General features: G+C 46.9%; 7 protein-coding genes across 9 annotated transcripts in view; 2 read left to right on the forward strand and 5 right to left on the reverse strand.

Annotated features, from left to right (window-relative positions):
• The window catches only part of wnt8b (wingless-type MMTV integration site family, member 8b), a 10,625-nt gene extending 6,297 nt beyond the window's left edge, over positions 1-4,328 (reverse strand). The window contains exons 1-3 of the mRNA XM_061228568.1: positions 4,258-4,328; positions 3,086-3,119; positions 594-732 (exon numbers count right to left, since the gene is read on the reverse strand). Of these exons, the coding sequence (XP_061084552.1) occupies positions 594-732; positions 3,086-3,119; positions 4,258-4,328 (244 nt within the window). The remainder of the gene's footprint in view (positions 1-593; positions 733-3,085; positions 3,120-4,257) is intronic.
• An 8,017-nt stretch (positions 4,329-12,345) lies between these two features.
• scdb (stearoyl-CoA desaturase b) lies at positions 12,346-20,490 on the reverse strand. Of its 2 annotated transcripts, none has more exons than XM_061228382.1 (6): positions 20,322-20,490; positions 19,709-19,957; positions 16,250-16,380; positions 15,392-15,597; positions 14,523-14,755; positions 12,346-14,244 (listed from the first exon to the last, which is right to left on the reverse strand). In XM_061228382.1, the coding sequence occupies exons 2-6, from the start codon at positions 19,941-19,943 to the stop codon at positions 14,045-14,047; spliced, it is 1,005 nt and encodes a 334-aa protein (XP_061084366.1). In that variant the 5' UTR covers positions 19,944-19,957; positions 20,322-20,490; the 3' UTR covers positions 12,346-14,044. The 2 variants fall into 2 exon arrangements, with proteins under 2 accessions (XP_061084366.1, XP_061084367.1); XM_061228383.1 differs by having other exon boundaries at positions 20,198-20,338.
• A 1,664-nt stretch (positions 20,491-22,154) lies between these two features.
• Positions 22,155-24,409, reverse strand: trmt2b (tRNA methyltransferase 2 homolog B). The gene has a single exon (XM_061227987.1). It carries the CDS (start codon positions 24,179-24,181, stop codon positions 22,700-22,702), a length of 1,482 nt encoding a protein of 493 aa, XP_061083971.1. The 5' UTR covers positions 24,182-24,409; the 3' UTR covers positions 22,155-22,699.
• On the forward strand, positions 24,275-31,676 carry dnajb12a (DnaJ heat shock protein family (Hsp40) member B12a). Its single transcript, XM_061227988.1, has 9 exons — positions 24,275-24,608; positions 27,375-27,555; positions 27,926-28,071; positions 28,506-28,682; positions 29,032-29,111; positions 29,560-29,669; positions 30,037-30,209; positions 30,571-30,715; positions 31,007-31,676. The coding sequence occupies exons 1-8, from the start codon at positions 24,476-24,478 to the stop codon at positions 30,690-30,692; spliced, it is 1,122 nt and encodes a 373-aa protein (XP_061083972.1). The 5' UTR covers positions 24,275-24,475; the 3' UTR covers positions 30,693-30,715; positions 31,007-31,676.
• Positions 31,677-33,050: 1,374 nt separating this feature from the next.
• tysnd1 (trypsin like peroxisomal matrix peptidase 1) lies at positions 33,051-36,204 on the reverse strand. Its single transcript, XM_061227986.1, has 4 exons — positions 34,634-36,204; positions 34,299-34,429; positions 33,718-33,903; positions 33,051-33,642 (listed from the first exon to the last, which is right to left on the reverse strand). The coding sequence occupies exons 1-4, from the start codon at positions 35,746-35,748 to the stop codon at positions 33,425-33,427; spliced, it is 1,650 nt and encodes a 549-aa protein (XP_061083970.1). The 5' UTR covers positions 35,749-36,204; the 3' UTR covers positions 33,051-33,424.
• Positions 36,205-36,756: 552 nt separating this feature from the next.
• On the forward strand, positions 36,757-48,825 carry mcmbp (minichromosome maintenance complex binding protein). 2 transcript variants are annotated; one of them, XR_009706380.1, is made up of 17 exons: positions 36,757-36,966; positions 38,902-38,987; positions 39,201-39,341; positions 39,452-39,493; positions 39,691-39,774; positions 40,063-40,192; positions 40,665-40,810; positions 41,839-41,933; positions 42,412-42,581; positions 42,798-42,921; positions 43,321-43,438; positions 43,946-44,111; positions 44,591-44,724; positions 45,221-45,385; positions 46,274-46,362; positions 47,072-47,558; positions 47,726-48,825. XR_009706380.1 is itself a non-coding variant. In XM_061228021.1 (16 exons), the coding sequence occupies exons 1-16, from the start codon at positions 36,909-36,911 to the stop codon at positions 47,196-47,198; spliced, it is 1,875 nt and encodes a 624-aa protein (XP_061084005.1). In that variant the 5' UTR covers positions 36,757-36,908; the 3' UTR covers positions 47,199-48,825. The 2 variants fall into 2 exon arrangements, 1 of the variants encoding a protein (XP_061084005.1); XM_061228021.1 differs by having other exon boundaries at positions 47,072-48,825.
• A 567-nt stretch (positions 48,826-49,392) lies between these two features.
• On the reverse strand, positions 49,393-60,713 carry LOC133118210 (hyaluronan-binding protein 2-like). Its single transcript, XM_061228020.1, has 13 exons — positions 60,581-60,713; positions 59,418-59,559; positions 58,781-58,852; positions 58,118-58,237; positions 57,813-57,929; positions 55,239-55,349; positions 54,414-54,585; positions 53,994-54,091; positions 53,093-53,549; positions 51,968-52,110; positions 51,210-51,344; positions 50,253-50,398; positions 49,393-49,599 (listed from the first exon to the last, which is right to left on the reverse strand). The coding sequence occupies exons 1-13, from the start codon at positions 60,635-60,637 to the stop codon at positions 49,438-49,440; spliced, it is 1,932 nt and encodes a 643-aa protein (XP_061084004.1). The 5' UTR covers positions 60,638-60,713; the 3' UTR covers positions 49,393-49,437.
• Between the last annotated feature and the right edge of the window lie 235 nt (positions 60,714-60,948).

The following is a 60,948-nucleotide window of genomic DNA, read 5'->3' on the forward strand; positions in this document are numbered from 1 at the left end:
CCAGATCACTGATTGGTGCAGGTAGGCATTGTGTTGCATTTGGGGGTGGGACCAGATCACTGATTGGTGCAGGTAGGCATTGGGTTGCATTTAGGGGTGGGACCAGATCACTGATTGGTGCAGCTTGGTGCTGCGTTGCCTTTGGGGGCGGGACCAGCAAATTGATCACATTGACATAAAGGTATAGAAAGTGCCGAAAAAGATACAAATGCTGGTTGCTGGGGCGATACCCTATAGGTACATAACAGTGTACCCCTACCAGTAGTATATCATTAATGTGTACTCAAAGTGAGGAAAGAGAATATTACTGTACTTTCAGGGTACATTTGGGAAATTTGTACCTCCACTGTCACTTTGTTTCTGAGAGCATAGAGGGGCATGTAGCCCAGTGGTTAAGGTACATGACTGCGACCCGGAAGGTTGGTGGTTCAAGACCCGTGATAAGATCAACCCTCTTAACCCCGCATTGCTCCAGGGGGGATTGTCCCCTGCGTGGTCTAATCAACTGTAATTGATTGGATTATTTGATGGATCATTTTGGATAAAAGCATCAGGTAAATAACATTTGTGATCATTATTGCAGCGTCTCCTACCGCTCCGGAGGCCGCTGTGGGTGGACAGCTGGAGCGCTCTCTCCGGACAGTTCCAGCGTTCCCAGGCAAACTGGTGCTTACATTCCTCGATCCCACTCTGGGCTCCGGCTGCCACACTGCTGGAGTAGATCAGATAGGCCTGCCAATCCGAGGGAAGAACACACCCACCCGTCAGCAAAGCACACAACCACCTGTCTGTCTGTCCATCTATCTGTCTATCTATCTATCTATCTATCTATCTATCCATAGCTCTATCCATCTATCTAGCCTATCCATCTCTCTATCTATCTGTCTATCCATAGCTCTATCCATCTATCTATCTATCTATCTATCCATAGCTCTATCCATCTATCTATCTATCTATCCATCCACATCTCTATCCATCTATCTATCTATCTATCTATCTATCGATCCATAGCTCTATCCATCTATCTATCTATCCATATCTCTATCCATCTATCTATCTATCTATCCATATCTCTATCCATCTATCTATCTATCTATCTATCTATCCATATCTCTATCCATCTATCTATCTATCTATCCATCTATCCATAGCTCTATCCATCTATCTATCTATCTATCCATATCTCTATCCATCTATCTATCTATCTATCTATCCATATCTCTATCCATCTATCTAGCCTATCCATCTCTCTGTCCATCTATCTCTCTATCTACCTATCCAAATCTCTACCTATCTATCTATCTATCTATCTATCTATCTATCTATCTATCTATCTATCTATCTAGCCTATCCATCTCTCTATCATTTCTCTCTCTATCTATCTATCTATCTATCTATCCCTGGGCAGATCAGGAGGATAGGGTGTCTGGCAGTCAGAAGGTTGCTGGTTCTATCCCCGCCCTGAGTGTGTTTAAGTGTCCCTGACCAAGGCACCTAACCACCAATTGCTCCTGACGAGCTGGCTGGTACGTGTGTGTGTGTGTGTGTGTGTGTGTGTGTGTGTGTGTGTATGTAAGCAGGGTAATTATAATTGAATATGAGATATGGGTGAAATCGTTTGTTTTTGGTTTTTGTACTTTTGCATCTTCTGAGCAACTTTTGCTTTACTTTAGAATTTTGATTCTGTTGTGTAAGATTGCTTTAAAAGAGGACCACTTTATAAAGTGGTCCTATCCATCTGTCTATTTATAATATACCTAACACATTGTATGTCTTTACTAAACAGTTAAATAATCAGACAAATGCTAAAGACACAGACTTTCCTCTTCTATCTTCTCCATTCTGTATTTGTAAAATTATCAGGTTTTGCAGTCGTCCTTTATTTTATCTGTTGTCTTGATTGGCTGGTTCATGGCGAGCATACTTCAGTAGTTTATTTCTAAAAGTGTGTCTCTTCTTGTGTATCCTAATCCTTTGGTCTGGGACCTTTCTTTCAATTGCAATTCCTCTAAGCATTTTCCAAGCATTCATTCATATCATTGTCTGTTTTTAAATGCTTTATACAGATTAACTTGAATTAAAACGTAATACAGTCATGGTTAAATAAATTATAAAGGCTATACATGGTCTTTTCATCGAATCTTCTCTTACATACTCACACCTGGCAGAAGAAAGATCATTTTTGTAGCTTTACAATAGTGTTTGTCTTTTCAAGTAGCACCATTAAATGAATTATTGCCATCTGAACTGTTTGATTGTTACACAACACTCATTCATTATACGGCACTCCAATTATACAACATACCAATTAAACAGGCGCCGTGGTACGCACTGGGATACATTCAGAATTACCAATGGAACTCTTTCATTGATAAATGTTGGTACACATCATTTACTGACATGAACCACGAGTGTGCGCGGAGAACAAAAACGCAGCCCCAACAAAAGCCGGCGCAGGAAATCGTATTCAACATCGCCAGTCAAAACTTTATTCTCAATCGGAACTTTTTTTTTTTTTGTCCTCTCCCGTCTGTTATGTTTAGCGTCACCTATTGCACTCTGGTTTGGTTTTAACGCGGTTCCCCTTGGGGAGGTGAGACCCCCGGATCACCAGTGATACAAACTAATATGTCTCAAGTGCCTCGGAGAGGGTGAACCTCAGTCGGTCTCACAGTCGTCTGGCTCGCTAATGATGACCACCCACGAGACCGCTGCCTCCACTCAGCGCTCCCACGCGCACAACTATGGCCAGACGTCCGGCACTCAACGTGTAAAATGTCGATGCCGTGTCCAGCGCGCGACAATCCCCTTTCCCTGAATGTCAAGTACGGGTAAAGTTACTTCATATTGTGCGAACGCGATGGAAACGCAGACGATAATTAGGCCACTTGTAACCGTCTCGTCCTCGGCTTTGAAAGGACCCGGCCCGCGTAATCCTGACAGATTTGCGGCCAAAGCCAGCGGATGTCTCTCCGATGTGAAAGGAACAACACTGACCTCTGAAATGCGATGGAACATTTTCGCAACGTCGCCTTCCCTGCACAAGAAGATCAGGGCAAGTAAGATCAAAAGGAAGTTGTCTTACCTTTGGGCCGGTCATCAGGAAATTATTCACTGACCTGGAAGTGGGAGCAGAGCATTAGCTCAGCGAAGCAACATTTGCTTCATCACGTATCCAAAATGAAAGTTTTGAAAACAGTTCAATAGAGGTAGCAAATCTTTTTTTGTTCTTGAGCTAAAGACCACCCCACATCTACATATGACTGACCCCTTGAGCCAGCACCTAAATCTACTGAGGACATGGTTCTAGTAGAGCCATTAGTCTAATTACATAATTTTATGATTATATCATTATAATTATATGATTTAATTTAATTTAGTAGAGACAGACAGACAGACAGACAGGTAGAGATAGCCTAATGGAGAAAGGTGGTTATAGTTAATTTAAAATATTATAACCATCACCAATAAGGAATAGTTATCATTGGTCCAATCAATTCATACCAAAGATTACGTTTGACCTTTAAATAAGTGAGCTAGGCTACTTACTAAAGTAGGCAACTAGGCTACTTGCAAAGTCTACCAGACCGCACCGGAATGCGGCGCGGGTGATGGAACCGATGACAATGTGATGGAGACTAAATGGACGAATGTGACATATTTCATCATTACAAACGGTTTTAAGATACAAGTGGAAATACAAAGATATTCGTTTAACTGTTTATATATATTAAAAATAAAACATGAGCCTAATGAGACACAGAGGGCGAAACATTATGCAACCTTCCAGGTGATTCGTCAGATGAGGATTATTTATTTATTTATTTAGGCTTTATTTATTTATTTATTTCAATATTTGAAAGTAAAAAAACGAAAGTGCTCATTTGTAGGCTGTACCATAGCACTTCTGACCTTTTAAAATCTTTCCTTGCAAAAAAATACATTTTTCAACTTTGAAATAAAATTACACTCTTTGCAAACAGGGAGAACATTTCAAACGTTATGGCTAATTCATGTACTCAGGTAAACCTGACTATGAACATCACCGAACATGCCTTTACTTTTATAAGACTGTCTAACCGACTCAAAGGCCTACATTTTTACTGATCCATTCAATCTAACCAAACCAATTGTATCGTCATTTCAAGTAAATATATGTCGTTATTCACCAATGCCTCTTTCTCTCTTCTGTATCTTGATCCAATTAATCACTTTCACAGATCTAAAAGTTTAAAAGTTAAAAGCTATTGAACTTACCAACTGCAACAGGACTTCATGTGGGTCGCCAATATAATGATGTAGTAGCAGACCTCCAAATACATAAACATCCTGGATGAGGACGACCAGAACTGTACGCTGAGAAGTTGAGGGGCTCTCGCACAAGGCTATATACCTACATGCAGATTTGGGGAGTGTGAGGGTTTCATGTGGGAGACCGAGGGGGTTCTGAAATGGAGCTGCTCTCATCCCTACCGGAGATTATCCGCTTAATTAAAGATTTTCCCCCTTCCTTGCACTTCCAGCCAATCAGGGGGATCGTACCAAGGAGAGACTGAAATGATCAAAAGGGCACCCCGTGTTCCGCGAGGACAAATAGCAGGGGAAGCGCCCTGTGTGTGTGTGTGTGTGTGTGTGTGTGTGTGTGTGTGTGTGTGTGTGTGTGTGTGTGTGTCAGCCGCTGAAGGGAATTCATATGAACTCGAAATAAGGGCGCTGATCTCCCCCAAGACCCGCTTTAAAAGTTCATTTACACAACGGCTTGAAAAGGATTTATACAGTAGGAGCAGATAATGGTGGCAGATTATGGCGCTTTATCAGATGGAACGAGCCTCAGATGTCACGGCAACCAAAGGGGATCAGCATCCGCAGCCTGTCTTAGTCTATAACAAATTAGATTTAATCATCAATCTTTAATTGATAAGCAAAACAATCAACACAATTATACGGAAACAGTCCACTCCAGTGTTTTGGTATAGGCTATTTGGCAACCTTTTCAACCAATTCATTTAGTGGGTCTTACAAATTCGAACCCAATGAATGTCTTTGTTTAGTTAAACATTAGTATATACGTTTCCAAAATAGGAAGAACAGAAACTCCACTGGTTAACTGGCCTTAAATTATCGCTACATTTTGTTGTTATTAAGTTCGTTCAATCTGGATAAAATAATTATCATTAGCCAATCGAGCAAATGCTTTACCGTTTGTTCCTTTCTTAGTTCCTTTGCTGTTGGCAAACCAAACAAAAAACTAACATTCGTGTATACCTTAGGGCAATGGGTTTCCCCCCCCCCTCACAATATCGTCTATGGATATGACGCCAAACAATGTTCATCGTATTTTGAAGCTAGTGTTCACTGAATAAAAAAAAAGCAAATATATATAAATTCCGACAGTTGGCCACTTTCTATTAGGCAAGTTGAAATAGCAGTAGCTATAACAATAGTAGCTATAATTGAAGAAGATGAAAAAGAAGATGATTAATAACAAGAGTATTATTATTTTTATTATTATTATTATTATTATTATGTTGAAATTTAAATCCAAATGGGCCTACTGACGTCAAACAATCATTTTTGATTAGATTACCAGTAAAAACGGTTATATTTTCACAATAGCAACGATGCGGACATCTTTACAGACTGCTGGAATTATGCACGACCCGAAATACTTTTCATTCTAAGGAGTTTTATATTGATATTTGATATTTATTTAAACGATAAAGTTGCCTCGAAACACCGGCTTAAATAAAGGGAAACAGAACAGTCGCGTCTGGGCGTTTGCATGTTTAATCCTAATCAGAGATAGCTAACGCAGCTTGAAGTGTTACTTTCTTTTCCCCGTAGACCTCTGTCTGACCTTTTAAGACTCTGCAGGCCCCCTTTTCTTTCACATCTTCGCATCTTCTTTTTGTGCAAATTAGGATTAACACGAAGTTCCGCAGCTAGGTACCTTATTTGTGAAGTTATTGAATCCAGAAAATTCACAAAAAGGAGAGCCTTTTAAATGCTGTTGCTACTAACTGGAGTAACAAATAGATGATGGTGATGATGATGATTATTACTTTTATTATTATTATTATTATGAGCTATTATTAGCCTATTATTATTATTATTATTATTATTATTATTATTATTATTATTATTATTATTACTATTATTATTATTATCTGGGTTGAGTCTACTAAATTGATTGAGACCAGTCTTTATGTCATTAAAGTGTTAATTAGGCTAGATGTGGATGAGGGTATCATTCAATAGTACAATCAATTTGTACATTTATATTAACCGATAGATAATGTATTAGCATATTATATTTATATTGGCCTATTATCCTTTCTAATTTAAGGCGAATTCGAAATATGCTACAACTGAGGTTGATCGGAGCTCATTTTAAAAACTGGGTCGTTGAACGGTCATAATTTCTTTTTTTTAACCTAATAATTATCTCAAAGCGCACCGCGTGTCGCCCGTCGTTTTCTGACACATCCCGTCTAATTTCTACTGGAGAAATATTGTAGAAAAGGGGAATCGTACAAAACATTGCACTGATAAAACGAGAATCACTTACACATAATCTTAAGAGACACTTACTCTGTCTCTCACACACACACACACACACACATACACACGCACACACACACACACACACACACACGAACATCTATTCTACCAGGAATTACACAATCAAAAGTTATGCGCAGCAATTCAACATCAGGTTATAGCCTACGGCATAACGCGCACACACACGCTCGCCCGCACACACGCACACACACAGTTTAAAATAGGCATTGTATCATGTGATGCAGATTTCCATTTCACAAAAACATAAACACTGTCATGAATCAGTGTAGCATAATATCTGCTGTTTAAAGACGCAGCGACCGAGGCATACGCTGCAAATACAAATAGGCTACATAGGAAGACCCAGCAAACGATAAGAGAATTATAGGCCTGTACAACGAAAATAGGCCTATGTCCCTTTTTTTCTATTTCAAATGCAACAAATGCATTGCAGGCGCGTTATTTTTTTTCATTTTTAATGTTTATTTGCTTAGCAGGATGATGTTTGACGACTATATGTATAATGCTGTCTAGTTTACTGAAGCTATCCGCGCACAAGTTGATCTGTCATGAAGAAACGCTGCTGCACTTTGGAAATTTCACCTGGAAGAAATCTGTGCCTATGCCCACCTTCCCCTGCTGGCATCCTCTATCAGTCTAAAACAAAACTATCAAGGTTAAATGACCCTATAGCGACGTGTCCTGTCACTAACAGATTTTTGCACACATAGTAGTAAATAAGTTGCTGTGACGCTTATAGTTTTACAAACTAGATAAATTATTTGAACATACAGTAGACCGTCATATGTTTAGTGTTGTTTGTTTGTATGTGTAGGGCATAGCCGGCCTCGCCTAGGTTCCCCGACCGCAGCGTCGTTCATTTTGCAGCGCCTTTACGTTGCTACTATTCACCAGTTACCACTAAATATAGGCAACTCTTTTTACTTTTAGGCTGCTTCTAATCGACTACAGACACACAAAAATACATAAATGAATACATTTTTAAAAAACTCATGCTCATGTTGACGGAGCACTAAACTCACCCCTCAAAGTTCCTAAAACATAGGCCTGTCTCATTTTTATCCATCTGAAATGGTCCGTATTTTTATCAACACCGTAAAACGTTTTTTTTTTTTTTTTCGTTTTTCTTATTCACACCTTAAAGGGTCCTTATTTATATGCACACCGTAAAACGTTTTTATTTTTATGCACATCGTAAAAGGTTGCTATTTATGTCCACACCTTAAAAGGTCGCAGTCTGGACTAGGCATAGTATTGCCACTGTTTAATGCAAATGTAGGTGACTCACAGTGCGAATAAAATCACACACGCAGGACGTGACAAGCCGCTCTGTTGAGAATGGTTCCTCTCAGTTACTTCCCGTCAGCCTAAAGAGTCCTGTGACACGGCTGCTCTTTTGTGTTTGGAGCCTAGTGTCCACTGTGCAGTGCCTTGACCAGGGGCGCACAGCCAGGGCCCATCCGCTTCAGGATTTTGTGCCAATTCCTGCTCCAAATCATTTAATTACATTACATTACATTACATTACATTACTGGCATTTGGCAGACGCTCTTATCCAGAGCGACGTACAGTTGATTAGACTAAGCAGGAGACAATCCTCCCCTGGAGCAATGCAGGGTTAGGGGCCTTGCTCAAGGGCCCAACGGCTGTGCGGATCTTATTGTGGCTACACCGGGATTAGAACCACCGACCTTGTGTTTCCCAGTCATGCACCTTAACCACTACGCTACAGGCCGCCCTGTAGCTAAATAATATTGATCAAATATTAGTGTATCCTAAAGATTTCACTGTGCTCAAGTGCAGGAGTGAACCAACATAAAACATAATTTATAGAGCTGTCAGAAAAATGAATTAAGGTCATTGGTTGGAACAAAAACCAGCTTGCAGACGGGCCCTCCAGGGCCTCCAGGACCGGAGTGAATCTCTGACAAAGACACTGAAATCGGTCCGGCCCTGGCTCTCTCCTCTCCCAGGTAACTAACTAGTACATGCTTGTAGACTGCCTTCATCAGTTCACATCCATTCCTCCGTTATCTAACCTGCTGATTCCTGGTCAGGGTCATGGGTCAGGGAGGCTGGAGCCTATCCCAACACGCGCTGAATCCAGATTGGGCCAGTGGCAACTTTGGCTGGCATCCCCTCGGGCAGGGATCATCAAATCCAAATCCGGCCCTGGATTTCATTTCTCACATTGAAACCTGTGATTTGTTGCTCTACAGCACAGAGCCAAGGGGCCAGGGATTGACATTCCCCCAGAAGAGTGCAAATTCCCATTCCCCCAGTGGTGACCGGAGGTACTGCATCTTATTAAGCCCCTGGTGCCACACAGCCCAGTCCCCACTCAAAACTATGACTTCACCCTGGGGAATCACGCTATTTCAGACATCATTTTAAACTCTTAACTCCACACACAACCGATTACTCTCCAGGGGCTGTTTCTTTTCTGAGCCGCACAGAAGAGGAAGTAAGATTTTGTTCATTCCTGGTCATCCGTTCCTGTTTAGGGACCAAGCCGTCCACAGTCCAACATGGCCGCCTCCATGAACTGGCATCATTGAGCCACCGGGCAGCTCCCATAGGAACCCATGGAGCCGGTAAGCGGAAGCTGTCTCCAGCTCTCAGTCATCTCATCTCCATGGCAACACACAGCTTACAGCACCATAGCGCAGTGGCGGGAGGGGTTTAGCTACAGTGCCATAGCAACCATAGCCAGTGCACCATAGCGACCGTTGCCAGTACGCCCTAGCGACCACAGCCAGTCGACCCAGTACCTGCAAGTCTACCTGTTAAGCGGTTAACCTCTGACCCCTGTCTGTGTGAGCTCGGCTGGTGAACAGCGGTGTGAGAAGTGAGTAGCACTCGACCTCACAGGCGTCAGAGGTTAAGACATGCTCATCTGCTTTCTCACTGATCACCAGAGTTTGGGAAAATGGCTCTCACATACACACCCCAGAAAGCACCACAGGAGTGAAAAAACTAAAATAGCTTTCAACATTAAGAGACAGCCAAAGAGTAGTGATGCATTGAACTCAGCTAGATCCCCGGTATTCTCAGCCACCCATGGTATGGGTGGCACTGCCAACAGAATGACGACTGATCACTGATTTAATTAATTCAATCACTTCTGACCAATACAAGTTCACACTCAGAGTCTTCAGAAGCCCGTCTTTCCCAATTAGCTCTTCCTTGTGCTCAGGTCTCTAAAACAAGAGGGGCCTCCCCATCCCCCTACTAGGGCCACCCACCAGCCTGCCTCCATGTTGTGACCTGCAGCAAACGGCGAAACTGTATTTCAATAGTTATCCTCCAGGGGTCCCCCTAGGCACACCAACTGCTCAGTCAAGTGACAAAAATCGTACGATTGAGTTTCTAATCGAGACATTTATAAATAAAAAAACCCAAAAACAATTAGCTGATCTAATATGGGGAGAGTGGGAAAGGAAAGTACAGACGGATGGAGGTTTAGATGCCGGGAAAAGCACGTTTCTGAGCCAGCGTTCCTCACTCCAGGACCTGGAGAGATGCAAGGTCGGCTGGCTTCCCCCGCTTCTCAGCCCTGGGGTAGCGCATCCACCAATCAGTTAAAGTGGCTAATTACACAATTAACTCCACAGGCTTCTTGGGTCCGAGTCAGTCGATGGTCTTAAAGAAAAAAACAACAACCAGCAGATTCAGTGGCTCTCCAGGGCCAGTATCTCTGCAGAAAAACCACCGATGCATCCATATGAAGCAGGACCATCCCATCTTCTCTGCAAAGGGCCGGAGTGGGTGCAGGTGTTGGGTTTAGCCCAGTACTACCACACCTGATTCAACTTAAGGTCATGATTGAAGACCACGAGTCGTTAAAAAAATGTTTTATTCAATTTGAAATGTTATACAACTATTTAATTTGGGCATGTATCACTACTTCTAACAAACGCTCACATGTCCCTGAACATGGTTTAAAGATACTGCAGCATTTTCTTCTTAAAAGATTCTCCACTGAACCAGTGACTCTCCAGGCACTGCTTATGTTTTGAGCCACGCAGAAGAGGACATAAGATTTCCCTTCCTGTTTAGGGACCCAGCCCCACATAACACACGCCCAAATAACTGAACTGAATTCACATTTAACTTAAATATCTACCCTGAAGCTACTGTAAGCACTTCACTACTGTACATTTTGAGCAACTGTAACATTCATTTTAAAATGTCAGACTCTATCGAACTAATCATTTCAGTGCTATTCAGTCATTTTATTGAGTGTCATTATATTATTGTCACATTTACAAGGCAACTGAATAATTTTGTTCCCATGTCAGCCGTATAGGCCTAGTACATTGTAATTGAGTCTTGACATGCCATGAATATTTGTGTTTCTAAAGGAAGAGGACCTTATCATCCTTTACTGGCACACAGAAGCGGTGTAAACAAATGCAGCATGCAAATGTTTTCAGTTTGCTGAGAGATAGGCAGACGCCAGCATGCACTCACAGGGACACGCAAGAAAAAATGTTCACCTCAGCTACAGAGTAAAAACTACAGCCGGGTGTTCTTACTTGAAATGTGCCAACACAAAGTCTATTGAGTGCTATTTATAATAATTGACTTGTTGATACTCGGTCAGTTTAAGTGAGCGATATCATGGTGATATGCTGGCAGGTTTTGCAGTGCAGTCCAACACTGTTATTCTGTTGTGAGACAGTCGGTGGAGGTGTGGGACAGATGAAAGGTTTGGTCTGAACTGTTCACGTTCTGTTTGAGCCATCCTGGGGCCTGTATCACAAAGCAGGATTGCAAAGTTCGCCCTTTTTACTTTAGTCCATGATCCAGGTTTTGGAGGGTTCTGGGTTTTACTCAGTGCAGTTATCCAGCTAACTCAGTAATCCTGCTTTGTGTGTTTTACTCTGTGCAGTTATCCAGCTAACTCAGTAATCCTGCTTTGTGTGTTTTACTCAGTGCAGTTATCCAGCTAACTCAGTAATCCTGCTTTGTGTGTTTTACTCTGTGCAGTTATCCAGCTAACTCAGTAATCCTGCTTTGTGGGTTTTACTCTGTGCAGTTATCCAGCTAACTCCGTAATCCTGCTGTGTGATCTAGCTGGAGTATCTATCTTAAATTCTGGAGCACAGTTAAAAAAATCCATGTCCTTGAATGACTCAGAAAAACAAAAGAAACTTTCCATCATAGGTTATAGTTGCTAAGGTGCTCGACCGGGACCTGGAAGATCAGTGGTTCAAGCCGAAGTGTTACGACAAGATCAACGCAGCTGTTGGGCCCTCGACTAAGGCTCTTAAACCCCACCTTGCTCCAGGAGGGATTAGCCCCTGCTTAGTCTAATCATCGGTAAGTCTCATTGCATAAAAGCTTCAGCTACAAAAAAAAAAACTAACGTACAAGCACCAAGTAGGCCGGCTGCGAGGCCATGCCGTTTTTGGAGACGGACAGGGCGCGTCGTGTTTTGTTCCCCCCGCAGGGCGTGAGGCCAGGGCTTGTTCCCGCTCTCACTGCGGTCCCGCCACCGCCCACGCCCCGGCCCCCGGGCGACAGACAGGAGTGCAGCGCCCCAGTATCAGTCAGGTGATGTGGATGACATTCCCAGGGCGCTTGGCCTTCTGGGAATGAAAGAAGTCGTTATTTAAATTACCTAGTCACTCATCTCGTGAGCTTACCAGCCGCAAGTCCCGGCAAATCTAAAAGAAATAAAGGAAATGTACCGCTGACTGTGTGTGTGAGGTCATGTGCCCTCCCCCCCCCCCTTGCACAAAAGGAGAAAATGCAAAATAAGGGTATAATTTCTTTTATTTGATTATGAAAAGAAATTGATTACCACAGTATAACAGAAGAGTATACTTTCCATCTTGTAGAAAATATGCTTACACGTACAGTACATACGGGTCATAACATTCCTTGCCAAAGTGTTTTATTTTTAAGGCATTCAGAATTCAAGGTTAACACAGGAAAAACAATTGCACTGCAAAACAAAAGGGCAAGATGTTTTTATATATATTTTTTTAGTTCAGTTTAGTTCAAAACACTGTTTAAATGTTACTTAGAAACTACAGTACACACGTGTTACAAAATACAAATCATTTGTCCCTGAAGAACACAGGCTAGCAACAGTTCTTTTTGGATTATTGATTACCGCGAGGGAAGTAGGTCTGTCACAAAGCCATTTTTGGAGTTCAGTAAGTGCTTTAGTTCGCTCAGAATTGCAGCGATAGCTACACTTCCATCAGGTTTAAGAGAAATGGCCACGCATTCCCCTCCCAACCCTAAGCATCTCGCCCGACTTGCCAGTTATCTGAAATTAAAACACTGAAGACAGCAGTCAGAAAAAAAAACAACTGCTGGTTTCCCCTCGATAAACCTGATAAACGTGGATTTTCTTCCAGTTAACAGACGTCCGTTTCCCGGGGTAACAGTGGGGGGAAGGACAGGTCAGAGGTCATAAGGCACAGGGAACGGGGGTCTCCTGACTCCCAGTTCTGCTTCAATTACTGAAATAAAAATAAGGCTTTTCTCCCAACTTCCAAAAATTGACAACAGAAGAAACGAGAAAGGACTCCTTTCTTCTGGCCATTTCGCAGAGAGACGCGCTTTACGACACAGCCCCCCCAGTGAGAGCCGGGTTAACCTTCTCACCGTCCATCCTGGCCCCGTGGAGAGCACCTAAGCCTCAAATGGACAAAAAGGCGAAGCCAAACTGCATGGAATATGAGACCAAAAAATAAATCTTGCATGTGCAGCACAGGCAATGAGCACCTCCAAAAATGAGACTGTGGAATAATTATGCGGGCAGCATAATTACCATAAATATGACTTCATTTGGCCAGTACTGGCAGTTGGACAGTTTATCCAGTTATCTCTGCATGCGCGCATCGTTAACGGAGGGGGCGGAGAAGATCAACCCCCAAAAAGGATTCAACAGCTTAGTGTACGAACGGTTTAACACATTTTAAACCGAAATGTGTGACCGGAACGCTGAAACTCCTGACCTGTGGTTTTTGCATTTGTTAAAAATTACACTTGAATAACAGACCCAAGTTATGAAGCAGCTTGGGATCCAGCAAAACTTTGAATCACTCCCTAGTCATATAGCTTTGCGTATAGATCAACAATTACGATTTAGATAGAAAAAAAATGCATTCCCCGACCCCCTTAAGCAACATCATGGAGTTGGGGCCAGTCTCTGGCCAGCGTCAAGCCCAGACGTGATCAACTCCAGTCAGTCTACCTCGACCGAATCCCTGCACTGGCCGTCCAAAGACCAGCCATCCGAATACCTCTGCCGAAGACGCCTTCCCCATCAAACACACGCAAGTGCTACTGCTACCAATTCAGAAATTAATTGTGAGAACATTGTTTGAAGGGCCAGGTTCATTAAAGCCAATATTAATCTGAGCTACCTGGGGACATGGCAGGACTGGTCGGGTGTCGAAGCCGTAACGTGGTCGTTTTGCACGGGACAGGGCGGCGCCGGTTAGCCGCTGTGGTGGCTCCCGTCGCCCGTGCGCTGCACGCGGGCAGCAACGACCTCGCGGGACGCCTTCTTGCAGTCGGAGGCCAGGCCCAGGAAGCACATGGTGTTGATGAAACACGTGGTCAGGTTCACCTTGCAGCCGAACTCGCTGGTGGAGTAGTCGAAGGGGAACGTGTGGTGGTAGTTGTGGAACCCTTCCCCTGAAACAAAATGGCAGACGGTGTCGTAACCTAAAATGGTGGCTAATATTCTCATCCAGTTACCCCTCCAATACAAAAGACGCCAGTCAGCGAAAACTGGACAGAGAGTATTAAAAGAGTGTCTGTGTGTGTGTGTGTGTGTGTGTGTGTGTGTGTGTGCAGAGCGGCTCAGTGTGTGTGTGTGTGTGTGTGCAGAGCAGCTCAGTGTGTGTGTGTGTGTGTGTGTGTGCGTGTGCGTGTGCGTGTGCGTGTGTGCAGAGAGCAGCTCAGTGTCTTACCGATAGCGCTGAAGGCGACGAAGCGGTTCTCCCGGGGGTTGATGGTGTGGTCGTAGGGCCGGTTGCCCCATATGTGTGCGGCGCTGTTCACCAGCCAGGTGGCGTTGAGCACGACGGTGTACCTCAGGAGGCCTGGGACGAAGTAGGCCACCCACAGAGACTCCCCCCACAGGTACCAGGGCACCAGCATGGGGACGCCGAAACACAGCAGAAGCACCGACGGCTTGTAGTACCTGCCAACACAACACACACCCATCACCTGACCAATCACAACCAGGGGGGAAAAACTGAGCATTGGTAAGAGCAGTCGTCTGTCAGTCGGAGGGTTGTCGGTTCGATCCAGCCCTGGGTGTGTAGAAGTGTCCCTGAGCAAGACACCTAGCCCCTAAAATTCTCCTGACAAGCTGGTCGGGCCTTGCATGGCAGCCAATCACCATTAGTGTGCGAGTGTGTGTGTGTGTGTGTGTGTGTGAGAGAGAATCGGTGAATGAGAAGCTTCAATTGTACAGCGCTTTGGATAAAGGCCAACCATTTACCATTTACTAAATGGTTTTGAGGTTTCATTTCCACCCGTCTTTGACACGAAGGTAGGGGAAAACCTGTAAAACCTGGAACAGCTTTTTACTTCAGACCAGGTTCCACATTTGGGAGAGTTCCGGGTTTTACGTGATGCAGTTATCTATCTAACCTGGTAATCCTACTCGGTGGAACAAGCCCCCAAGAGAATTTGAACTGGCAAAAAAAAACTACCAAACAGACAACCTAACAAGTGAAAACCTACAGGATGGCAGATCTCCAGGAACAGGGTTGGGCAGCCCTGGTCTAAAGTGCAAAATGTAGTAAAATAAAAGTAAAAAAAACACACATACTTCCTTTGGAACATGACGACTTTATCGGCCTTCAGGTCGGCCAGCTCCAGCTTCTTGCCCTTCTCGATGACGTCCGGATGTTTCCGCACCAGCAGCCAGCCGATGTGAGCGAAGAAGAACCCCCGCACGGCATTGTGGGGGTCGGCGTCCGTCTCCGAGAACTTGTGATGGACTCTGTGGTCGCGAGCCCACTCGTAGATATCGTTCTGCAGACGCAAAGCGGGTTACGGTTCAGTAATGCAAACGTAACGCAAACGTAACGGAGTCCACCAACGCAAGGGCGTCGGTCTCCAGTCACGGAGGGCTGCAGGATCGGCTACATTTTGGAGCACTTCTACACTTGAAATGTCACCAACTGGTTGAAGACCAAGTCCCAAAAACCTCATTTCAATCCATGTTATAAATTGTTTAAAAGGAAATCACCTTATTAAATTACACTAGGCAACACTGACCTGCTTGTGAATGATGAATACTCATTCCCTCTAGGCATGATTTTCAAAACTTGTATTTTGACATCTCCTTCGGGGGCTTTTAAGTCTGATATCTGATATTCTACCAATAAATATGCAGCGATCTGTATAGCCTTAATGCATTCATTACGAGCAAGCCAACTACCAAAAAGTAAATAGTTGATATTGATTTGAGTGAGTGAATCCAGCCAGGTGTGAGTGCATGCAGCCAGGTGTGAGTGAGAGTGAGTAGTCAGGTGTGAGTGAGAGTGCATGCAGTCAGGTGTGAGTGTGAGTGAGTACAGCCAGGTGTGAGTGTGAGTGAGTAGTCAGGTGTGAGTGAGAGTGCATGCAGCCAGGATGTGAGTGTGAGTGAGTACAGCCAGGTGTGAGTGTGAGGTGTGTTTACCTGAAAGGCCATGGAGTTGGCGACAGCGAGGAAGATGCGCAGGGGCACGGAGGCCTTGTAGGAGCGGTGGCTCCACAGCCGATGGGCGCCGGCGGTCACGCCGAGCGCGCTGATGAAGAAGCACACCATCGCTGCGGGGAGGAGGGGAGGAGGGGAGGAGGAGGGGAGGAGGGGAGGAGGAGAGGAGGGGAGACGTTCAGAGACTGCACACCTCCGTGACGGGCAGAGAGATCACAGGCCCACACGCACAGTTCTTGTGTCATTTCGCTTTTCATATCATCTTGGACCTTTTGATTTGTGTTCCATACTGATTACAGTAAAAAAATAAAAAAAAATTGCATATTGTAAGAGTCAAAGTACTATTTTTCCGACTCCTGACATGACCTGACGCATGTCTGTTTATAATTCACGGACGAGGTTGCGAAATGTTAGCACAGAGAGCTGACCGCTGGGCTCCAGGGCGCTCTGGAGGCAGGGTTAGGGACCCAGGCCACCGCTCATTTGCGAACGTTTTGTGGGCGTTTTAGGCACTATAACCAGGAGGAGGGCGATGATGCGAGTGGGCCTTCAGTGCACTTAAGAGGAAGCGCAGCACAGCTGGGGTTCGAGGAGGGAAAGCGTTCAGTCACTGCACACTTCCACACCGATAACCCAAAGTGATTCGTTGGAATCGACAGTGGGAGCGGGTTTCATGAGTCGATCCGAAATGTAAATAAATAAATAAATAAATAAATAAAAGCACACTGAATGCCTTTCTGTGTGCCGTCAGACACGGCTCCAGGGAATGTGCGGGCTGAAGGCCTGGGATTGTGCCTGGACGTTGACTGAGAACGCACTGTTGGGAACCCGGCCGGCTCACAATGGAGCGGCTATGGGGGCCGCAATTGTCCATTGTTCTGCCAGCAGAATATTCCGCCGTTTCAGAGATGTTAGTCGAGCCTTTCATCAAACTCCCCCCCCTATAAATCTCCCCGATATAATTTCAGCGATAACACGTTCAACTTTGCCCATAATGCAGCACTTATCCAGCTTAGGGAAGAAAGACCAGGTACCCAGATGCTAGGGTAATTTCCGATAGTAACCATAAAGACTTGGACTTAGAACCCACAACTTAGACTTAGAACATAGGCCTACTCAAAGGCTCCCTCTTTGACCCAGTGGGTCAGAGAGGGACCCTAAATTAAGGGCTTCAAGGAGCACATGGGTTTGAGGATGTGGTTTGGAACATGGCATAGGTGGGGCTAGTAAAAAAATCAAGAAAAAAAAGAAGAAGAAAAAAAGCATTAAAAGGAGGCAACACCTGACATGTCCCTCGGGGGTAGAGGCTTGTGACGGGGTCTTAATCGAGGCCGTTACGTTTAAATTTGGCGATGTGATTCTCCTCGGCCATCATGGCCTCTCCCGTGACCCCGCCCAGCATCAGACCCACAAGCACGTCTTTAAACGTTCAATCTTACGATGGAAATACGTTAAAAAATTAACCTCAAACGCAGGTTAATTGACCTTAGACCGTTATGGACTTTATACTGTGCCAGCCTGGCACCCGAGAATAGAGTTAAGTAATGTCAGTTACTGTTGCGCAACACTGTCTAAACAGGGGGCTGGAGACCAAAATGACTCTGTGAGGGGTGGGGAGTGGGTGGGGGTTGTGTGTTTAAGGATCCCTGGAAGAATTTTGACTATTTCGCAAGCTGAATCCTTTAATTTTATCGTTTTTGTAACGCCTCTGTGCAACAAAAAGGCTGCATAAAGTGCACTGAAAATTAAAATGACCCAGTCATAAGACTGATTGCACTTTTACCCTTATATTCATCAAATACTCTCATTTTGACTGTGTGTATACATACTTATAATTAATGGGAAGTCTGATCAGTAGAATTTCTGATGCAAGCATATGTGATATTATGACATATTTTTGAACAACTATTAAATTGACGATCTAGCATGAATAGAAGTGACTATACGCTAGCCTAATAAGTTTTTTTAACTCGATCCCAGGGGACTGACTGCATGTGCTGAATATCCTTCCTCTCATAATTAAACAGAAATGAGCTCGGAATTGTTAGACAATGTCTACCGAAAACTGATTTCCCCACTTAAGGTCATTTCAGACATAGCCATGTATGCCATAAACAATAAATGTTCCATACTCACATCCTTGGATTTTCAGTCAGACCAACTAAGGATTTATGCTGGACGACAAATTCCTACTTTAGCGAAAAATGCATCCTGGCAGGGGTCTACAGTAGGCTACTCCCGTTTTAGGAGCATGTGTGCAAACTGGAAAAATAATTTGGGAGCGTATCTACCAATTGGGATAGCGTGCTGCCAGATTTTTCAACTAACAAGCATGTGAACGCAGAGCCCTGTCTTCATTTGATTCAATTATAGGCTAATCGCTGGGGTCCTAATTGCTGGAAATGTGATCACCTGGTTACTGAAACTACACTTTGTGAAAAATGAATAGTTCGCTGGCATAGTAAATGGCGATGAGCCAAACTGGAACAAATGAATGCGCAAGATTATTCTAGAATATCTTAACAATGTCAACCATTTTAATGGACAGAGATGTTAGCTGTGACAAAAACGAGCATACAGTACACAGTGGTTCCGCAGGACTGAATTTGAAAACCGCGGAGATAAAAATCATGCTTCGCTAGCCAACATGTTCAACCGGCTGCTGTCTATAGCACCTCACATCGTCTGTCATTGGCTTTGTAAAGTTATGAAACAGGCTCATAATCTATGGTCATTCGTGAAAAACACAACTGGAATTCCTGACAGACAGGACACTAAAAAACGAGTTAGTTAACAGTCCAACGTGTCAAGCTGTAAGACTTTTCAGCTAACGTTGCAGCATAACAAAGTAATTATTAATTTGGAGTGAAAATAAATCATGCGAGCTGGCATTGGATTGGATTTTATCCCTGGGTAGCATTTTAGCCAACAACTAGACTGCCAGCCCTTGATCGGTCAGTGCCCGCTCATTCAGATTTTCAGTTATCTAACGTTATGCAACGCAGAGTGCATCGTATTGCAATGCAGACTGTTTTGCTCGCTCTCTCGCTCCTGTGAGAAGCATTCAGTGGGCTAACTGGTATGCGGCTTTGGCATTGGATTCAAACTTAAGTTTCTTTGACAACTGGCCAAATTGCATGATCAAACTACGCACTTCAAATTTCCCTGCGTACAAATAACGAATGAGTTCTTAAAACCTGTTAATCGTACCGAAATAAGGATAAGAATTGTCACCGGCACGGCCTCCATTTATACAGACGTGGGCGGGAACCAAATTCACCATCAGGCGTAAAATGCGGCGAGCGAAACGTCGCCTGATTCCCAGCACTGGGTGCTTAATTAAACGGGGGCGGCTGTCATACCCATTCTGTTCAAGTGATTTAATAAACCAACAAAAAACCAAAAAAAAAAAAAAAAAAAAAATTAACAGGGTATACTCACACCACACCAAGGTCATGGCTGAAGTGGAGGGGAGAAGTGTGAATCCGTACAGAGCCCCTGTATGCAGGAAAGTCATTAATATAACGTTTCTCCATACGATTTGCCTTGGCGGTTTGGGGCCTTCTCGTTCTTTATAAGTATCATCAAAAACGTCTTCCACCGACGATACTCCCGTCGCCTCCCCGTTACGTTGCTCGGCAGGATTCGGGCACGCTGTCGCCGTCGCTGTCACCATGGTCTCGCCGATTTCTTAGATAAGCACACCCAAGAAAATATCAGACAGTTTGTTAGCCACCTTCAATTAAATAGCGTCCAGCTCTGCACTACCAGGAAATCTGCTTCGTGCTTTCGTGTGCGGTTTCTGCAGCTCTCAAAAGGGGTGTGTCCCCATTTCCTTTATTCGGCATAGAACAGAAAAGCGGCGAGTAACACGCATGCAGTTTGTTTGCAATTTGATTATCTGCGGTGCAAATTTCCCACCCCACTTACCAAACGAGATGCAACAGTCCTGTGCTCTTATAATGGAGAAAAAAAATAATAAACTAAAAGTGGATATAGCAAAACAACACGCGTCTTCACAATGAAAGCTGTGTTAGTCCTGATGATAGCCTACCTCCTGATTCCGTTTGGGTGAGGACGTTATAAAGACTGCAATTGGTCGAACAGAGCTGGCTACCACCTCACTCTGAAAGCCTCATTGGTCGCTTGCTATCTGCTGTTCACGTTTTACAGCCATGTCCATGCAGCCAGCTGCACGAATTCACAGGCGAACGCACAGTGAAGTCACAGTCACCGCGATCACTGAGGAATTACGTAACGCGCATGTTTGTAGAGGATGGAGGTTACATGACTAATTTTCTTTCTTTCTTTCTTTCTTTTTTTTTCCACAATTTTGCAGGTCACTCGGAGTCCTTGTTCAAAAGTAACCCAAACAGAGACAGACCAGTATGTTTGTGTACCCTTCAGTAGCCTTTAACGTCAGAGAAAACAGTAGACTGTGAGATTCTGAATTGTTGTGGCAACACATGCAACAGTCCCTTTCTTTGCTATTAGCTATACAGTTTGTTGGCCCGACACTGGCAATTTCTGCGTACGTACGTACGCTAAATAAATCTAATGACGCTAATATACACTCAGCGAGCACTTTATTAGGAACATCTTTTACTTTTACACCTACTTATCCATGCGATTATCTAATCGGCCAATTGTGTGGCAGCAGTGCAGTGCAGTGCATACAATCATGTAGATATGGGTCAGGAGCTTCAGTTAATGTTCACATCAACCATCAGCGACTTTGACCGTGGAATGATTGTTGGTGGAAGAAAGGGTGGTTTGAGAACCTCAGAAACTGCTGATCTCCTGGGATTTTCACACATACTAGTCTCTCGAGTTTGCAAAGAATGGTGCAAAAAAACAAAAAATCCAGTGAGCAGCCGTTCTGCAGACAGAAACGCCTTGTTAATGAGAGACGTCAGAGGAGAAGGGCCGCGCTGAAAGGAAGATGACAGTAACACCATTACAACAGTGGTATGCAGCAGAGCATCTCTGAACACACAACGCATCATAACTCTAAGTGGATATGCTACAGCAGTAGAAGTCTAAAAAATAAGTGCAATAAATACCTAATAAAGTGCTCGGCGAGTGTACATATTGGCTGCAAATTCATTGTAATAACTGAACCCGTGGACAGGGGACCCCAGCTACGACACCCCTGTCTGGGAATTGGACCTGTGCTGGGATTCATTGTTTTCAATATATTGACAGTTTACCCCTGATTGCAGTTGATACGTTTTTTTTAATTTTTTTATTACAGGCAGGATTCTTTTCCTGCTGTTGAAAGGCTCAAATGCAATACATTAAAACTAGCATACTGTATGCATATAAAATAACATATCCATAGCATAACCATTAGCATATACACTCAGTGAGCACTTTATTATTATTTTTTTAGACTTATTAAGTCTTCTGCTGCTGTAACCTATCCACTTAAGAGGTTTGAGACATTGTGTGTTCAGAGATGCATACCACTGTTGCAATGTGTGGTTATTTGTGTTACTGTCACCTTCCTGTTAGCTTTGACCAGTCTGGCCATTCTCCTCTGATCTCTTTCATTAACAAGGCCTTTCTGTCTGCAGAACTGTTGCTCACTGGATGTTTTTTGTTTTTAATCACCATTCTCTGCAAACTGTAAAGCCAACTCTGGCACCAACAATCATTCCACGGTCAAAGTCACTTAGATTGCATTTCTTCCCCATTGTGACATTGGTCTGAACAACAACCAAACATCTTTTATGAATTTAGTTGCTGTCACAAGATTGGCTGATTAAATATTAGGTCTACCTAATAAGTGATCACTGAGTGTACATTCTACTGCTAATTGTTACACTAATAGCCACATGCATTCGGATGTTTATTTGCTATTGTTTAAAATTTTTATCTCTTGATTAATTATCCTAGTCTGGTTTTCAACATATTTATTCTGACATCAATATGTAGGTGGAACATTTATTGCTTTAATTTCAAAGAAATAGTCATCCTGTTCCAAACTGACTTTGACATTGGCGACATTGGCCCAGGAGGTAAGAGCAGTTGTCTGGCAGTTGGACGGCTGCCAGCTCGATCCCTCCCTGGGTGCTCCTGATGAGTAACCTGAAGAGCTGGTTGGTGCTTTGCATGGCAGCTAATCGCTGTGGTGTGTGAGTGTGTGTGTGTGTGTGTGTGTGTGTGTGAGAAAGGATGAATGAGAAGCATCAATTGTACAGCGCTTTGGATAAAGGCGCCATATAAATGGCAACCATTTGCTTCTGGGGACAAAGGCAAATTTACGGGCAAACCTTGCGTACTTGCGCCATCTAGTGAATGATTTGGGGGTTGCAATTTTTTATTGCATTTTTTTTTCTCCCATGCATCAAAACTGACTTGGCAGAACATACAGTCATGTGAAATCAAGTCTTCCGGCATTTCCCTCACAGCTGGCTCAAAGGTGTGGCGCTACCGCTGGAACAGCATCAGGAGCTCACAGTGCGCGGTGTGGGGGAACATGTCTACAGGCACCGCGGCTGTCATGGTGAACGGCTCCCCCGCGAGCTTCTTCCGCGGGTTGGCGGGGCAGCAGAGCTCTCGAAAGTTTCGTGTGGCCTCTCCCTCCGGCTTGCAGGACACGTAAACCAGTCGGCGGATGGACGGAAGGTTCCGGAGAGCCCGGATCACCCGGTAGTGCAGCCCAGCGCGGGAGGGGTTCGCCACCACGACCAGACCCCGGTTGGACCCGAGAGAGGGCAGTAACTGCGGGAGCACCACTTCGGCCTTCCCCGGCAGGAATTCGCAGTTCCTCGCCTGGTTGAGCGCGGCGTTGTGCCTGGCGTCTTCCACAGCCTGCTCCACGATCTCCACGCCAACCACCCTGTCCACTGCGGTCGCCATGGAGATGCCGATAACCCCTGCGCCGCAGCACACGTCCAGCAGCGTGGCTCCGCCCACTCCCGCTTCACGGCCGTCGCTCATCTCCCCAACCGCCCCGCCCACTTCTCCCAGAGCGCTGAACTCCCGGACGCTGTCGTACAGCACCTCCGCACCGGCCGTGTTCACCTGGAAGAAAGCGTCGGGAGAAATGCGGAACCGCAGCCCCAGCACGTCCTCGTGGATGTGCGAGGCACCGTACAGCAGCTGGAACGGCGCCTCCTGGTGGCTGCAGCGAGTCATTGCGCTCTCCTGGAAGTACAGAGAGTCCAGCTGGCAGGCGGCCCCAGGGCCCTGGGTGAAGTACTCCAGCAAGGCTGCCCTATGGAGCTGAACCTCTTCTGGAGCCATCGTCTGAGGATGGAAGACCACAATGGCCATGGTGTGGCCTGCTGTGTTAGTCCTGACAACAATCTCCCGCCAGTGGCCTCCCGTGTGGAAGAGGAGGCAAGGCTCCAGTGGGGACAGGCGGAGGAACTCCTCATAGCATCGGGCCACCAGCTTGTGTTTCTCGGGAATGTGCTTCAGGTGGTCTCCCCTGACACAGACGATGCTGCCCGCTCTCCCAGTACCAACATAGAGCCCCACCGTCTTTGGATCGCCGCCGGGCCCGACATTAACGGAGAAGGTGGACTTGTTACGGTATGCATCCGTCACTGGTGACGGTCGTATAGGCAGCACTGGGGGGCAGCGGTACCCGCCGGCCTCCGATAGACGGCGCACAATGTCTTCCTGCCGCTCCTGTTTCAGCTGCAGCTGCTGCTCGTAGCTGAGCCGCCACAGAGGAGTAACTGCATCAGCCAACCGCTCCTCCCAGGACGCGGTGTCGTTCTGAGGCGGCCCTTGCTTCCTTCTCCTCCTTTTCTTATCGAATGTTCCGAGTGGACGTTTGGGGTCTTTGGATGTGATCGCATCCTTTACCGAACTACCAAGATAAACTTTTCCTGGAGTGTATGCCGCTCTAAAATGCTGTGCGAATCGAAATGCCGTTCTTGACTGCACAATAAACATCATGCAACGCAGAGAAACTAACCTTAGACAGAAGACTTCAGTTTCTGTCTGATATGATCCACCGGCCAGGCATGAAAGACTTGACAGTTCGTCAGTATTTGTCAATTGAGCGCACGCAACGTGCCAGAAGTAATCTATTTCCTTGTATTTTTCCTTGTTTTCCGTTGCACCACCTGCCTGAAGTACAGTGTGCTACTTGACCAGTGACGTGTAATAAACGTTCCTGTCCAAAGCGTATTATTCTGACGCCATCGGAGTGCGCCGTCCAGCAATTTAGCAGTTCCGCTGTAGCTAGCAATGGAATCAAACCGAGACGAAGCGGAACGCTGCTTTGAGATCGCAGCCACAGCACTAAGAAATAACCAGACAGACAAAGCTAAGCGGTTTCTAGAAAAGGCATACAAACTCTTTCCTACGGAGAAGACGAAAGGTGAGTTCAAACGCATACAAGACACGGAAAACGACACCGTGGTTCAGATCTTGCTTGGTGGACTTAGGGCCGTGGGAGGCCCTGTGGAAACTGGGACGGAAAAATACGCAAGCGCGATTGCCAACTGAAGTGTCCTGGTAGTGGTAGTCCTTGTGTAAGCATTTATGAATCTGCTGATGTGACTATTTATCCATTTCAAGTTGGGGTAGGAAATGTATTAAAGTAGTATTCCTTTGTGTGGCTTCATAGTATCCCTTTCGAACAGGGATGGTTTTTTGGGTTGCTAACGTTAACTGGCTTGTTCGCAAGATAAAGTTACTAGGGGTAATTTGGACAGTTCCTTCGATACTTGGGCAAGGCATTCGTGTCAGTTGTAATATCGTGGTTGCTGGAAACGTCCGACAATTTGGCTGTTTGTTTTAATATCCATGTTGCGTACATGATAAATTATTTGCACTTTGCTAGATTCCATTTAACACTTGTCTGGTAAACTACAGGTCCCGTGAACACTCATACACACATGTATGATTAACTTGGGTAACGTTCAGCAGGCTGGCTACCAAACTATACAACGCTAGCTAAATATGGCATTACAGACTGCTGCCGGTGTGACTGAGATGACGTGTTAAGGTTTAGTGTCATGCACCAATTAGAATAAGGTTACTGCTGCTTTGGTGATAATAGTAAGTGACTATGGTCGTTTCTCAGAAAATGTCCTTCGTAATATAGCTTGGTTATAGCCCACTTGCCTAGCTACGTTTTTTAAATCATGTAATAATTGAAATATTTGGTTTTGTACTTATAAAGGACACTTTACACAAGGTCTACATACTTGTTTATGGAGTCCATACTAGTTGTACTAATTTGTTCTCAATTATAGTATAAAGTATTAATTATGAAAAGATTGCATACTATAAACCTCCAGTCAATCGTATTTTTAAGGATTTTCGATAGAACAACTGAGAAATCATTATATATTCATTCTATTGACACCCCTGGTTGTGGAAACTATGAGGGCATATAGACTGGCATAAGCATCGATGTTTCTGCTCTGAACTTATCATACACGATAATCAAACTGTGGGCAAACCTGTAGGAAAATGTATGGACTAGTTTTCCAGTCGTCCAACACCTGGAAAATGAGACAATTGTCAAAATGTCCTGGAATTATTTGTGAGATCCTGGAAAGTTGTAGGATATGCTATCTATAAATCAAGCAATTAAACTGTATTTGTACAGCGGGGATTGCGTATTCTTCTCATGCCATGTCATGTGGCTGACGCTTTTGTATCAAAGCGACTTACAGTTGATTAGACTAAGCAGGAGCAATGCAGGGTTAAGGGCCTTGCTGAAGGGCTCAACTGCTGTGCAGATCTTATTGTGGCTACACCAGGGATTGAACCACTGTCCTTGCGGGTCCCAGTCATGCACCTTAACCACTACACTACAGGCCGCCCTTTTTTGTATTTTAGCTTTTCTCATTTCCATTCACTGTTTGGAGACAGCAGAACAGCATTTTGATGTTTTGATCATAATAATCCCTCCTGCCTGTTGGAAAACACAGGAGGCAAGTTCACTACAGCCAACCCCCCCTGAAGCATCTCACTTTGTAGTTGGTCAATCTACAACCCTATCTAGCCCCAATCCTGTGAAATCTACCTCTTTGATCAGTACCTCTGCGTTATATCCTCTACCCCCTCCCTCAGCCCCTTTCCCACAGATTGTTTTACCCCCCACCAGATCTAATCACCCCCCTCCCCCACGTCCTGTGACGTGTTTTCACATATGGCAAGGCCCATTTGTTCCACTGTTCCCATTGAGGGACAGGGACAGGGTATAAGTGTTGACATTCTCCCTCAGTTGTTGGTTCTTGTTAATCTGTACTTGGGGAACAGACCCACTTGTTCCTCTACTATATGAAACTACCGATAAGACATATTTGCATTTATTTTTCTACTGACAGTCGTACGGAGGAATATATTTAACTCTAAATATTCTACACTGCCCTCCATGCATGTAAGTTCTAGAAAATGTCCACAAAACATACTGTAAAATGATTTCATGAAAAGAGTGGGGACCCTGTCCAGGTGGTGCAGTGCTGGATACTCTAGTCTCAGGGGGTAGCATTAGCTCAGGAGGTAAAAGTGCTCGTCCTGAGTGTGTCAATGTGTCCCAGTCTGTTGCTCCTGAAGTGCCTTGCGTGAGTTAAGGGGTGAATGAGAAGGATCAAGGGATAAAGGCACTATATAAATGTAACCCATTTACCATTTAGTCTAGGGATGGGTGTCACATATCACACATTCTGTGATATAAAAAGCAGCTGTTAAATGTTCTTGTAGCATTTTATGTTGGTCTAATTTAGTGAATTGGTCATGGTGCATATGGCTAATTAGCCAGGGTAACTAGTGGCATACACACTGGCCCTGGAGTTGCCCTTCCTGGTCCAGTTTGTAGGGAAATGAGGAGCCTTAGATAAGCTGACTGGGCTGTTCGCTGAGTGTGCTCATTGGTTTAACGGTTTGCTGTGTGTGTGCTCATTGGTTTAACGGTTTGCTGTGTGTGTGTGCTCATTGGTTAACAGTTTGCTGTGTGTGCTCATTGGTTAACGGTTTGCTGTGTGTGTGCTCATTGGTTAACGGTTTGCTGTGTGTGTGCTCATTGGTTAACGGTTTGCTGTGTGTGTGCTCATTGGTTAACGGTTTGCTGTGTGTGTGTGCTCATTGGTTAACGGTTTGCTGTGTGTGTGCTCATTGGCTGTTTCTCCAGCGCTGCTGGAGTCCATTGCGCAGAATGGGCAGGCCTTCGGCCAGAGTGACGCGGACGGGGCGGGCGAGGACTCGGGCGTTCGACAGCGCAGACCCGCAGAAGAGGGCGAAAACGTGACCGGGGAGAAGGCTGCCGACTCGGCAAAACCCTACACGTCAGATCAGCTGGACGCAGTGAAGAGGTGCGGCCATTTTAGTGTTCCTTAGACTACGGCTACGTCAGTCCCGTGAGCACGAACACAACGGGACCGGAAAAACAATAATGAAACAAATGCTGAAACAAATACTCCAGACCTCACTCAGAAGGCAGCAGTATGGCTGTTTACACGCAGAGACACGCAGAGACACGCAGAGACACGCAGAGACACGCAGAGACACACGCAGAGACACGCAGAGACACGCAGAGACACACAGAGACACACACAGAGACACGCAGAGACACGCAGAGACACGCAGAGACACACACACTTCTGTCTCAGATACCCGCTCAGAAGCGTTTGGCGGCGAGTGTGTCCACGGGCTGACCCCGCTGTGGCCTGTGTCCCTCCTCAGGATAAAGCGCTGTAAGGACTACTACGAGATCCTGGGCGTGGGCAGGGACGCGTCGGAGGAGGACCTGAAGAAGGCGTACAGGAAGCTGGCTCTGAAGTTCCACCCTGATAAAAACCACGCCCCGGGAGCCACAGAGGCCTTTAAAGGTGACCCGCTCCTGCCTCCATCTGCATTCTTTGGGTGTTTTTTTTTTGGGTAGTAGTGTAGGGAGCAGGCCTGAAGGTTGCGGGTTTGATTCCCACGTAGAACACTGCTGTGGAGCAAAGGAACATAAGGTGCACTGCTTCAGTCCGGCTGTGTAAACCAGGGCTGCCCAACTCTGCTCCTGGAGGTCTACCACCCTGTAGGTTTTCATTCCAACCCTAACTGATCCTACTGATTAGCGGCTCGATGAGATCTCTAGCTGTCGAATGAGGTGTGGTTTGTTAGGGTTGGAGTGAAAACCTACAGGATGGCAGACCTCCAGGAACAGGGTTGGGCAGCCGTAATGTAAACAATGCAACAAATATGTGCCAGTCCGCTAAATGTGAGTAATGTAAAGTAATGTAACCTAATGTGAGCTGTAACGGTCCTGCTGTAGCCATCGGAAACGCGTACGCAGTCCTGAGCAACGCAGACAAGCGCAGGCAGTATGACCAGTTCGGGGAGGAACGGGCCCACCCCTCCAGACCCTCCCACGACTACAACCGGGGCTTCGAGGCGGACATTTCCCCCGAAGACCTGTTCAACATGTTCTTCGGAGGCGGGTTCCCCTCCAGTGAGTTCCTCTTTCTCTCTCTATCTCTCTCTATCTCTATCTCTATCTCTATCTCTCTCTCTCTCTCTCTATCTCTATCTCTATCTCTATCTCTATCTCTCTCTCTCTCTCTCTCTCTCTCTCTCTCTCTCTCTCTCTCTCTCTCTCTCTCTCTCTCTCTCTCTCTCTCTCTCTCTCTCTCTCTCTCTCCCCCTCCATCTCCATCTCCCACACTCACTCAGTCCTCTGTCTCCATCTCCCGACTTTCTCACACTCACTCCCGTCATCTCCCACATCCACTGTTGGCTGCAGTGTGGGCACTAGAACAGCGCGGTCCCTGCGTGTTTAAAACCCCACGTCTCTCCTGCAGGTAACGTCCACGTGTACAGCAACGGCAGGATGCGCTACACCTACAACCAGAGACCGGAGAGGAGAGAGCAGCACGGCGACGTGAGTCACACTTTCTGCAGCGTCTCACAGCCAGTGAGACGTGTGTGTGAGACGTCTGTGTGTGAGACGTGTGTGAGACGTGTGTGTGTGAGACGTGTGTGTGTGAGACGTGTGTGTGTGTGAGACGTGTGTGTGTGTGAGACGTGTTTGCATTTGCATGCTCTTTGCATTGGTTTTGTCAGCAATCCTAGTGCGTTTGCCGAGCTCACATTGTGCTGATGTCAGGCTCTGTGTCTGCGCAGTGCTGATGTCAGGCTCTGTGTCTGCGCAGTGCTGATGTCAGGCTCTGCGTCTGCGCAGTGCTGATGTCAGGCTCTGCGTCTGCGCAGTGCTGATGTCAGGCTCTGCGTCTGCGCAGTGCTGATGTCAGGCTCTGTGTCTGCGCAGTGCTGATGTCAGGCTCTGCGTCTGCGCAGTGCTGATGTCAGGCTCTCTCCCGTCTGCGCAGGGTGGTCTGGCGCTCTTCGTGCAGCTCATGCCCATCCTCATCCTCATCGTGGTGTCGGCGCTCAGTCAGATGATGGTGTCTAGCCCCCCCTACAGCCTGAGCGTCCGGCCGTGAGTACCCCGCCAAACCAGCCAAACCCGCCAAACCGCCAACCCCCACGCTCCCTCTCTCACCAAACCTGCCCAACCCGCTAATCCCGCATCTTGCTAAGATGGCCCATAGAGGTCCATTATGTCACAGTGAACTACATCTAAAAAAAGCAAAAAAAAAGCTGTGAAATCTAGAACATTTGTCATGTCTCAGCAAAGCTATCTGGATAAATATTGCACACTGATAGTAAGTGGAAACATAAGTCCCCCCCCCTTCCCTTTCTGAAATTCAGAACTGGTAATACTCCATTAATGAATGCTCTGACTGTGACTGTGTCTGTGTGTGGTATGCATGTATGTGCGTGCGTACGTGTGCTCTCTTGTGCAGGTCTGCGGGTCACGTTCATAAGCGGCTGTCGGGCACTCTGAAGGTGACGTACTACGTGGGCGAGCGCTTCTCGGAGGAGTACAGCGGGAACGACCTGAAGAACGTTGAGCAGAGTGTGGAGGACGACTACATCTCCAACCTGCGGAACAACTGCTGGAAGGAGAAGCAGCAGAGTAAGGCTCAAACGCACCCGCTCAATTACGTCATTGTGGATTCAAATACTTTTCGGGGCTTGATTGATCTTGCTTGGTGCACTCGAGCCAACCAAGAGGACCAGAAGGCAGGGTTTACTTTTTTTCAGTATTTCGTTGGTTCCAATACGCCAGGCAAGCTCAGTAAAGCATAGAAAAGTATTTGAATACAAAAAGATTACGTGTTTGACCCAGTTCTGAAATACTGAAACCTGTGACAACTCCCAATATGTCCAAATCGACCACAAACGACCTCCTCAGTGTTCCGTGCTTTAACCACGGTTTGGTCCGGTTTGGTCGCTCCCTAATAAGCGTTGTTTATCCGGATGCTTCCGTCTCGCAGAGGAGGGCTTGCTGTACAGAGCTCGGTATTTCGGAGACAGCAGTCTGTACCAGAGGGCGCAGAAGATGGGAACGCCAAGCTGCTCCAGGCTGTCAGAGGTCCAAGTGCTTCTGCACGGCTAGCGATGACATCACCACAGAGAGAGGTCAGCCAATCAGACGACCGTATTCTCGGCCTCACTCTCCCAAGGCCCCTCGGGTGGAGGGGAACAATGAAACGCTTGATGGGAATTGTAGTCCAGTTACAGAAGACCAGTAAAGCTGAGGAGAATGTCATTTTAAAGGCAATTTTAAAAAGCCTTTGAGAAGTAATTATTAAGCTCTGTTTGGTCTCTGCTACTGTCAGAGTGGATGGCCATTAATGACATATGCAGTCAATGAAATGGGGTCAGTTGTTCCTTCAACACGACTAATTTGGGGTTCTTTTCTTTCCCCAGGTCAGTTTAAAGTTCTGGAAATGCTGTATAATAGAGAATTCTACACGGGTCCTTGTCCCAGCCTTTCGTACTGCTACTGGAGCGTGACGTGAACGGGCCAATCAGAGCCCTTGGAGCTGCGCGGCCGGCCGGCGTGTGTGAGAGAGCGTCAGAGCGACCGCGAAGCTCGCCTGAAGCCCCTGTGCGAAGAACATTTCCCAACGCTCCCACTCCCGCCCCCACGCACCAGACAAGGCCTCTGCTGATCGGCCAGTCTTCTGGCGCAGGGAGAAAAACCCGAAGCTTTAAGGATTCTGGGGAAAAGAAAAATCCCCAAAAAATAATTTGGATGTAATTTATTTCTGTCTGTTCTGGAATGACCACTAATGCTGTTGAGCTGACGAAGTCCGCGTGCTTCTCACAATCTCATCCGTCTCGAGCTCCAACACCAGGACACCTTCCACCCACACACCTGAGCCAGTTAAGAGGGTGATTTTTATAGTTTATATATGTATATATGTTGTACTTTTAATGCCACAGGAATTAGATTAAATTATGAAGCGTCCTTTTATCAGTATATAAATTATACCGGGTGGATTTGCTCGTTGTACTCTGTTGAACAATCAGCTTCACAAAGATATTTGATATGAGTGCTCTAAATGAATATAAAATAAAATATTTGAAAACTAAATGCATTCATACCATAGTATAAAAAAGGTCCCAGTACATTTGTCATAAAACTTCACTATATAGAATATTTGTGTTTACAGTGAATTGTTTTTTTTCCAGGAAGAGTAAACTTCGGGATTAAATGATAAATGGTTGGCATTTATATAGCGCCTTTATCCAAAGCGCTGTACAATTTATGCTTCTCATTCACCCATTCATACACACTCACACACCAACGGCGATTGGCTGCCATGCAAGGCGCCGACCAGCTCGTCAGGAGCATTTGGGGGTTAGGTGTCTTGCTCAGGGACACTTCAACACAGCCCGGGCGGGGGATCGAACCAGCAACCCTCCGACTGCCAGACGACTGCTCTTACGGCCTGAGCCAATGAGACGACTGCTCTTACGGCCTGAGCCAATGAGACGACTGCTCTTACGGCCTGAGCCAATGAGACGACTGCTCTTACGGCCTGAGCCAATGAGACGACTGCTCTTACGGCCTGAGCCAATGAGACGACTGCTCTTACGCCCTGAGCCAATGAGACGACTGCTCTTACGGCCTGAGCCAATGAGACGACTGCTCTTACGGCCTGAGCCATGTCGGATTAAAGTGAACTACAGAATATGTTTAAGGCTGAGGGGACAGGTGGATGCGAGTACAGTGTAAATTCCACTGATAATCAGTATATGGAGTCCATTTTAAGTCCAGCTTTATGTCCATGTAGAGTGAATGATGTAGGAATGACAGCAGTCTAAAATTGTGTCGCTATCCAAATACTTATATATATTTGTGAATTCCAGCTCTTAAAAAAATTAGCCCAGTCATTTTCACGATCTGTATTTTATTGACAATTCCCAAGCTTGCAAATGATAACTGAAGACTGCCCTTTGTATCCTTGTACAAAACGTGATTTGGAGGAACTTTTCAAGTTCAAACAAGCAGCGTTTTGTTTGGTGTGAACGACTAATTGGCGAATTCTGCTTCAGGGTAATTGGTGGAAACAGAACACCTGCATTAGAACTGGCCCCTCAGGACTTGCATGTTCTAGCATAAGTGCATGATGAGCTTTGATTGGCCAAAGGGCCTATTCTTATCATCATGTTGCCTTGGTAATAAGAGGTGCAGAACCTCCCTCCCAGCGGCACGGCATGTTAAGTAAGCAGAATACTCAGTAATAATTAGAGATTTTATTGAAATCAGCAGTGCGTGCTACTTAAACACAGACATAATCATCTGAGGGAAAGCCAATTGAAGGGGATAAATAAAAAATCCAGGCGTTGCATCCATGATAGTTTGTGGACATCTACCCTACCCCCATAGGAAGTCCACGCAAAGCAAGTACACATACAACTGTGTTAATAGGGAGCAGTTAATATGTACACGTATACATGTTAGTGTGATTTTATTTATTTATTTTTAACAAGAACTTGAGCTTCCCCCACCCCCCCACTTGTAGTTTTGGCAAACAAAGTTTGGGCTCCCACACTGGGGTGGAGGAAGAATAGGGTGGCCTGTAGCGTAGTGGTTAAGGTAAATGACTGGGACAGGCAAGGTCGGGGGTTCAAAACCCTGGTGTAGCCACAATGAGAACCACACAGCTGTTGGGCCCTTGAGCAAGGCCCTTAACCCTGCATTGCTCCAGGGGAGGACTGTCTCCTGCTTAGTCTAATCAACTGTATGTCGCTCTGGATAAGAGTGTCTGCCAAATGCCAATAATGTAATGTAGAATACAGCAATAAGGCCTGTCAATCACAGACACGGCCAGCCAATCATAGTTTGCTCTTCGGGGGTTCCGGGGGCGGGGCCTGCAGTCGCCACGCCCTCCTCACTCGCGCGTCCGCGGTGTCGAGCTGCTGAAACACGCCGGGGTCTCCCGTCCGGCCGAACCGCCGCAGCAGGGGCTGCAGCACGCTGCCCGGAAGGCTGAAGTTCAGGTGTGGGTACGTTACCCCGGCAACCACGTCCCGCGTATTGCTGGAAACCAGACCTGCACAGCCAGACGGTCAACAGCTTACAGTGAAGTACAACATTACATTATTTTAGGTGTCACAGGATGTCTTACCCAGCAGCTCTCCAGTCTCTGCTCGCACCACAGCGCCCCCGCTGGCCCCTGCCTGCACTGCACAGGTAGTCTGCAGCATCACCGGCTGGGAGTGGATGCTGACCGCTCTGGAGAGGATTCCGGAAGTCACCGTGGGCCCACAGCTCCGGCCGAACGCTCCGTAGCCGATGACGTACACATCTTCGCCTGCGCGCACGCGGTAAGGACATAACGGACACAGGAAAAGCCAAACGCAGCAAGTAGCGAATTAAAATCTTAACTCTTATCTTTTTCATTACGATTATATTTTATTTGTTTCAAATGTTCACACTCTGTCACTTGTGTTTACATAAATCTTCATTTATATCGCACTTGTTACATTATAACTATTTCACGGTTTTCGTTGAATCTTCCTTTCGCTTTAGTGTAATCCCAGGGAGCCACTGGCATGCTACAGTGAGGACTTACGCTCCAAATGTAAATATGACTTTAATAAATGTAAGTGCACATAAGTCTTTTCGATTGAACCCACAGTACATGCATCAAAACGGCAGCAAATCTGAAAGATGCCATTCCACAGTTGTGTGTACACACAAGCCCACCTGGCGTGAACGTGGAGGAGAAAGATGGGGGGACGACGTCAGGGAGCTGTTGTTTCAGGAGCACCACTGCCACGTCATATGGTGACGTCACGTCGGTGGAATACAGCACTTCGCCTTTCAAGGCTAGAAACCTGAGGACATCCAATGAAATCACACTATAAAATAAACATCACGAGATGATGTCATGGAATGAAAGCTGTCACCATGAAATGGAAAAAGAGCTACATTTGAATGACTACATTATACTAACATCTCATCACAATTAATGTGGGGTTGTTTTTGTGTGTGTGTGTGTGTGTGTGTGAAACCGCAGTTCTGAGTACTTGACAACTTACCGAGACTTAGTCTTGAACCTCACCGTCAGTCTGGATTCCCCATGCAAAACGTGCCGGCAAGTTAACAGCAGCTGCGGGCTCATCAATATCCCTGAGCCCCAGAAGCACCCAGCTTCTACTAGGGCCACGGATGGGTGATGCGTCACGCCTTGGCCTGTATTTGCCGCACAATCGATCGTGTGTACTACTGGTAACTGAGCACAGATCTCGTTCAGTGGGTCCTGGAGAGTCACAGACTTCAGTATGTTCCTCAGTATCAACTGCAGGGAGCACACTAGGGTCAGTCCAATCCATTCGTTGGATTTCCAACACAAGGGAGACACGATTAGACCAACGAGGTAGGCGAGGTCTCCGCGTTTAAGAAAGAGACCTCCACCCTCGGTTCCAGGTAAACAGCGGGCGTCAGTAAGGATGAGCGCGTTGTCTTCTCCGGCTAGATTGCTGATGATACCTTTGCTGAGGGTGCTCATGAAGAGGTCCGGACAGAACGTGCCGAAGGGGGAGCCGCAGGCGAAAACCACACGCCCCTTTTCCAGACTTTCACTATGACCCCACGGCACAGACCGTCCTTGATCGGATTTAGCCAAACCTGGAACACCAAGTACGGCGAACCAGCTTAAAAACCGCATACTATTCAATTCATCGTCCTCCTCGCCACTGTAAAAGCTCCACTTATCGACATCCTTGAATACGTTCCCAAATGTTGACTGAAACTCCCGACAGTTGACCAGCATGATTAGATGTGACTTGAAATGCATCACATTACGCGTGGCTTCAAATGGAACTGGATCCACATTACTACAGTGACTTATTGCGAGACATTGTGGCACTGAACACTGTACGGAAATGTTAAGCTGGTCACTAATGCTATGTGGTAACAAGAACTGGTGCTCCGGTGAAACGGCTTCCTTGTCAATAAGAAAGTGAGTAAAGAGATGCCCACTACATAGCACGATTCCAGCATGGTCGTTCACAATAACCCCACTGGAACTTGATCGCTTTGTTGCTGCAAACCCAGTCGTTTCCCCGGACCTGGGAGGTTTAATTCCACACGCGTGTTCTTTGGAGTCCTCAAAAACTGTAACAACACAACACGCTTCCTCGGCAGATTTCATTTCAGACTTGAGGCAAAGTTACGATTGGTACCGAGCAGCTGGCTCAACAACCAACTGTTAAACATCTGCACATTGATAGCTAGCTCGTTAGCAAACAAATTTCGGAAACATAATAATGGGCACCTTTCATATTCTGTCTCTAATTTAGTCGCTGCCAGTGGACGCTAACTTTACAGTACAAAATACAAAGTCCAAGCTGTTGCAGTAGGCACTTGCAGCTGTTAGCTATAAAAACATGTAAACATAAGCAATCGATTAACTAAACCAAATCTCAAGAGATAGGGAAAACATAATCAGGCTTTAAAATACATCTGCTCTGAAATAAAACGGCAAATCATGAATCAACTTTACTATCACAACTGGCTAAACTCCGGCAGCACATAATTTCGTTTCTGAGTGCTTCCTCTACGAATACGTCACGCCTTCTCATTGGTTCAGCCGTGGAGGGTGGAGGTTGACAAAGCAATGTACCTCTACGATTGGCTGCTGAAATTGTACTTGGCGGAAACACGTCGGTACAAGGCATAGAGTGTATAAGAACTGGAGAGGCGGGAAAGAGTTGCAGAAAGCATCCTCTGAATTTCCCCATTGGGTATAATGGAAAAATCCCTGCCTTTTTCTACCGAACTAAGGGTCAAGTAAAATCACGTCTCGACTCTTATTCTTATATGGTTTATAAATATGACTGTAACCCCGTTTAGTTTGGTCCTCTCCTGGAACGATGTGACAATCGAGGCCCTCCCTCTCAGACGCTATCGACTCCAAATACCCAATACATAATACCCACCAAGCGAAAGAGTGCATTTAAAAAATGGAAAGCTCTTCAAGGTCAGAAATGAACAGTGCAGGAGTGGCAGTGTATTTGAATACTGGGTTTGCGCTCGAGGTCCTGTACTTCACACTCCTGAACAGTAGGTGGCAGGCGTCTGTTTAGTTTGTGAACGACGGCCATTATGCCCAAGGAAGAAAATGAGAAGTTCAGGGGTGAAAGAATGATGACGCAATTTTCCCGCCATTGTATTCGGTCTGTGTGGTTCAGATTTCCCGAGTGAAACCTACAACGAACCAGAGCGCAACGTTAACTTTGTTTTTCTTTAAGTTCGGCCATCTCTATTGAATACGTTGAGCGATCAGGTATTGTTGGAGTAAAGGCACAAATAATGTCTTCTCTTCAAGAATGGATAACTAACCCGATGGGCGTTGTGGAAGATATATTTTGTAAGTTAAAAAGCCTCTTCTTGTTCCATAGTTAAATGGCCAACGAGAGCATAGCAAGCAACCGAGCTAGCTAAGTAGCTTGGAATTAATTTTAAGTTATTCGGATAAAACCCGCGTTAACTAATTTGCACGGATGAACCACGTGTTGACAATGAAGCAAAACTGATTCTAGAGCTTCGAATACCAGCTTGGTATGTTAACGTTGGCTAGATGGCGAACGTCGTCAGCATCATCCACGCTGTCAGTCAGCTTGTTGAACGTTAGGCGTTTTTTAGGCGTGCTTGTTGTCTGCCAACTTATTTCGCGAGCTACCTAGTCGGTTATTTTGCAGAACTGTTCCGTGGAAATTAGTCTTCTGATAACTGCAGAAATAATTACTGTTTATCAGCTCTTGCATGTTTGAAAACGGGGGAACGGTCATCTCATTGAGGGCAGCGGAAAGAGTAACGTTACGCTGATCATTCATTCAAGAGCACTTGAACTCAAACGTGTATTCCTGAGACGATTTGCATTGTTTGAGTTTTTAAACACATCTGCAAATGTATAAGGCGGGAGAGTGAGTGAGACAAAAAATAGACGTTCAATTGCAACCAATTTCATAGCTAGGCAGCCAAGTTGAAATGACAGTTCCAGAAATTAAATGTGCGAGCAGCACGCTGTGGTGTAAAGTTATTGTAGCTGTCGATGCAATATCGCCGCTATGTGGTGCAAAATGGCAGTACAACCGAACACCATAACTAACCTTGTTTGGATTACAGGTTGTTTGGAACTCACGTTAAGTGTAGTGGACTCAATTTTTAAATGGCCATAAATCTTTAAAATAGAAGTAGTTTAATGCAGTGGGGTATTTCACGCCGTGATTTGTCGCGTATTAGCAGTTTGTGTAGATGGATGGATGGTGAATGATGTGAATGCGATAAGATTTCATAAGCAGCGGATTGCATTATTCCCTTTCCCTGGTCTGAAGTGGATCATGTCACACAGACGGTCTTTAAACCTCCTAATTTTGACCAAATTGTACCTCTTTGCAGGATGGTGCGTAAGCCTGGTTTAGCCATTAAACCGTGCCCATTTTACCCTTTTGTAATCTCTGCGTTTGTTCTTTCTCTTTAAGCGAAGCGTTTCGCTTTGTAAGCATTAGTTCCTGGTTCTTTTATTAAATTTGTGCCGTAATAAGGGGCTTGAGTTGATCATTAATGAGAATATATGGCTCACATCGGTTGATGCCTGATTGAAAAAAGCAGTTTAAACTGGCTGTTCTTTCTGATCTCGTGGTGCCTGGATGCAGATGTGATTTTGCTTGGCAAACTGGGAAGCATGACAGTTAATTCAAATAATTGATTGTGTGTGGTTTCATATATTGCCATCTAATGCCAGCTGTCTTTCCTGCAATTAGCCAATTAAACTCCACCTTGAAACCATGTCTTCAGTCTTGTGCAGTACACAGTGTCAACCTTTCAGCAGCTGTGATTGGGGGGGAAATAATGTTTTGGTATCAGAAATGAAAATGATTTTAAGGCTACATTGTAAAACACCCGTGCGCTTTAGAGGGCTGAGTGGACCGAGCCGGCTTCATCTGGGCTCCTTACAAAAATAATGACCAATAATTAAATCAGATCAGAAATACAACTGCAATGTGAGAATACTGAGGCCCAAAGCAGGATTGTCACACAAAGACAAGAACGCCCTTCTGTAAAAGCTCAGAACACCATGTGGATCTGAAACCTGCCAAATGGTGTGCTCATTGAATGATTGTTGTAGCTGGATACGGTGTGGGGTTTTGGCAGCTGGTGAATGGTGGGGTTATTGAATGATTGTGGTTTTGACAGCTGGTGAATGGTGGGGTTATTGAATGATTGTTGTAGCTGTATACAGTGGGGTTTTGACAGCTGGTGAATGGTGGGGTTATTGAATGAGTTCTGGTTTGTTTTGCAGCCCAGAGCAGTGGCAGTCCTGGCTGGGAGGGAAAGGTGCTGGAGTATTTCACAGAGAAGCTGAAAGAGAGCAATGCTGGGAACTGGGTAAGAGCTCACTCACTCTCTCACTCTCTCTCTCACTTTCTCTCTCTCACACTCTCTCTCTGTCTCTCTCTCTCAGTCTCTCTCTCTCACTCTCTCTCAGTCTCTCACACTCACTCACACACTCTCACTCACGCACTCTCACTCACACATACACACGGTTGATTTTGGGTCCCTCCGTTGGTTGTGACGTGGCTGATTTTGGGTGTTTTGTAGGTTCCCTCTCTGAATGACGTCCCCTTGCACTACCTGACGCCCAACAGCCTGGTGAGGTTCCGCTGTCTGGTGCAGGACATGTTCGATCCCGAGTTCTACATGGGCACCTACGAGCACCTCGACCCCGCGTCCAAAACAAAAGTCAGCGCCCCTCTGGATTCATTCATTTTATGTACTTATGGTTTCAAATGCTGAAAAGTCCTTAAGATCAGTAAATAACAGGCCTGTTATTGTGTGTCCTGCTGCTGCAGGTGCTGAAGTCTGGGAAGTACAAGGACATTACAGAGTGTGGGGTAAGAGCCTGTCACCTCTGCCCAATGCAGCTCCGTGTTTCTGATCTCAGTCCATACTCCTGTGCTGTACATTTCCCTTTCACACTGCTGCTATCCTGGTTGAATTGAATCAAAACAACCAAATAAATTGTAGTAGCATTGCAAGGACTCATGGGAAGGTACCAGCCTTATTGTGTTCCCCTCCCCCTCTTGGGCAGGTGGAGGTGGGGAACTCGGCCATGTTGGAGAGACAGACCTTCTACTGCGTGCCTGTCCCCGGAGAAACCCCCTGGGTGAAGGAGATATCCTTTTCCAGTGCAGCGTGTGGCACGCACCATGAACACGGCGCTAATGATTTCTCTCTCTCTCTCTCTCTCTCTCTCTCTCTCTCACTCACACACTCACACACTCACACACACACACACACTCACTCTCTCTCTCACACACACACACACACACACACACACACACACACACACACACACACACACACTCACACTCACACTCACACACACACACACACACTCACACTCCACGGGCGTGTTTGTGTGTTCCGGTGCGCATCGTTGTTTTCGTTAACCTTTGAACACGGCTATGCCAGCTGCAGCCACGCGTGTGTCATGCCTTCCACGTCCTACACGCCAAACCGCCACAAACGCAGCCATGAGGACGACCAGGGCATGGAGAGCCAGCCCTGCAAGCAGAAAGAGCGGGAGCCAGGTACTGCAGGAGCCTGTGTCTGTGTTCATCCACGTCTGTGTTCATCCGCGTCTGTGTCTGTGTTCATCCGCGTCTGTGTTCATCCACGTCTGTGTTCATCCACGTCTGTGTTCATCCGTGTCTGTGTTCATCCGCGTCTGTGTCTGTGTTCATCCGCGTCTGTGTCTGTGTTCATCCACGTCTGTGTCTGTGTTCATCCACGTCTGTGTCTGTGTTCATCCACGTCTGTGTTCATCCACGTCTGTGTCTGTTGTTCACCCACGTCTGTGTCTGTAATGTAATCTGAGATTAGGGTGTATCTGTAATCTGAGATTAGGGTGTATCTGTAATCTGAGATTAGGGTGTGTCTGTAATCTGAGATTAGGGTGTATCTGTGTAATCTGAGATTAGGGTGTATCTGTGTAATCTGAGATTAGGGTGTATCTGTAATCTGAGATTAGGGTGTGTCAGCATCGCTCTTGGCTGTTGGCAGGCTCTGTGGGCGGGGCGAGCAGCGGAGACTCCAAGCGGATGGAGATGGACACGGACACGCCCTCTGGGCGGGGCCAGCGGTGTCCCTCCCCCTTAGACCTCAACTTCCCCCTCCCAGAGGAGGCGGGCCCAGCCTGCTTAGTCAAGGTCCGCCCCCTCATTAATATTAATATTAATAATGCGTTATGAGCATAGTTCACACTGTTCGTGATATTAAAATGCCGTTATGTATGTGATTCATAGGCTTATGATAGTAATGAAGCGTTATGAGCATGGGTTATAGGCTGTGTTTATGATAGTAATGAAGCGTTATGAGCATGGGTTATAGGCTGTGTTTCTGATGGTAATGAAGCGTTATGAGCATGGGTTATAGGCTGTGTTTATGATAGTAATGAAGCGTTATGAGCATGGGTTATAGGCTGTGTTTATGATGGTAATGAAGCGTTATGAGCATGGGTTATAGGCTGTGTTTATGATAGTAATGAAGCATTATGAGCATGGGTTATAGGTTGTGTTTATGATAGTAATGAAGCGTTATGAGCATGGGTTATAGGTTGTGTTTATGATAGTAATGAAGCGTTATGAGCATGGGTTATAGGCTGTGTTTATGATGGTAATGAAGCGTTATGAGCATGGGTTATAGGCTGTGTTTATGATAGTAATGAAGCGTTATGAGCATGGGTTATAGACTGTGTTTGTGATGGTAATGAAGCGTTATGAGCATGGGTTATAGGCTGTGTTTATGATAGTAATGAAGCGTTATGAGCATGGGTTATAGGCTGTGTTTCTGATGGTAATGAAGCGTTATGAGCATGGGTTATAGGCTGTGTTTATGATAGTAATGAAGCGTTATGAGCATGGGTTATAGGCTGTGTTTATGATGGTAATGAAGCGTTATGAGCATGGGTTATAGGCTGTGTTTATGATAGTAATGAAGCGTTATGAGCATGGGTTATAGGCTGTGTTTATGATAGTAATGAAGCGTTATGAGCATGGGTTATAGGCTGTGTTTATGATAGTAATGAAGCGTTATGAGCATGGGTTATAGGCTGTGTTTATGATAGTAATGAAGCGTTATGAGCATGGGTTATAGGCTGTGTTTATGATAGTAATGAAGCGTTATGAGCACGGGTTATAGGCTGTCTGTGCTGGTGCAGTAACCCTCTCTGTGGCAGGTGTATGAAGACTGGGACAGGTTTAAAGTGAACGACATGTTGGAGATTTACGGCGTTCTGTCTGTGGACCCCCTGCTGAGTGTCAACGAGGAGAAGTGAGCGCTTTTCACAAATACGCTTTTTATACCGTGTGTGTGTGTGTTTATGGTCCCAGGGTTGATGATGATGATTGATGATGTGTGTGTTCAGGCAACTGTGCCCACTGCGTTTGGTTTGTTGGTTGGTGTGAGTGTGTGTTTACGGACACAGGGCTGATGATGGTGATTATCATGATGATGATGATGATGATGGTGATGGTGGTGGTGGTGGTGGTGGTGGTGATGATGATGATGATGATGATGATGATGGTGTGTGTGTGTGTTTAGGGACACGGGGCTGATGATGATGATGATGATGATGATGATGATGATGATGGTGATGGTGATGGTGGTGGTGGTGATGGTGGTGGTGGTGATGGTGATGGTGGTGATGGTGGTGGTGGTGGTGATGATGATGATGATGATGATGATGATGGTGGTGGTGGTGGTGGTGGTGATGATGATGATGATGATGATGGTGTGTGTGTGTGTTTAGGGACACGGGGCTCATAGTGGATCCCATGGACAGTGGGGAGACGGCAGAGGAGAGGCGTGTCCACAGCCCCCCCGCATCCCTGGTGCCCCGCCTCCATATGATCCAGGCCCGCCCCCTGCAGCACAACAACCCTCTGCTGCCCCCTAGTGTCCACAGCCCAGCCTGCACCTGTAAGAACTGGAGCGCATCTCTCTCCCTCTCTCCTTTCTCTCTCCTTTACTCTCTCTCTCTCTCTCTCTCTCTCTCTCTCTCTCTCTCTCTCTCTCTCTCTCTCTCTCTCTCTCTCTCTCTCTCTCTCCCTCTCTCCTTTACTCTGTCTCTCTCTCTCTCTGTCTCTGTCTCTGTCATGCTGGGTATGGTTCTCATTGGCTGTACTGTGCTGTCAGTCACAGCTGGTTTCCTGGGCGAGCTGGCAGCCGTGAGGGCGGAGCTTCTGGAGTACCTGACGCACGTGTTGCTAGGAGACGACCTGGCAGCGGAGTATCTCATTCTGCACCTCATCTCCAGCGTGTGAGTGTCAGTGGAACCGCCGCCCGTCTGTGCTCTCCCCCCCCCCCCCCAGTGTCTCCCTGCAGTTCTCATCATTTACAAAATGGCCCCCAGGTCCCGGTTCAATTCCTTTTGTCTTTTTCTCTCCAGGCTAAATAACTATGCACAAATTTTGCATAGAAAATTCTTGGCAGTTTGAAGTGAACAAGTGAAATGAATGAGGATATTGTGTATGTTGTATCTGCATTGAAATGTTTCATGGACAGAAGCTTTCTAGCAAACATTTCACTGCATGTTGTTCAAGTGACGATCATGTATGTGACAAATACGGTTGAACTTTGAACTTAATAAATATTCCCCAAAATGCCCTTGATTAGTTAAATGAGCTGTGTGACCGGCGCCCCCTGCTGTCTCTCACAGGTACGCGCGGCGTGACGTCCTCCCCCTGGGGAAGTTCACGCTGAACCTGAGCGGATGTCCGCAGAACGGCCCGTTCACCGAGCTCCTCTACCGCACGGTGCAGCAGCTCGTCACCTCCGTGAGTCCGTCCGCCCGCCCGCTTCAGGAGACTTCCTGTCCGGTTCCTTCACTTCCTGTCTTTCACGCGCTCTGGCATGTAGAGCGCACTAAAGGGCTTCCACTTCTGATGGTCCCTGGCACCGATTTTTCAGCTATTAAATTGGCTTGTAATAAGTGGTGTATGTCGACGTGGTGTGTATATTAGCGTTGTGTGTTGATTAACACAGTGTTAATTGGTGTGGTGTGTTAGTTAGCGCTGTGTGTAAATTAGCGCTGTGTTAATGAGCACGGTGTGTTGATTAGCACAGTGTTAATGAGTGTGGTGTGTTGATTAGCACAGTGTTAATTGGTGTGGTGTGTTCATTAGTGTGTTGTTAATTGGTGTGGTGTGTTGATTAGTGCTGTGTTAATTGGTGTGGTGTGTTCATTAGCGCTGTGTTAATTGGTGTGGTGTGTTCATTAGCGCTGTGTTAATTGGTGTGGTGTGTTCATTAGCGTGGTGTTAATTGGGCTCCTTTTCGGGCAGTCTTTCCGCCTCAGCATGAGCCTGCAGAACATGAACAGCTTGCGCTTTGTGCCGCGGAAAGACTACTCTGCTAACCGCCTGGTGAGCGGGGTCCTCCAGCTATCCCAGAATACCTCCTTGTTCCTGGACGAGACGGCGCTGGAGCAGGGGCAGCTGGATTCAGCAGGTGAGCGTGAGCCTATCCCAGCATGCAATGGGTGACAGGCAGGAATACACCCTGGACAGGTTGCCAATCCATCACAAGGCACACACACACACACACATTTACATTCTGCATATGCTGCTTAAAAATGTTTATCCAGGCTAATTTCCATTTGTGCCCCCTCGTTCTGAATTTGCTTGTTCCCTTTGAGGCTTTTACATTAATTAAAGGGATTAAAGGCTTCTTTTACTAAGCTTGACGAGATTTTGCATCTTAAATCGTTCTTCATAACTTATCTTTTGTAGTAGGAATCATACTTGTCAGGTTAGGTAAACTCCTGCCGTTGCCCTGGACCAAGGCACTGGCCTCAGAACTGGAGTTGGGCCCCGGGCACTAGGATGGGTCACATGCAGAGGACACACTACCCCACGGGGTCAATAAAGTAAATGTATTACTGTAATTTTAGCTGTGCCCCTGCTGTTTCCCCTGGTCTCGGGCGTTAGGGGTGCGGAACATCACGGCTCTGGGGGAGCTCATCTCCTGGCAGAAGGTGGATTACGACTTCAACTTCCACCGCATGGACTTCCCCTGCAACCTCAACGTGCTGGTGGCCTCGGAGGGCAGGTCGCTCCTCCCGGTGAGGACAGAACGCCTTCGCATCGTGGGGCGCGTCCCGACACTCAAAAAACACATCCTCCTCCGTCCTGCACTGGTCTGCTGGGGGACAGGTGCTTACTGAGTGACGGGGGACAGACAGGTGGAGGAAAGGAGGATATGTTTTGTTTAGTTTTTTTGTGGTGGGACGCGCCCAGAGAGATGCACACTAAAGGGACACTGGAAATTGTGTTGATGATTCAGACACAGGTGTGTTTCACCTGTCTGTGCTCACCTGTCCGTCTGACTGCCAGGTGATTGTGTTGCTGATTCAGACGCAGGTGTGTTTGACCTGTCTGTGTTTACCTGTCTGTCTGCAGTCTGACTGCCAGGTGATTGTGTTGATGATTCAGACGCAGGTGTGTTTGACCTGTCTGTGGTTACCTGTCTGTCTCCTGCAGTCTGACTGCCAGGTGATTGTGTTGGTGATTCAGATGCAGGTGTGTTTGACCTGTCTGTGGTTACCTGTCTGTCTGCAGTCTGACTGCCAGGTGCGTCTGCAGCCCAGGCTGACTCCGCCCAGTCTGGAGGGGTACCTGGGCGCGCTGCATGCAGCCGTCAGCCCGTCTGCGCTCAACAAGTTCCGCACCTACGTCAGCCTGCTGCGCACGCTGGACTACAGCATCTCTGACCAGGTCACCAAGGTCAGGACCCTCCCTCATACCGGGCCGAGCCCCGCCCACATACCGGCCTAGCCCCGCCCACACACTGGCCTAGCCCCGCCCCACAGGGACCACTGCTCTGTAGACTCCTCCCACATGCCGACCTAGCCCCGCCCCACAGGGACCACTCCTCCGTAGACTCCTCCCACATGCCGACCTAGCCCCGCCCCACAGGGACCACTCCCTTGTAGACTCCTCCCACATACCGGCCTAGCCCCACCCACACACTGGCCTAGCCCCGCCCCACAGGGGGGGGGGCACTGTTCTGTAGACTCCTCCCACACACTGGCCTAGCCCTGCCCCACAGGGGGGGGGGGGGGGGCACTGTTCTGTAGACTCCTCCCATGTATTAGCTAAGCCCCGCCCCACAAGCAGGTTTCATTATAGACTCCTCCCAAATGTACTGTTAAGCTCCGCCCCACAAAACTGTTTAACGGTAGACCCCTCCCCAGTGCAGACTGTTTCACAGTGTCCAGAAGTGGGCAGATTGAAACTGTTCTTAAGGTTTATGCTTAGACATGCTCGCCAGCCCCAATGCGGAGCTCGACTGGTCTCGTGTAAATCTCGCTGGGTTTCTGCGTCAGCTGCTCGACTTTTAGCACGATGGCTAACGTTGAGCCAGGTCAGCACTGTTTTAGCAATGAGCCAAGCCTCCAAATAATAAAGAGTTTTCCAAACTAGAAAAAATATATATAATTTCTGATTTGATTTTTAGACCTAACCACTACCTACTGGTAGTTCTGCTGGCTAGAACATGGCTGAAGATGAAGATGACCAGTGAATCTGTTGATAAATGTTATATAGGCAGTAATAGATGAGTGATCATGTTTAGAGATGTTATAAAAGATGACCAGCAATAATCTCTGATAGGCAGTAGAAGAGGATTTTGTTGAAATGCGGAAGGACGACCCCCAAAGCATGTCTGCTGAAGATCTCCACAGGTTGCTGGTTGTGGCACGGTAGGTTTATACCGTGTATATGACACTGTACATGATGGTTTCTCTGTAGGACTGATTGTTTGTGTATGACTGTGACTCTGTGACTGGGTTGGTTGTGTATGACTAGCTCTGTATGACTGGTTTCGTTCTGTATGACTGACTCTGTGTGACTGGTTGTTGCTTTGACTGGTACTCTGTATGGCTGGTTTGTTGTGTATGACTGGCTGTTGTTCTGACTGTGACTCTGTATCACTGCTTGTGTATGACTGGTTGTTGCTCTGGGCGGAGCTCTGTATGACTGGTTTGTTGTGTATGACTGGTTTGTTGTGTATGACTGGTTTGTTGTTTTGACTGGTGCTCTGTATGACTGGTTTGTTGTGTATGACTGGTTGTTGTTTTGACTGGTGCACTGTATGACTGGTTTGTTGTGTATGACTGGTTGTTGTTTTGACTGGTGCTCTGTGTAACAGGTTTGTTGTGTATGACTGGTTGTTGTTTTGACTGGTGCTCTGTATAACTGGTTTGTTGTGTATGACTGGTTGTTGCTCTGGGCGGAGCTCTGTGATTGGTTGTTGCTCTGGGCGGAGCTCTGATTGAGCTCTGTGATTGGTTGTTGCTCTGGGTGGAGCTCTGTGATTGGTTGTTGCTCTGGGCGGAGCTCTGTGATTGGTTGTTGCTCTGGGCGGAGCTCTGATTGAGCTCTGTGATTGACCTGACGGCGCTCCCGCAGGTTGCTCTGCCTCAGTGTGGGCCAGGCCACCCTGTCCCTGGAGCAGTGGATGAAGGCCAAGCACCTGGAGGCTCTGCGCACGAGCCGCACGGAGCAGCAGAGACACGTCAACGGCAACGAGCCGTAGGCCCCGGCAACCAGCCGTAGGCCCCGGCAACCAGCCGTAGGCCCCGGCAACCAGCTGGACTGAGACCCAAGGGTTTTCTCATTTTTCTAATGATCTTTCTTTTTTTTTTTTCTGGACTACCTTCTGCAGCTTCCCCTGATTTCTCTGTTTAGTTTGCTCTGATGTACGTGCGTCTTGAAGCTCAAGGGGACGGCTCCTGTAGTGGTGACAGCTGGTGTCAGCTGGTCTGGTCTGGCCTGGGCTATGCTAGCAGAACGGTGATCAGTAAACCATGGCAGTGGATCATGGAGCTGGAGCTGGACGGGCTTTTGTGGATCAGGACTCCTTCATCTTCCCCAAGCCCAGTGGTCCTCACTCCTGGTCCTGGAGAGCCGCAGGGTGTGGCTGGCTTTTGTTATCACCTTAATATCAGCAACCGATTTGGACCCAAGAAACCAGGTGAAGTGAGTTAACCGTAATTAACCGCTTTCATCGATCAATTAAGTGCTGAGTAACAACAAAAGCCAGCACACCCTGCGGCTCTCCAGGACCAGCAGTGACTAGCCACTTCACCTGGTGTCTACAGGTTACCTGTGGATGTCGGGGAGAGATTAGCCTCTTCTCCTGTTGCATTCTGGGAAATGGTGGCAGGCCAGTGAGTGAAAGCCCTGATGTGTGCAACTAGCCAATGGAGCGGCGTATGAGACGGGAGTAACGTACGCACTTAAGCCTTACTGAGCTCTTAGGGCAGAGAGGAGTGTTCAGCCAACGAGTCTCACTGGACCTCCCCCCTCTCTATAGCACTGTGTCCACCTAAAAAGCATTTTTCAAGGGGGAACAAGTTTCCGAACGAACGGCCCAAATGGAACAGAACGACAACGGTATTGTACTTTTACAATAAAATGTGCATTTTGAGGTGTCGGCCGATTGTGGTGGGATGCGTTTGTTCATTAACGGCGCTCAACGCCGCTCAACCCCAGCGTGGGCGTTCAGACGCTACGGATCGCCGCCCGCTGATGGAGAGTGTGTTCAGTGACGTGGCAGAGTCGTCTGTACCTGTCTTTGGATTCCTGGTTCGGCTAGTATCCTTCCTTCCAGCATCTTCCTGCTCCGGACATTTTACTGTTTTTGACGATTCTTCCATGTTAGTTTGTTTCAGTTTTTTTTTTGTGCACAGTTGGCAATTTTTTTTTTTTTCCTAACAGTTGTCAAGTACAGGCAGATTGTGTGTATGTTAATTATACAACACACTGAAAAGGATCTGTAGTCTGATAAAAAGGTCTATGGTAGCCTATGGTTACTGTTATAGGTTAGTAACAGAAATTAATATTGGAGCTACAATGTGAGTAGCTAGGTTACAACGTATGGCTTGAATAAAGTAAGCAACCATCCCAGTAAAGATATGAAATTGATGGGTTTTTTTTACTTGGGACCTGGTAGCAGGTCTGTGAGTGTGTTCTGTGTAGAGCTCTGTGTTCTGCGGCTTTGGAGCCAGGCTTGGAGGGAATATAAAGTGTAACTGGCTATTCACAGTGGGATTAAAGGGGATCATGTGTATGGCTGTGCACTGCCGTTATTAAAATCGTTTTTGCATCCGTGTTTCATGCGCCATTAAAGTGCCTCCACGGGGAAGCCTCCCGGTTCATTCCGTCGGTTTATTTGCACTGTTTCTTTCTGAATTTGTTTTTTTAGCATTTCCATTGAGCATGAATAAATTTTGATATTTTCAGTGCCACTGTTATTTTCCAGATCAGTGAGGTTACCAACGGGATCTGCAGGACTGCTTCGCTAAAGGCTAACGACACCAAATCTGACCTCCACTGTGTCCTGAAACGATACACGTTTACCATGCACATGGTTGACTGTGCTTTAAATTCTACATTTTTTTTGTTAAACACATTAACATTTTTCAGTGCAACACACTGAATACATTGTACCAGGATCACTTTAGCTAATTGTGTTCTGTCGAATGCTCTACCAGGGATCACAAAAACTGCTGGTGTTCCACCCTCCCTTTACCTGGGAGCCGGGCGTGAAGCCGGTCTGGCCAATCAGGAATCGGGAGCACTTAATTGCTCGGTTAATTTACCCGGGAGAAAAAACCCGGGCTGGATTTGGATTTGGATTCGAGGGCCTGATTGGATGATCCCTGCTGAGCAGCTTATAGTGGCCTGTACTGCATTGTGGGGAGGAAAGTGGGAGAAGGAGCAGTGTGGTCAGTTTCCTCATTTATTGACTGGCACTGGGGAGCCCAGGGCCTTTAGGCCGCGTTGATGTGGGAGTCGATCCAGTCGGTGAACTTCGTGACGCGGGTGTAGACTCCGGGCTTGTTCTTCTTGCCGCAACTGTCCCCCCAGCTCACCAGGCCGTGGACGTAGTGAACCTCGTCTTTCTCGCACACCAGGGGTCCCCCGGAGTCACCCTGGGGGGACGGAGACAGACCCGCGTTAGTGACCCCGACCTGGGCCAAATACCGAATTGTTTTGGATTCATATGCTTCTCTGTGGCCGCATCGAGACTGTGGAAACACACTGCCTCTCTCCATCAGGTCTGCACCAGCCATACACACCTTCAAACCCCAGCTCAAATCTCACTGGTCTTCCCTTGCTTTTAATTCCACATGAGAACTGTCTTTGTTGTTGTTTTTGTTCCATCTTTGTGTATTATTACAGTACTGTGGATTTTGTTTTTCACTTTTTATTCTTATATCTATAAATAAACATGACTTGACTTGAGCTCGTTGGAACCTATGAAACGCTCTCAAGAAGTCTAAACCCCGCCTTCAGGTCCTCCCGGTTGGTTGCATCAGGTAAGATCAGTTGAGCACAGAAAAGTGTACTAAACTGGTTCCCCCTTTTCCACCCCATGGGGGAGCTCTACCTCTCCTCCACTCACCTGGGAGCTCTACCTCCCTCCTCCACTCACCTGGGAGCTCTACCTCCTTCCTCCACTCACCTGGGAGCTCTACCTCTCTCCTCCACTCACCTGGGAGCTCTACCTCCCCCCTGCACTCACCTGGGAGCTCTACCTCCCCCCTGCACTCACCTGGGAGCTCTACCTCCCTCCTCCACTCACCTGGCAGGAGTCCACTCCGCCCTTCAGGTAGCCTGCGCACAGCATGCTGTCGTCCAGCACGTCTCCGTACACCTCGGGGGACTTGCAGCGGCTCTGGGCGATGAGCAGCACCTTGGCGTCCAGCAGCTTGCTGGAGCCGAAGTCAGCTTCACAAAGGGAAAACAAAACGTTATGGGGCGCTGGTCAGGGATGTGGGGTTTCCCAGTGTTTCAACCAACTCAGTCACTGGTGTCAAACTCCAGTCCTGGAGGGCCGCAGTGTCTGCAGGTTTAACTCCAGTCCTGGAGGGCCGCAGTGTCTGTGGGTTTAACTCCGGTCCTGGAGGGCCGCAGTGTCTGCGGGTTTAACTCCAGTCCTGGAGGGCCGCAGTGTCTGTGGGTTTAACTCCAGTCCTGGAGGGCCGCAGTGTCTGTGGGTTTAACTCGAATCCAGGCTTTCAGGGTGTCCTCAGTACTACTGGTTCATTTCAGTCACTGGTCAGCTAAAGAATCCACACACCTTGTTCTGGAGGCCTTAATGGGCAGCTGAGTGAAAGGAAACCACAAAATCCTGCAGACTGGCCCCCTGGGACTTTGACGTTTGACACCCCTGAACTAGCTGGACTGGAAAGGTAAACAAAGAATAATGCAAATTCAATTGCCCCTAATTTCCCTAATTTCAATAGTTTGCTAGGGTAAAAAGATGATAGAAGGCCTAAGCCAGGAATCATCAACTCCGGCCCTGGAATGCAAATCCAGCCCTGGTTTTATTTCTCCTGGGTAATTGGTGCTACTGATTGGACTTCACACCTGACTCCCAGGTAACGGGAGGGTGGGAAACCGGCTCTTGATTCTGGTAAACTGCTGATCCCTGGACTAAGCTGTTCTTCAATATAGTGTAAATTCTGTGGCGCACGAAAGAGTTGACACCGTATGCCTGATATTTCTGTGGTGCGAGAGGGAAGGGGTTTCACTGTACATGTTTCGGTGGATCCCCATCCCGATATGGTGCATTGGGTCCCGTCCGGCAGTGCGGATGGGGGCAGGCAGGCGGTCTTCACAACCTTTGTTTCATTGGCACAGTGACCAGCAGGACCTTTCAGCTTCAGCAGAGCTTCAGGGTGAGAGAGACGCTTCAGACAAAAAAAACTGGCGGCAGAAACTCTCTCCACTCATTACATTACATTACATTATTGGCATTTGGCAGACGCTCTTATCCAGAGCGACGTACAACAAAGTGCATACCCATAACCAGGGATAAGTTCGCTGAAAGACCCTAGAGGGAAGTACAATTTCAACTGCTTACGCTCCGAGACATCGTGAGAGCGTGGCGAATGTACATATGAAATACAATTGGAAAGGAAAATAAGTAGGAATAAGTAAAATAAGATTCAAAAGGAAACGATAAAATAATTGAACTTCAAATGCATTGAATAAATTAAAATTAAAATTAAATTAAAATAACATAAAACACCCAAAGGTCAGGCTAACCAGAGTATTTATCATCACTTTGTTTTAATTCTGGACACTATTAAGTCTCAGGGTTTCCTGTAAAGCGGTTGTCCTGACCCTAGGACCCTGAAGAGATAACGGTCCTGAGAGTGTGTCCTATGGATACCATTTCTCCAGTCCAGCAGCACTGAAGGATATGCTGGTAGTTTTTGTAGAAGCGCCTTATAAATCAACAGATACCGATGACGCCAACATGCATTCAGTCAGACGTATAGCCGGACTTACCAATGTCATTGTAGACTGCCCAGGGAGCCTCCCGGTAGTTTTCGTGCAGAATCACCCGCTCCACCTCCACCACCTGCTCTGAAGGCTCAACCTTGACCAGGTCCACTCCACCCAGGACGACTCTCATCGAGTTACTCGAGCTTCTGTTGGAGCGAACGCGTTTCATCACTGAACAACCACTTCAAGGCCCCGGAGCTGCAGCAGCCATTACTGACGAAGCTTTACTCCAGAGCTGCCCAACCCTGCTCCTGGAGAGCTGCCCAACCCTGCCCCTGGAGATCTGCCCAACCCTGCTCCTGGAGAGCTGCCCTGACACGCCTGATTTGCCATCAAGCTGTTGAATGAGGTGTGCCTTGATAGGGTTGGAGTGAAAACCTACAGGAAGGAACAGGGTTGGGCAGCCCTGACTTGGTCATACTGACAGTGGTTAGGGAAGAGTAGTATAGTATACTCACTGGTTGGGTACAGTAGTGTGGTATACTCACAGTGGATGGGTACAGTAGTGTGGTATACTCACTGGTTGGGTACAGTAGTGTGGTATACACAGTGGTTGGGTACAGTAGTGTGGTATACACAGTGGATGGGTACTGTAGTGTGGTATACACAGTGGATGGGTACTGTAGTGTGGTATACACAGTGGATGGGTACTGTAGTGTGGTATACACAGTGGATGGGTACAGTAGTGTGGTATACTCAGTGGATGGGTACAGTAGTGTGGTATACACAGTGGTTGGGTACAGTAGTGTGGTATACACAGTGGTTGGGTACAGTAGTGTGGTATACACAGTGGATGGGTACAGTAGTGTGGTATACACAGTGGATGGGTACAGTAGTGTGGTATACACAGTGGATGGGTACAGTAGTGTGGTATACTCAGTGGTTGGGTACAGTAGTGTGGTATACACAGTGGATGGGTACTGTAGTGTGGTATACTCACAGTGGATGGGTACTGTAGTGTGGTATACACAGTGGATGGGTACAGTAGTGTGGTATACACAGTGGATGGGTACAGTAGTGTGGTATACTCACAGTGGATGGGTACTGTAGTGTGGTATACTCACAGTGGATGGGTACTGTAGTGTGGTATACTCACAGTGGTTGGGTACAGTAGCGTGATATACTCACATGCAGTGGCCAGCGGTCAGCACCCAGCAGGGCTTGATGAGTACCCCCCCGCAGGTGTGCTGGTAGCTCCACGTGGATCCTTTGGGCCGGATCTGCACGGACGCCTGCCAGGGGTGGGCCCCAGGGATGGACTTCATCCCACCGTACACCCGTTGCGCGAACCTGCTGGGCTGGGGCTTCCCACAGGTGGCAAATTCAGTCTGGTTCTCCGCCACCGGGCCTTCGGTGGGCTTTGCCGTTGGGGCTGGGGTTTTGGGCTCATCTGTTCCCGTTTCATCGACTACGGTCGGGGTCACGTGCTCTCCCGACCCGGAAGCGGTCGTTACGTGTACGGGTGGTGGTGAGGTCACTGCCTCCGCAGGTCCTGTCGCGGTCACTTCCTCTGCCGACCCGGAAGCAGTCGTTGCCTCTTCGGGGCTGGCTGTGGTCCCTCTCTCTTCAGGCACGGTTGGGATGGCTGTAAATGTGCAACCATTGCATCTCAGAATGCACTGTCAATGAAGTGGTCTGAAACACTGAAAGTCTGAATATTTCAGGAGATTCATTTTATCAGCTTCAGTTGAGTTTCAAAATGATATTTTCTAACCTAAAAAAACCTAATGATGTATGAAACATGGATATTTAGATATCCCAGCATGCACTGCTCCATTCGATTTGATCAACTTGTTCCCAACCCTGTTCCTGGAGATTTACCTTCCTGTAGGATTTAATTTCAACCACTATTTGGCACACGTGATTCTTCTAATTATCAGCTCAACTCCAGCTGGAGTGCTTTGTTAGGCCTGGAGTGAAAGCCTACAGGATGGTAGATCTTCAGGGGCAGGCCTGAGAACCACTCCAATACCTGCTGTGTGCAAGAGAACTGAGAATGGGGTCAGACGTGTTATATCTCCAGTGGTACCTGTGGATGCACTACACTCCTTCACGTTGCAGTAGTCCCATTTCAGTTTCCTCTTTCGTCTTATGAAACACCAGGGCTTGACATCCCCATCAGGATTTCTACAGAAAATTCAGAGCACAGGGTGTTTGGATTAAAAGTGTCTGCCAAATGACCAAAAAAAATTAAATAAATATATACTTTTTTATAAAAAAAGTTTTATTTAATTTATTTATTTAATTTTTTTTGGTCATTTGGCAGACACTTTTAATCTAAAGCGATTTACAAGTGCATGGGTTCTTCCGCAAGTTAAAAGCATCAAATCCATAACTAGCAAAACACGCATATGAGAATGTGTGAATGGTTGGTGTGTGTGTGTGTGTGTGTGTGAGAGAGAGAGAGGGAGAGAGAGAGAGAGAACAAGCATGATGGCCGAGACCTGACCTGCAGTGGTTGTGGGGTCCGAGCCCGTCCTCGTCTTCGAACATGGTGAACGGGTCCGTGCCCTGGTCAAGGATGAAGTGGGAGTTCCAGAACAGGCATTCGTCACCATCCTCCGTCTCGCTCACCTGTCCTCGGTAGGACTCCCCGTTCCCCTCGCGGCAGTCCTCCGGCCCTGGAGACACGAATCGCGGGGCAAACCCCATCGTGAATGCCTTCCTGGATGCAGGTTTGTTTTTTTTATGGAATGTTTTTCAAAATTCTAATTCAGCGGTCAAGAACTGCATTGATTTCAGCTGGTGTGCGTTTAAGACGGCAAACGTTCGCGGCGAACTATGTCTGCAGCAAACAGTTGAACGATTTTAATGAACATTCTATTTAGTCTGCCACCGACGCCTTTTTAATACAAACCGATGCCACGAACAATGCCAGCTACCTGATTCCTTGCTTACCCGTGATTTATTTTTAAAGGCAATATTTATTTTTTTAAATATCACATTGATTAACTAATTAACTGTAGATTCATGTTCTCTGCGTTTTCACCGTCCGGAGCCGTTTGTTCGTTGGCCTCGCACTAACTTTTCAAACTGTTAGCTAACGTTCGTGGTGAACATAAAAAAAAAAAAAAGTTTGAATATGTTGGCTAACGTTAGCTAACATTCGCCGTCTTGAACGCACATCAGTACAGGTTGTTACATCAGCATTAGAACGTTCAGTTAAGAACGTGTATGTATGGTCTTAAACCTTCAAGGGTTAAGCGGGTCCCGATCGATATTTTACCAACGCTGAAAGGGCAAACGGGGACAGAATGCTGCATAAATTATTTACCGACTTGACAGAACTTCCCCGTGAAGGTGTCCGGACATGCACACTCAAATTTGTCCCCATCCGCGATGCAGGATCCCCCGTTTTTACAGGGGCCGGGGTTGCACAGCAACACTAGAACAACACAACAACAACACTCAACACAGAGTAAAAACACACAACACGCATAACATGGTCAGGTGAAGGATTCATATGGACAACTTCATAGGGACAGCCAGTCATAAATGGTAAATGGTTGGCATTTATATAGCGCCTTTATCCAAAGCGCCGTACGTGCTTCTCATTCACATTTTACATTTACATTTTAGTCATTTGGCAGAGGCTTTTAATCCAAAGCGACTTACAAGTGCATAGGTTCTACCATAAGTCAAAGCATCACATCCAGAAACTAGTAAAATACACATGAAATGCTGTTCTAAACATAGTTGTCATCATAAGTGCCTTTTTTCTTTTCTTTTTTTTTTTCTTTTTTTTTAGGGTTAGACATGGATAGGGATATCAGAAAGGAGGGGCAGGGGAAATCAGGAGGGAGGACTAAGGTAGAGTTTGAAAACGTGGGTTTTGAGTCTGCGTCGAAATAGGGGCAGGGATTCTGCTGTTCTGACAGTGGTAGGCAAGTCATTCCACCACTGAGGAACCAGAACGGAAAACAGGCGTGAACGTGCAGCTCGACCGCCAGGTGCACGTAGAGAGGGAACCGTAAGGCGACCAGAGCTGGCAGACCGGAGTGGTCTAGCTGGGGAGTAGGGAGTGATCAGGGATTGTATGTAAGGTGGGGCAGTCCCCTTAGCAGCCTGAAATGCCAACACTAGGGCCTTGAAACGGATGCGTGCGGCAATAGGAAGCCAGTGGAGGCCAATGAGAAGCGGGGTGACATGAGCCGACCTGGGCTGTCTGGTGATCAGGCGGGCTGCAGCATTCTGGACCAGCTGGAGGGGCTTGATGGCACACGCTGGGAGACCGGCTAGGAGGGAGTTGCAGTAATCCAGGCAGGAAATGACGAGCGCCTGGACTAGGAGCTGGGTGGCTTTCTCAGTCAGGAGATGACGGATACGGCGTATATTATACAGAAAGAACCTGCAGGTTCTGGCAGTGGAGGATACTTGCGGAGCCAGGGTGAGGCAGTTATCAAGAGTCACCCCAAGATTCTTTGCCGTACGGGAGGAGGAAGCTACAAAGTCCTCAACAGTCAATGAGAGGTCGATTGACGGAGAGGACTTAGCAGGGATGTAGAGAAGCTCAGTTTTGGCAAGGTTGAGCTTCAGGTGATGGGAAGTCATCCACGCAGAGATATCAGCCAAGCAGGCAGAGATCCGTGTGGTGATTTGGGTGTCGGGGGGGAAGGAAATGAAGAGTTGGGTGTCATCAGCGTAGGAATGATAAGAAAAGCCGTGGGAAGAGATAACAGAGCCAAAAGACATGGTGTATAGCGAGAAGAGGAGAGGCCCAAGAACCGAGCCCTGCGGGACAGTTCGTAGGGGGTGAGGGTCGGAGACTGAGCCCCTCCAAGTCACCTGGTAGGAGCGACCAGAGAGGTAGGAGGAAAACCAAGCGAGTGCAGAACCTGTGACACCCATCCCAGACAGCGATGAGAGCAGAATCTCATGGTTGACTGTATCGAAGGCGGCCGACAGGTCGAGGAAGATGAGGACAGAGGAGAGGGATTTTGCTTTAGCAGAATGGAGTGCCTCAGTGACCGCGAGCAGGGCGGTCTCAGTGGAGTGGCCACTCTTGAAGCCGGACTGGTTGGGGTCATGGAGATTGTTCTGGAGAAGATAAGTGGACAGTTGGGAGCAGACCGCCCGTTCCAGAGTTTTAGCGAGAAAGGGAAGAAGAGAGACAGGCCGGTAGTTGTTGAGGGCAGAGGGGTCAAGAGTAGGTTTTTTGAGCAGGGGAGTGGCTCTGGCCCTCTTCAGGGAAAAACACACAACACGCATAACATGGTCAGGTGAAGGATTCATATTCACCCATTCATACACACACTCACACACCGACGACGATTGGCTGCCATGCAAGGCGCCGACCAGCTCATCAGGAGCATTTGGGGGTTAGGTGTCTTGCTCAGGGACACTTCGACACAGCCCGGGCAGGGGATCGAACCGGCAACCCTCCGACTGCCACAAGACTGTTCTTACTGCCTGAGCCATGTCGCCCCCCTGAACAGCCAAAGTAGTCAGCATGTAAGGTAACTCCCCAGTAGTGAGTGAAAACGAAAGGGAAGAAATCTGAGGAGGGGCGTGTGTGGGGGGCGTGTGGGGGGTGTGTGTGGGGCGTGTGGGGTGTGTGTGTGTTGTGTGTGTGGGGCGTGTGTGTGGGGTGTGTGAGGGGCGTGTGGGGCGTGTGTGGGGGGGTGTGGGGTGTGGGGCGTGTGTGTGGGGTGGGGTGTGGGGCGTGTGTGGGAGTGTGGGGCGTTTGTGTGGGGTGTGTGTGGGGTGTGTGTGTGGGGTGTGTAGGGCGTGTGTGGGGGCGTGTGTGTGTGGGGTGTGTGGGGCGTGTGTGGGTTGTGTGTGGGGTGTGTGTGTGGGGTGTGTGGGGTGCGTGTGTGGGGCGTGTGTGGGGTGTGTGTGGGGTCCGTACCTTTTTTGCAGTCCGGAGGCTGATATGGATCCTTGCACTTGCACTGGTAGTACGGATGTGATGAGGTCAGCACACACTGACCATGACCACATCTGTTTCTCCTACAGACCTTATGTGCTGGAAAACAAACGATTGCTCAGAAAATAAACACCTTTTTATTTTTCAACCTGTCCCGTAATTAAGTAGAAAACTGCACTATATATAAACGCGCACACACACATACACTCCGGTACGCAAACGTTTAGGCACACTTTAAACCGCGTATTAAAATAAAAAGTGAGGGCAATCTTTCGGAGAAAGCGTACCTTTCTGGCACCTCTTTCCCTTGAAGGGTCTGGGACAGTCGCATTTAAACTTCCCCTTCTTCACCTCGCACACCCCGTTGTGGAGGCACGGGTTTGGATTGCACTCGTCTTCGGGGAGTTCTGCGCAATAGAAATGTAACCTATTTTACCTTACGACACAATCATGTGCATTCCTGTGTCCCGCTATGTACATCACTGCATTACATTAATGGCATTTGGCAGACGCTCTTATCCAGAGCGACGTACAACAAAGTGCAAAGTGCATACCCATAACCAGGCACAAGTGCGCTGAAAGACCCTAGAGAGAGAAGTACAGTTGTACAGAATGACCACAAAGATGAACTCGAGCCTCGTAGATTAATGTGATGACAAGGATTATATCGAGAAACCCCGTTTTAGGAAACACAACACTAGTAATAATAAAGTACATACATATAACTTATGCAGGAATAACAATAAACAGCTTTCATAGCCAAGATCCTACATCCTACTCATAATCGGACTCAGCACATGCAATGTGCTTTTCTGTGAAATTAGCCGACTGTGTCTTCTTCTATGGTGTGGAGTGTTTAATACAAACACACATATTTGTTGCCATTATATAATTATAATGCATTCTAATATAATGCTAATCTAGATGGACTGAGATAAAGTTGATCTTACCTTGTAGATCAAACAGCCAGTCTGAGTCATCTTCCTCGCTCGGGGTATCTGTAGCCTCATAATCATATTCGGCTGATTTAGAAATAAAATAAAACCGTATTATTGTCTGTGTTGTAAAACACAGGCGCAGTATCACAGACTTCACAGAGCTAAGCACAGTTGTTGCCCAGGTTACCAAAACGGCAGTGCAAGACGTTAAATAGTATGAGTACCAGATCCACGTAATGGCTTCCGCGTAATTTTCGTAATTCTTTGAAAACTAAACGAACGTTATGTGGGAATTACTGAGTGGGCCTTTAAAGGGGTTGAATCCGCGACGGCTAAAGCAAAGGCGTTGGTCCAGATTGAAAAAAACGGGTTCCGATTTGAAAATTAGCTTGAGTACAGAGCCAAAGCAACAATAGTTGGGTCACTGCCCTAATGCTTTTGCATTTAACGATATATGGCAGAGATCATCCAATCACGGCCCTCGAAGTCCGCGCACTGCTGGTTTTCCATCCTCCCTTTACCTCGAAGTCAGGGATGAAGACCAATCGGTAGAACTAATTGCTCAGCTTATTACCGTGGAAAAAAAAAAACAGGCCGAATTTGGATAGGAGGTGCTGAGTCGATGATGGCTGGTATGTGGGCTACTCACGTTCTGGGCTGAGAAACCAATCAAACCATTTTCCAGCTTTGGGATTTTTCCCACGCGGGTGCTCGTGCTCGTGTCCGTGTCCGTGACCGTGCTTGTCGCCGTGATCGTGCTTGTCGCCGTGCCCGTGCCCGTGCTTGCCCAGCTGAACACACAGGAAACAGTCCTCAACACCTCAGAGAGCTAGTGATCTTAGTCACTAGGCCCAAATATGTTAGCATGTAGAGTTATCTGGCTAAATGGCTACATAAAGGTGCTATGCTACAGAAGCAGGAGTCACCAACCCTGTTCCTGGAGATCTATCGTCCTGCAGGTTTTCTCTCCAACCTTGACAAAGCACACCTCACTCAACAAATTAGTAGAATCATGTGTGCCAAGTTAGGGTTGAAGACAGACAGGAGTCAGAATGTAAAAGTCCTGCCATGTGCTTCTTCCACCCAAGAACTGTCTAATTAGCTCTCCCTCCTGACTGAACAACAATTGTGCTAATTATCAAATCAAGGCCAGTGGAACAAAATACTGGGACATTTACTTTCTGAACCTGGATTTTCCAGCTCTGCCCCTTGCTGTTAGCTGACTCCATGCACCAAAGTGTAATATGCACCATGGTGGTTCACCCCAGTTATCACCCCAGTTGTTACTGTTGTATTAAATGGTACAGACAGCAGTACCTGCCAACTGAAGTGCCAGTCTGACGGACCAGCCCTGCATATAGCAATGAAAACCAATCAGATCCTGCGGATTGTATCTGTCCCACTATGTGAAGCTAATTCTAATCATAATCACCACTCACAAATATATTAGAACTAGTATTATAACAAATCACATTAATGCAAAAACTCTAGTGCAATATATTATGCATATATAAACAACATGTAATGTTCATGAAAACGGGTCTTACAGTAGAGTGACTGTGTTATTGGTGCACCAATAAAACCATATTTTCAATGCTATAAAAGCACCCATGGAATCTGATATTATGTACTCTGAGAAAACCCAATAACCAGAACAGCCCTATGAATATTAGAATGAATATTACAAATTAAAAGTCTCAGTCTCCAAATGGAATTAACACTCCTTGGCTGCAGTTTGGTGCTTTGCAATTAAAAAATAAAATAAAAATTTTTTTAACGAAGGCTGAGACTGTACAATTTGCTATACTACACCTGAGCAGGTACGACCAGGGCAGAGAAGAGCAAGAGGAACAGCAGTTTGGAGTCCATTCTGCCCGTCCGTCTGTGAGCCGCGGGGCAACTGGATGGCGCCGGAGCCTGCCCTCAGGGGTAGGCGTGGACGCGGACGCGGGGGAGGGGGAGGCCGCGGGAGTCATTGACCGCGAGAGCAGAGGTGAGTGGCCGGGCCGCGGGTCTCGCCTGCAGCGGGCGGGTCGTCTCGCCTGCGTGTCCTCGTCGCAGTTCACCGCTCAGGTCCGGCTGCCCAGCGGCCACCATCACACAGAGAGGGCTAACGTCACCTCAGCCACCGATACCAGCCACGCCCGTTTGTTTTAGGAGTTCATTTTATTCATTCTATA

Source organism: Conger conger, chromosome 18, assembly GCF_963514075.1.
Source record: "Conger conger chromosome 18, fConCon1.1, whole genome shotgun sequence".
Taxonomy (NCBI): Eukaryota; Metazoa; Chordata; class Actinopteri; order Anguilliformes; family Congridae; genus Conger; species Conger conger.

Coding starts and splice junctions, on each gene's coding strand:
- scdb (XM_061228382.1), bottom strand. CDS start 19,943: ATGGTGACAGCGACGGCGACAGCGTGCCCGAATCCTGCCGAGCAACGT. Junction 16,381..19,708: donor AGCCATGACCTTGGTGTGGT/GTGAGTATACCC, acceptor TCCTCCCCGCAG/CGATGGTGTGCTTCTTCATC. Junction 15,598..16,249: donor CCAACTCCATGGCCTTTCAG/GTAAACACACCT, acceptor TTGCGTCTGCAG/AACGATATCTACGAGTGGGC.
- trmt2b (XM_061227987.1), bottom strand. CDS start 24,181: ATGATGTTTATTGTGCAGTCAAGAACGGCATTTCGATTCGCACAGCAT.
- dnajb12a (XM_061227988.1), top strand. CDS start 24,476: ATGGAATCAAACCGAGACGAAGCGGAACGCTGCTTTGAGATCGCAGCC. Junction 28,683..29,031: donor CGGAGGCGGGTTCCCCTCCA/GTGAGTTCCTCT, acceptor TCTCTCCTGCAG/GTAACGTCCACGTGTACAGC. Junction 29,112..29,559: donor GGAGAGAGCAGCACGGCGAC/GTGAGTCACACT, acceptor CCGTCTGCGCAG/GGTGGTCTGGCGCTCTTCGT.
- tysnd1 (XM_061227986.1), bottom strand. CDS start 35,748: ATGAAATCTGCCGAGGAAGCGTGTTGTGTTGTTACAGTTTTTGAGGAC. Junction 33,904..34,298: donor CTCCTCCACGTTCACGCCAG/GTGGGCTTGTGT, acceptor GCGTGCGCGCAG/GCGAAGATGTGTACGTCATC. Junction 33,643..33,717: donor AGAGACTGGAGAGCTGCTGG/GTAAGACATCCT, acceptor CTGGCTGTGCAG/GTCTGGTTTCCAGCAATACG.
- mcmbp (XM_061228021.1), top strand. CDS start 36,909: ATGTCTTCTCTTCAAGAATGGATAACTAACCCGATGGGCGTTGTGGAA. Junction 40,811..41,838: donor GCCCAGCCTGCTTAGTCAAG/GTCCGCCCCCTC, acceptor TCTCTGTGGCAG/GTGTATGAAGACTGGGACAG. Junction 45,386..46,273: donor TCTCTGACCAGGTCACCAAG/GTCAGGACCCTC, acceptor AATCTCTGATAG/GCAGTAGAAGAGGATTTTGT.
- LOC133118210 (XM_061228020.1), bottom strand. CDS start 60,637: ATGGACTCCAAACTGCTGTTCCTCTTGCTCTTCTCTGCCCTGGTCGTA. Junction 55,350..57,812: donor GCCTCCGGACTGCAAAAAAG/GTACGGACCCCA, acceptor GTGTTGTTCTAG/TGTTGCTGTGCAACCCCGGC. Junction 54,092..54,413: donor GGACCCCACAACCACTGCAG/GTCAGGTCTCGG, acceptor AATTTTCTGTAG/AAATCCTGATGGGGATGTCA.